Here is a 72,089-nt window from a genome sequence, read left to right as displayed (position 1 = left end):
AAAAATAAAAAATAAAAGAAAAATAAAATAAAGAGTCAATTATGTAACTGCATCTATCTATGTATCTCTATCCAACTATTTATTACATATAATATCCTTCCACAACGTTCAAATAATAAATAAAATAAAAAATAGTTTTTTAAATTAAATTAATTAATAAATAAAAGGAAAAGTGCGGTGGACGGTGGAGAAAGGGAGGAAGGCTTTGATTTGATTGTCATGTATATCAAACTTATTTATTTATTTATAAGTTTGTGCAAGAAAGCAAGTTTATGCAAAACCTGATCTTGTCACCCAATCCCAATCCTCTTGACATTGATTTAATTTCGTAATCGTCGACAATATTTTAAGCAGGTGTATTTCATCCGTCAGTTTTATTAGTGCCTCTTATATTTTGTTTGAATTAAAAAAAATGTTTAACCCTAAAGTCATTTCTAATATAATTATCTTATTTGGTTTTGCAACACTTTATTTGTTTATATTATCTATTTTGTAGAAATAAAAATCAGTGGTGTGTGTCGTCATCTCATGTACTAAGGTAAGGAAGAAATTCTCTAGAGTAGGTTTGTTATAGATTGCTTCTGAAAGGTTCTACCACTGCACTTTTTCATTTATTTATTATTATTATTATTATCTTAGGTGATAAGATTTTGAGGAGGGAATTGTGGAGTGTCAATCGCCTGATTTTGAGGACACTCGAATTCTTCACCCTTTTCCTCTATGTGACGGTGACTGTCCTCAACATTTATTTCATTGGAACCCAACTAAAAATTTAAATTTGTTTTATAATTAGCATATCAGGGGTTAGTTATATATATAATTTAAAAGATATTTTTGTCAAAATTATTTCATATAAAATATTGCATTTTTTAAAAATATCAAAGTCTAAAACAAAAGCATACAAATGATAAAAATAATAGTAATAAAAGGCATCCCCAGATATTTAAAACATGTATCATTATTATTGCTCAAATGTAAATAAAACTCATATACCAGATATTGAACATAAAAAAAAAAAATAAAAAAAAATCCACAAAAATAAAATAAAATGCATTTTAATCGCTACAATGGCATAAAATTGATATCCAATTGCAGCCGTATATCTTACAGAGAAGACGAAGACGTAGTCCCATAAAGGATGACTTGGTGGGACAGGGCTTAGATTTGTAATCGTGAGGTCATGGGTTCAAACTCCCGACGCATCAAGTCACCTGATTTGCAGGGTATTAGGTTCGGTCAACAAAAAATTGACACAATATACACACAAAATCGACCCTAAGAACCCACAACTCGACGAAAAAGAACTCTACAACACAAAGACAAGGCACCACATGACAAAACAGACGTCTACCGGTTTGAGAGAGCCCCTTGTGGCTCTAATCAACAAACAAGAGAAGCAAAACAAGCCAAGGAATTCCACGGACATGAGGAAGGTAACGCTGCCGAGGAATCGCCGGAAAAAGTTGCCGGAAAAGGTTGCACGAGAGATGGCAGGAGAGGCACGATTGAATTAATTGAGACAACTGCTCCTCTTGCTTTATATATCTAGGGCAAAAAGAATAGGCGGATTAGGCGAAGCATGTCAAGGCACGGGTTGTGGGTCAGAGGCGCAGGTCGTGGGCCATAGGTTGGGTAGGTGTTTATGGGCTGCTTAATGGGTGTAGTATTATATTGTATGGGGTGGATCTATTTGGACTAAAATTTAACAAATTCTTCACCTAATTTTGGTCCGAGTAGTAGGGGTTATCACTGCCCATAGATTTGGATTACTTACCTACACAAAGAAAAACATACAAAACAAGTTAATAAAAAATATATTAGTTTAGCCTACCATTTACACACATGTAGAATACAACTAATCAAATGTATCAACTTTCAAACAAGATACAAAATTATTAATTTTCCCCAATATTGTATCTAAAATACATTCAAATCCAATTATTGATAGAACTACTCCACATTATAAATGTGTCATATAACCAAAACATGTTGCACACAATATACAAACAGAAACAATAGCAAGCTTCATAAGTTTTATATCATTCACAACCAATTATAACATACTACAAATAAGCCAATAGCAAAGCCAAGGAACTGTTTTCAAACAATTATTAATGACTAATGAATTATTATCTTTCCTTATTACAAAACTTTGAAACTTATTTTCAGAATTAATTATTTTCCTATCAATCATAAGGTCATCCACGTGTTTAAGTTCTCAAACATATCACATGGCAAAGAAGATGAATAAAAAATACTCTCTCCGTCCCATAAAGAAATATTCATTTGCTCTTTGCACATAGTTTTAGAAATATTAATATCATATTGGGATATAGTAGGAATAAAATAGAAATGACTAAAATAACCTTATTAGTATGTGTGATATAAAGGTAATGACATTTGTGTAATATATCGTAAGTTGTAAGAGTATTTGTAATGTTAGGTAGATAGTACAGTTACTAAAAAAGGAAATTGATACTTTGTTATGGGACAGACTAAAATGGAAAAATAGATACTTTGTTATGGGACGGAGGAGTATCAAATATAGAGAACACTTTAGGATTATTTCTATCCGCATCTCTAACAAATATGTAATTTTCTATCTCATTATTATTTTTACAATAAGTTTCAACATTGTTTTTAATTTCAAAAATTGTATTTTCATTTTTACTCACAATAGTCTGCGCAATAGATAAAATTTGAAAGTCATCAACAAAAGTATCAGTTTCACTATTCAACTCAAAATTCCACCTCATTTTGAACACTATAAAAAACAATATTATTCTCTCTCTCTCTCAAATTTGACATTATTAATTTTAACATCAATTTGCACAATTTCAGCAAATTTAACAGAGACTTCATTAGAAACAAAATTAATATAACGTTGCAATTAAACCAGAATCTCTCTCTCACACACTCTGAATTTTCATTTTTGAAAACAAACATATTTTCAGCAGCACTGAAAATTGCACATTATTAGATTCACAAACATGCTGATTATCAATAAATTCAAAACGAAAATCAGATTTTACAGGTTTATTTTCTCAATTTTTTATATCAATTAAATTATGCTCCACCTTATTTATAATATTACAATAAACAACCAATTCATATTCTCCAATATTCAAACATGGTATATATCATTGATTAAATGTCATATTATTACTAATAATAGTTTTAAAGCCGAGTTTAGAACTTAAACATAATCGATACCCCGTAACACCATAACCCAAGAAAACACAATTTTTTTATTTTTATTTCAAAATCATCAGTGCAAATGTGTATCACAACCAGACATCTAAACACACGAACATTAGATTTGTCGACTAATCTACCCAACCACTTATTTTCAGGAATTTTATCATTAAGTGGAATAGAGGGTGTTCGATTTAAAAGATAAGTTGTCGTTACAGCGGCTTCACCCCAAAATTTTTTGGATAAACCGAATGAAGTCAAAAGATCTCTAATTCTCTCCAAAAGAGTCTGGTTTAGCTTCTCAACCATCTCACTAGATTGGAGTGATATGGAGACAGATTCAAGTTTAATACAATTTTGCATAAAAATTTTATTGAACTAGGTGTTACAAAAATTTAAACTATTATCAGTTTTAATACATTTTATTTTTCTGTCAGTTTCAACTTTAATTTAAATATTCCAATTCTTGAAAATTTTGAATAAATCAGATTTATTTTTCAATAAGAAAATTCAAATTTTTCTTGAAATATCATAACTAATGTAAAAAAATATCCACTCATACCATGAGTGTATTCATTAGAAGGATCACATGTATCTATATGTATACATTCCAAGATTTGTTTTGAATAAAAAAATGTAATTTTCTGGGGTTTTAAACGAAAATTGTACACTACTTAATTTTCCCGGAGTACATGTATTACAAAAGGGAACAACGAAAAATTTATTATTTTCAAAATAACCAAATTCATGTAGAATTTTGAAACCATTATTGTTAAGATGACATAATCTTTTATGCCATAATTTAGAATTTTTAATTTCAAAATTATCAGTATTCAAATATACATTCACAGGTATAACAGGGTTATATACAAATTATTTTTCAATTCTACCCTAGAAATTATTAAAAACCCTTTTGTTATTTTTCATGAAATTTAAACCTCATTTTCCTTCTAAACCTAAAGTAGATAACCTAACACATGACAGCAGGTTACGTGACAATTCAGACACATATCTCACATCATGCAATTTTAGCACATTTTCAGATTTAAATTTTAGATTAATCACCAATTTTCTTAACTTTACACACATGTTTATCAGTCATATTAATATAACAGCGTGTTAAAATTTTAAATTTAGAAAAAATATGTTTCAAATGTGTCATATGGTATGTCCAAGCAAAATCAACAATCAATTCATTAGCACTAAAAAAATTCGAATTTAAATATGGACAAACATCAAACACATCCCTTAAATTATTTTCACTAGCAATCACATGGGCTAACTCACTTACTTGTGCATTATTATTTTAGTATTGTTATTATTATCGTTATGTTTCTTAGAGCAATATCTAACAAAGTGTGAAGGATCACCACAATTAGAGCATCTATTTCCTCATTTATTAGGAGTTTTAGATCTATTTCGATGACGATTATTATTATTATTATTATTATTATTATTATTATTATTATTATTATTATTATTATTATTATTATGATTTGTTTTGTTATTATCAGAATTTTCAGAATTATTATTTCTATTAGATATAAAAAGAGATCTACCCCTAATAAACATAACATCACAAGATTTATTAGATTTATTTACATTCAAATCTAATTCTTTACTTTTCAAATCATTAATAACCACATATAAAGTTACAAAATTACACTCATATTTAATTGCATATTTTACATCAGAATATACACTTGGAATAACATTCAAAAGAACTATGGCACTGTAATCATCTATATATATATTTTTTTATCACCGGTAAACTTAATATCTTGAATTAATTTTTGAGAAATATCAAGATTTTCATTAATAGTTTTAGGTTGATCAAGTTTAAAACTAAAGAAATTTTCTAACAAATAAAGCCTAGTTGGTAAAGAAGTTTGAGTGTATAGTTCATCCAATTTATTTCATAATGCCAAAGCAAATTCTTGCCTACCAACCTTACGAATTACATGATTAGTTAAATCTAAAATTATATAGGATGAATCCATTTCATCTAACTCAATCCTCTTTTCGAGAGGGACTAGAGCTGCTTGATCCGGCTCCACAACCATAATTAATATTTGAGTAATAAGTATACTTCTCATTTTTTGTTTCCAAATAGAAAATCAATTTTCCCATAAAAAGTTGGATATTAAAAAATGTTTGCCTAGCTATAATTATCAATTTTTCAAAAAATAGTTTGTTCAACAGACAATTCTGAAAAATGCAAATTGTTTGGCAAATGCTGTTTGTTTTCAAAATAGTTTATCATAATAACAATTTATAAAAAAAATACATATTATTTTTAAAGCTAATTGAAAACCAAACAAACATCTAAAAAATCACAACACACTACCAAAATATTCACCGCACAGAAAACAACTATAATCTGGCAATCAAACACAATAACTAATTAGCACAAAATACTGCAACCACATGCAATGAAAAAACTCGAAGTAAAGCCTATCTGTTACAACATTCACTCGTGACTCGAGAATCATTCACAAAAGTGAGGATCAGAATTTTGCAACCTTGGTTTCAGAAAAGCCTTTACAATAGATTTGGGCATAATTTAAATGCGGAATTAAACAAAGTAAAATAAAAAAAAATAATGATTTAGCTAGGGTTTTAGAGTTTACCCTCGAAGCACAGTAACATTTTTCCCTACAAGGTTACAAGAGAAAAAATATACATAATAATCTGTACTCTTTCAAGAATAGGGGTTAGCCAATATATAACAACAATTATCTATAACAAAGACATTTTTTCTCTTTTAACTAATGTTAGAATAATGGAAACTCACAAAATATAAAGGATAATAACACAGTACGAGCAGAGCAGATATAGGGACATGCCACCACTGAAGATACAGCAAGATCCTTGAAAAACAATTTTGATTTTAAAGATTTTAACAAAAAATAGTTATGATTTTCAAGATCTAAAACGGTTTTAACAAAACTAAAAAGATTTGGAAAAATTGTTTGTGGGTTTGGTGTTTTGGGTTTGGATTTATGAATAGTAAAAAGTTGAATTTGAATAGTTGTTTGATGTGATATAAATAGATGTTGATGTGATGTTTTGAATGTAAAATAAATTTTTAGTATAATATAAAAAAAGAAAAGTAATTATTTGATTTGATTTTTTTGAGGGAAAAAAGAATCTGAATAGTAAAAACTGTGTTAAAACTCACAAAAGAACACAACCTTAGATTTTTAACTTAATCGAGCACATATCTATTACAAAATAAGACGAAGCTAAAGAGATTTACGGTTTATTTTCTTAAAATAACAACCGAAAAATTCAATTTTCACCAAATCGAAACGATTTTGAACTGTTCTAACTGAAATGGACTCTAACATAACCGATCAACACAAAACAATAGCAATTAAGTCCAAACCACACATTAACAGTTTGGCCGCGCCTATATTAGCACATATCGAAACTCGACAGGCGGATTTTGACATAAAATCAAAGGAAAAGAACCAAACACAATATAATACGTTCGATTCAATCGGATCCTTTCGATTTCTCATGGATCACTTTGGTTTTGAGCGGATCACTTTGGTTTTGAGCATATCCTTACAAAATCAAAGAGTAAAGATGATTTCGTAAAAGAAAAAACTCAACTAAGGCTCTGATACCACTTATATGAAATTTAAGGATCGAAATCGAGATTTTATTACTAAATATAGGGTAAAAACTTTTAACGAGTTTTGGTCTTAGGCTCAGCCTCCAAAACCACTTGTTCGATAGAAAATCAACATAATATACATTAAAAATGCGACGAATACACAAAACCGAACCTAGAAACCCACGACTCGACGAAAAAAACCCACAACACAAAAACAAGGCACCACACGACAAAACAAACGCCTACCGGGTTGAGAGAGCGCCTTGCGACTCTAATCAACAAACAAGGGAAACAAAATATACCAAAGAACTCCACAAACAGAAGGAAGGCAACACCGTTGAGGAACCATCGGAAAAAATTGCGCGAGAGAGGGTAGGAGAGGCTTAAGAGAGGGTGACAAATATAAAGAGAGTGTGTTTATGATTGAATGAATGGAGACAGTTGCTCTTCTTGCTTTATATATCTAGGGCAAAAAGAAAGCAACGACCTAGTTTAAAACTCTCCATCGAACGTGCAGAAACAAATCTCACATAAAAAATGTAGGTTATAGTGTAGGCGGGTCGACGAGGCGGGTCAAGGTGCGGGCCACAAGTTAGAGGCGTGGGTTGTGGGCCATGGGTTAGTAGGTGTTTATGGATTGCTTAATGGGTGTAGTATTGTGTTTTATGAGATGGATCTATTTGGACTAAAATCCAAGAAGGATTTTAATAAAAATATATATAAATTGTTGTGTTAATTAGTCACAGGTATAACAACTACATGTATAAACATTGTCCGTTTGTGTATAAAATTATTTTATTCTAAATAATATCCGACATGTGATGGGTGGTGGGTTTGGTCTTGACGGGTGGACGCGACGTGAAGGGGAGAAGTACATGCAGTGATTGGATTTGGGAATATAGGGTATGGCTTGTAGGGCATGACTTGGTTAAAAAGAATCAAAAATATGAAAAAATTATGATTAATGTCTAAATTTAATTTTAAAATTAAATTAAATATAATAATTATAAAGAAGGAAAAATTTAAATTTAAATTTAAAATATAACAATAATAATAGATCATAAACAATTGTTCATTCTGTTCTCGATGAAAGCTAATATAGACTATGTTCAACAAAAGTAACAACCCTCCTCAGAATAAATAAATAAATAATAAATAAGACAAGCATAATATAACCTATATGCACCCAGATAAATTGGAATGATATATATATATATATATATAATTGAAGAATTTTCATGTAACAAGTTTCACTTAAAATAAAAACGTAAAAATGTGCTTTTTGTTTAGATGACAATTTTATGTGGATTCATTTTATATTTTTAGATGAATATATATTTTTGTACGTCGTTGATAATATAAAAAATAATATTTTATATTGAATTATTGATTTTTTATTGGGAAATAGAATATATATTATACATATTATTTTAATATGTATATATTATTTTTTTATTATATTTATAGAAAATGGAACTATCAAAAAATAAATTGGATAAACAAACTCTTTAAAAAATTGACATTATTTTAATTTTTCAAAAATATTATACAATTTTTTTTTTCATTGAATATCGTATCACATTAATTTTTTTTTTTATTAGCAAATTTTTCAAAATTTTAAAACTCTCAAATTCTTTTTGTCTAAATTATAAAATATATATTTAAATAAAATTTTAAATTGAAAATAAATAAATAAAACCTTAATTTTTTACTATATTACGTAAAAAATTATAATATTATATATTTCTTTAAATTTATTTTTTAATTTTTATAATTTAAATTCTGTCTTATTAAAAAATATACACTAAAATATTATATCATAAATTATTTAAATATAAAATTAAAATTAAATTCTTATTCCAAACTAACACATCCATTTTCATGACTTTTCAAACATTTTTTTTTTTTTTAATAAAAAAAATAAAAAGATATTGGATGTCACATAACTAAATTTAAAAATAATAAAGTAGAAAGGTATGGGAAGTTTCCACCGACACACTATTTTATTGAAGCATTATTAACGGTTAACTAACACCGTTGAAACGATACATGTACGCATTAAAACCACCTTCGACCCCACTGCCACGTCATCAAATAAGCCCCCCGATTCCACTTTTTCTTTCAGATATTTTTCTTTCTGTTGTCATTTTAAGAAATAAAGAGTATGTTTCTTTATGCGCCGGTTCGAACAAGTTGAATTTGAATTTGAATTTGATTTAGATTTGAATTTTTGAGTGGTTTGATTTTAGTTGTTTCTTTATATATGTAGGTTTGGTTTGGAGTTGGGGGAAAATGATATAAACTGATTTGATATGTAAAATAATTGTGTAGGATGAAAGTTTTTGAATTTTTTATTTTTTATTTTGATGAAAAAGTGTTTTTGAATTTTTATTTAATTTTTTAAAATTGTAATAAAGAAAAATAATTTTGGGATATTTTCGGGGTGTGTTTCTTCAACGCGATTTGAGAACTGTAGATCTACTGTTCGTCCGGGTTTGGGTGCGAAACCCTGTCTATCCGACACATTCCGACAAGGCTATGGTATAGGATCCGAGGAGATTCGCTTTTGTCTCTGTTTTTTCTCTTTTTTTTTTGTTTTTTTTTTTTTAAAAAGTAAACATAAATGAGGTAGATGGGGTGTGCACACCTACCTCCTTCCTTCTCATTTTTACTTCGAGCTTCACGAGCACAATCTCAAGAGATTGATGCACCGACACCGGATGTCTGAAGGCAACGGAATTCCGGCTAATTGAAGGGTACGATGCGATTGGATGGAGATTTGTGGTGAACAGCATTGCCGACTCAGCTCGTCGGCTCCTAAGCCACTGTCGGCAAGGTTCGAAGGCGACGACGGAACAAGGTGCGGATCTCTTTGATGTCAGCCATTACTTATCGCGTAAAAGTAGGGTGCAATCTGCATTTTTTCGGTGAAATATATTTCAATCTACATCGTTTAGGCTTTAGGTGTTGTGGATCGGTGATAGAGGGGTATTTCTGATGCGAGAAATGTTGGGTGAGGTACAAGGTTTGAATTTGTTAATTCTTGACCTAACTGGAATGACGATTAAGAGGGTACCAAGGAGGGTTTCAATATACCGTTAGCCGTGGGGGTCGGGGTTAAGGTCTCAGGTTCTCAAGAGGGCATACTTGTGGAATATGAGGGATAGAACGGTAGCGGCGAAAGCGGGACTACTTCATCCTGACGAGGCAACCCCCGTTATTAACAGTAGTAGAATATGAATCCGAGTTCAGGTTGCGCTTTGTAGTACATATTTATTTAGGGTAGAATTCGCAACCGTGGTGCTATATAACTCGCTATAACGACTATCGAAATCTATGGGAAACCTATTGTCCATGAGAAATTATGAGCATCTTCGGGTATTGGGGTGGGCGGGTTTCTGGTCCTCTCCTCGTCTGTCTGTCGAGTAGTGTGTAGGGCTCCAATGACTGGCGCTTTCATTGTTTCATTTTTGGTATGAAGAAAACATACCGCAACTATAGATTGTCACCAGCGCTCAAGTGTACATATGGACGTCTTAATGAAGGCTCTTCGAAAGTGTGAATATGTGGCTGTCTTTTTTGTTGGGTGATGGTAATTATAGGGAATATTGGACCGGATTCACATTAGATTAGATAATAATAACTAGTTTATTCTCGACATCATTATGTGTTCACGGTCACCTATATCATACGTGTCCATATATTAAGATTACTATTCTCGACCTGTGACCTTTTCGCTGTAGTTAGAAGATCCAAGATGACTCGTAAAAGGTACATTTTCATAGATGTTTCCTCCTAGATGTGTGGGTGTATAAAGTTTGTTTGACATCCAATTGAGTTGTTAACCGTAGACTCCGTGTAACAATTTGGGAGCGCAGGTGTGGTAGAGGCAACTTCGTAGTTAGAAGCACCTCACAATTGCGTCACCAATGTTGCCTACTCCCCAAGTTAACTACAACCCCAAGCACGCAAAAAATAGGCTGTTTTTTATGTCACACGTGGTTGCATGTACTGAGTTGACGACGATCCAATAGATAGGGTATTGTGCGACTTATTCCCATTACATGTGTGTGGATTGGTTGTAACGCAAGACCATTGTACCGTTCACTCTTACATGTCTTCTGCAAATAATTGTTCCGGTCGAGATCATTTTGCACTGTTGTTATGGCTTTCCCGTATTGCACGGTAAGGGCATCCCTAAGTACATACATCGGAAGAGAAGCCTTACAATACAACATAAGCTTGTGCTGTGAGGCTAGTGTGGGGTGTTTACTGTCGATGGGAACAATGGCAACGAGGTACGCTTCCTTCGTAAGGTTACTTGTTCATTATGTTTTAGCGTGTAGGCAGTACGGTGAACTGTCTCCTTTCCTCCCCTTGTTTTTGTTCTCAAATTTTAAATGCGTTATTTTGTTGTATCGTGTTCACTTTAAACTAAACTCACATCAGCCTACGCAATTCCATTATTGCCTTACCGAAGCGTGCAAAGTTGGACGCCGCTGAAATCCCCGATGCTGAAAGCTCCGGAGGGAGCAGTCGAGTGTTTTGTCGTTGTAAGAGAAAATGTGAGGTATCGCTAAGAATATCTCTTGAGGATGGGTCCCCCGTTACGAATCCTGAGTAGTTGATTTGCCTAGATTTTTGACATGTATCTCATACCGTCACTTGACTTCCAACAGATGCCTCGCCGACGGGCAGACCCTACTGTTCAACGCAAACCTATTTCGAATTGGACTTACGAGCTAGAGCTGTACTTCATGCACATCATGTGGTTGCACTGGCTACCTGAGGAATTTTGCAAGGGTAGCTTCGCGCCAGAGGTTTGGTAACAGATAGTTACACAATTCTATGAAGAGACTGACTGCGACTACGAGTTGGAAAAACTCCAAGGAAAGTTTAAGCGGATGAAAACCTCGTATGGTCTACTGTGAGACCTTGTTGTTCGACAGACGGGGCTAGGTTAGAACTCAGAGACAGGTCTTATCGATGCGAGGGAGGCGCATAAGGCCGTGTGGTTAATGGTATGCATATAATCCAATGATCTTTGGTAGAAATCGGAGCATGAAACTCACCATCGCGTAATGGCAGGCACACCACGGGTACAGGCATTTACTGTCGCGTCCGTTCACCACTTCGACTATTGTCACGATATGTTTGGACCTCAATCTGCCACATGAGTCGGCACTCAATCCAACAATGCGCCACCATGAAGCATGGACACTACCGAGGGTACTGAGACGCGATCGGCAGGACCGTCCATGATGAGGGGAGAACATGAGGATAATGACGGCACCAACCAAGGACCCCCTACCAGTCCTTCGATACGGACCCGAGGTTGGGTACCTCGTCGGCGCTGATCTAATATGTCTACGAATGTTGAGTTGGCAGACCACATTCAAGGTGAGGTTCGCAGCGGAGTACAAGAGTTGCGGGCCGAGCTTACTGATTACCGCAAAGAACGCATATGGACCCTGTACGAAGCTCAGCGCATTCTGCAAACATTCACGGACCTTCCACAAGATGCATTTCTTCAGGCAGCCATTGCAATATGCAAGGAAAACCAATGACTTCTCTTTCTAACATGGACGAATGATTTGCAGGGGTCATGGGCTTTCTCATTCGAGCGACGCTAGGCATGGAATAACATTCAGGTATTTGGTGAGCTTGACAGTACGTGAAATCTTGATATCCGATTAATGGATGTGGTTACTGCATATCTTTATGGCTCCTTAGACAATGACGTCTACATCAAAATTCCAGAAGGGATTAACATACCTGAATCATTCAAATCAAAACCAAAAGAATCATATTCCATCAAATTGCAAAAATCTTTGTATGGGCTCAAGCAATCGGGCCGAATGTGGTACAATCGTCTCAGCAAAAGCTTAACAAAAGAAGGTTACATAAATGACCATATTTGTCCATGCGTTTTCATAAAGAAAAACGGGTTAGAATTTGTAATCATCATTGTATATGTCGATGATCTCAATTTAATTGGAACTCCTGATGAAATCCAGAAAGCTGTTGAATATCTGAAAAAGGAGTTTGAGATCAAAGATTTTGGAAAAACCAAATTTTGTCTTGGTTTGAAAATTGAGCACTTAGAAAGTGGAATATTTATCCACCAATCAAATTATACCAAAAGAGTACTGAAACAGTTTATGATGGATAAGTCACATCAGCTAAGTACCCCAATGATCATCAGAGCACTCGATCCATTAAAGGATCCATTTAGACCAAAAGGTGAAAACGAATAAACACTTGGCCTAGAACTGCCATATATGAGTGCCACAGGCGCATTGATGTATCTTGCTAACAGAACCCGACCTGATATATTTTTTGCTGTAAATTTATTGGCAAGATTCAGCTTATCGCTTACTCGACGATATTGGAATGGGATTAAACACATTTTTTGCTATCTCCAAGGAACAATTGATCTCGGGTTATTTTACTCAAAAGATTCTCGACATAAATTGATTGCTTTTGCCGATGCAGGATATTTATCTGATCTTCATAAAGACAAGTCTCAAACTTGCTATATATTCACTTATGGCGAAACAGTGATCTCTTGGAGATCGATAAAACAAACTTTAACTGTCACTTCTTCAAATCATGCTAAAATATTAGCAATACATGAAGCTAGTCGAGAATGTGTTTGGTTGAGGTCAATGACTCAACATATTCTGAAAATTTGTGGGTTAATACCTGATGATAAAATTTCTCCAACTACATTGTATGAAGACAATACGGCTTGTATAACCCAATTGAAAGGGGGTTACATTAAAGGAGATAGAACGAAATACATTTCACCAAAAAATTCTTTTTTACTCATGACCTTCAACAGAATGGTGAAATTAATGTGCACCAAATTCGATCAGATAATAATTTAGCGGATATATTAACCAATGCATTGTCGACTGCAACATTTGAAAAATCGGTAAAGAAAATTGGAATGCGTCGGTTAAGGGATCTCAAATAATGCTCATATCAGGGGGAACAGATTGATACAAGAATGTTGTACTTTTTTTCCTTCGCTAGAATTTTTCGTCTCACAGGGTTTTTTTCCTAATAAGGTTTTAACGAGGCACATTCCTTGTATAAAAGCATTCAAGAGGGAGTATTATACACATTATTGTTACGTGTACACTAGGTGGATGCACTTTATTACTGTCGACGTAAGTGGTATGTGTATTCATCGTGGAAACTTAACTACCACTCGTTGAATCTCAAATTCAGCATAAATATAGATATGAGTGAAGGAAATAAGACACATAAAATTCTATTTATTCCTCTTGTGTCTTGTCTGTGCTCCTTATCTCATTAAAAGCACTAAATATCTCAATCATCATCACATATCACATATTCATACATATCATACATACATATATATATATATATACCATATATATACTTATATCCATATATTTAAATACACATGCACCCACACAACATATATATTGATATATATATATATATATATATTTTATCTATTATATATATTTATTATATACAAAATATAAAAGAATAGTTATTAGTAGAAATAATTAATATTTTTATTGGCTGATCCTATAATAATATTAGAATGCATATTATGTATTAACTTTTTTGAGAGAATGTGCGGTGTAAAAAACTAAAAGAACACATAGGATTCTTAAATTATAATTATACATATTAGTGAAGGATTTTATGTAAACTAAACAACAATCTTTTAATTTATACATAATAATTTGATTTTTTTATAAAAATAATTTGTTATTTCTATACATAATATTTACTAAAAAAATATTATATTTAATTGAATTATATCATATCAATTGTAAATAGAAATGATATATTATATAATTATCAATAAAAATAATAAATAATAAATTTAAATAATATATTCATATTAAATATATAAGATTAATGGCATAGAATAATTATTTAAAATTTAAATATAATATAATTATTAATTATCAATATTTTTTTATATATAATTTTATACATTTTTACATGTGCTTATATATATAGTGTATTGTATATTAATATCTATATATCATTATTTTAAAATAAAAAATAATAATAAATTAAAGATTTAAAAACATCAAATTTACAAATACACTATCTTATACTCATTTTGTCCTAATTCAAAGTATTATTTTTATCATTTTTGTATTTCTACTAAAAAATCATATATTTTTTATTGTAGTAAGTATAAGTGTTGATTTTTTAGTCCAATTGGATCCACCCCAAATAAGACACACACCTAATTATGCAGCCCAAATGAGCCTTGGCCCTGGCCCATGGTCCACGACCCTGGCTGCCGACTTCCCTGGATATTGACTTACCTTAGTTGCCGACTTCCCTGGCTACCGATTTACTTTGGCAGTCGACTTACCCAAAGCTACCGACTTACCTTGGCTGCCGACTTACCCTGACCCGGTCTCTTGACTCATACCCGCCGCTGGATCTGCGTATTTTTAATGAGACTCAATCCTGGCCATCCGATCTAGATCATTTATTATGGCCGTTGAATCATGTTTGCCCTTCATATATATAGACAGAGAGAGAGAGAACGCAGTTAGTAGATTTCATTCTTCCACTCTAACTCTAAGACTCTCGCCCTCTCTAGCCTCTCTCAAACTCTATCTCAGTCTCACCTTCCTACGGTGGTTCACAACGATTCTTAGCGGCGCCTTTTCTTTTGTAACTTATGGAGTTCCTGTGGCGCGTTTTCCCCCATGTCTGTTGTTGTTCGTAGCCGCAAGGGGCTCGATCACTTGTAAGCTTTTGTTTTAAACTATTTCGCATTGTATGTTATGTAGGGGTTCGATTTTGTGTGTGTTATGTGGTTTCGGCCTTGTGTAGTCGCTAGTTAGGTGTGATTTTTGTGTCGATTTGTGTTCCGAGTTTGGTTGGGGCTGAGCCTTACCAAATCTAATTCAAACTTTGGTTGATTTCGTAATAAAATCTTCGATCCGTTCATATATTTTTAATAACAAGTGGTATCAGAGCCTCGGTTGAGTTTTTTATTTACGAAATCGTGATTTCCTATTGATTTTGTAAAGTTCTACTCAATACTTGATAGATTTGTGTGAAATCGAAAGGATCTGGTTGAATCAAACATGTTTTAGTGCATTCGGTTCTTTTCCTTTAAATTTGTTCAAAATCGGCCCCGTGTGCTTCGATCGGTGCTATTATAGCTGCGGTCGAACTGTTAATGTGTGGTTTGAACTTAATCTCTATTGTTTTGTGTAGATCAGTTAAGTTCGAGTCCATTTCAATTAGAACGGTTCAAAATCATTTCGATCTGGTGAAAATCGATTTTGTCCGTTGGTATTTTAATAAAATAAACTGTAAAACTTGTTGTTTCGTCTTATTTTTGTGTAGATCTGTGCTTGTTGGGTTAAAACCTTAAAGTTTTTGTTAAAACTGTTTAAGATCTTGAAAATCGTAACTAATTTTGGTTAAAATCTTTAATGTGTGGTTTGAACTTAATCTCTATTGTTTTGTGTAGATCAGTTAAGTTCGAGTCCATTTCAATTAGAACGGTTCAAAATCATTTCGATCTGGTGAAAATCGATTTTGTCCGTTGGTATTTTAATAAAATAAACTGTAAAACTTGTTGTTTCGTCTTATTTTTGTGTAATTTGTGCTTGTTGGGTTAAAACCTTAAAGTTTTTGTTAAAACTGTTTAAGATCTTGAAAATCGTAACTAATTTTGGTTAAAATCTTTAATGTGTGGTTTGAACTTAATCTCTATTGTTTTGTGTAGATCAGTTAAGTTCGAGTCCATTTCAATTAGAACGGTTCAAAATCATTTCGATCTGGTGAAAATCGATTTTGTCCGTTGGTATTTTAATAAAATAAACTGTAAAACTTGTTGTTTCGTCTTATTTTTGTGTAGATCTGTGCTTGTTGGGTTAAAACCTTAAAGTTTTTGTTAAAACTGTTTAAGATCTTGAAAATCGTAACTAATTTTGGTTAAAATCTTTAAACCAGAACTGTTTTTCAATCTTGTTAAATCTGCATTTTTGTGGTCTGTATATGTATATGTTCTGTTCTTTCTATGTTGTCATCTCCTATATGTGAGTTTTGGTGACTCTAACTTTGGTTAGAGGAGAAATATTGTTTCTGTTTTGTTGTTATTAGTTGGCTAACCCCTATTCTTGGAAAAAAAATAGGCTATTTGTATATTTCATTGTATTGTTGTAGGATATATATTGTTGTTGTGCTTCGAGGGTAAACTCTATAGCCCTAACTATTATATTACTACTATTATTTTTCTTAGTTTAATATCCGCATTTAAATTCTGGCCAATAGATTCTAAAGGCTATTGTGATAACAATGTTGCAGAACTTCAATCCTCACTCTTGTGAGTGATTCTCGAGTACCTTCGGAGGAATAGTCACGAGTGAATGTTGTAATAGATAAGTTGTATGTTTGTTATTATTTACATGTGATATATTTGTTGTTGTATTTGATTGTGGTGTTTGTTTTCTGTGATTTGTTGTTTGTGTTATGTGATTTTGGGTGTTTGTTTGGTTCTCAATTTTTTTTAAAATAATATGTATTTTTTGATAAACTGGTCTTTTAATAATATGTATTTTAAAACAAACTGTTTTTGCTAAAAAATCTATGTTTTTCAAAACTGTTTTTGAGTAAATTGTTTTGGAAACTTGATAATCATGGCTGAAGATAGTAAAAATAATAATAGTAAAAGTGCACAAGCATGTGAGTTGGCCAATTTTTCTGATATGAATAGAAATCTAGGGGATGTATTTGTTGTTAGGACATATTTAATTTCAAATTCTTTGTGTGGTAATGAATGGATTGTTGATTTTGCATGTACATACCATATGACACCTTTGAGAAATATTTTTTCTGAATTTAAAACTTTAACAAATTCTTATGTTACTATGGCTGATAATCGCGTGTGTAAAGTTGAGGGAATTGGTGTTGTCAATTTGAAATTTAAATATGGAAATGTGATAAAATTGTATGATGTGAGATATGTGCTTGGTTTGTCAACCAACTTATTTTTTCATGTGTTAGATTATTGATAACTTGTTTTTTTATGTTTGAATCACATGGAATTTGTATTGGAATTGGTGTGAAGTGTGCAATATTGAGTGTGGAGAGATATAGGTTTAAACATGTACTTGTAGTCCCCGACTCGTTTATCACTATTATTTATACTTTCTAACTGTTGAGTTTTCAGGTCGAGCTCAGGGATTTTAAGTCACGAAAATTCTTCAAGAATCGACTAGTGAAAAACGGCAAAAAAGCATAAAGAGGCTCGCTCACTAAAGCAGAATTAAAGAAAGCGATTAAAAACGAGCAATGGGATGAGCGGAGCGAGGCTGATGAGTGATGGGGGCAGTGAGAATGGCTTGTGAGCGGAGGTAAGCGGGGAAGATGAGGGCGGTATATGTATATATAGTGACGATAGGGAGCGACCAGAGGATGTTGTGTGTGATCTGTGCTTCCTTAATGACTAGTTTGTCATGGATGAAATAAGTGAGTGGTGTTAGTGCATAAACGGAGATTATATGTATAAACATGTAAGCGATAGGAGATGTGAATGTAATCATATAAGCAGATTTACACAGAACTTGAACCGCTAATACTTGACCTTGAGGGATTTACAACAAGACTATAACGACGCCCAAAATTAAAACATTATAAGCAAGAAATGCTACTGTCACTAGATATTTCTGTGGCCCGATAGACAAGCGCTTATGCCCCTTTAATTATTATAATTTATGTCTCATTGGTGTCTTTATCCTTTTGTTACCTCTCTTTAATCAAAACTGAATTCAGAACAGTAATTAAGCAGGTCGATAAGGCTCCCGCGTACTTAACTACATTGAATTACCTAGAATCTGTTAATGAATACGATGCGAAACTAGGCTTCGATTCTTCTCTGTTCTTTCTTAGAGACTCAGAATTCTATACTAATCGGACTTATACAAATATGAAAATGAGGAAGGAGCGAAGATGAAAAAATCTTGATATCTCATTACTTACTAAAGAAAACAGTAAAGATCTACATAAAGAAACACTGCAACAGTAAACCAAAACTGTAAACTTAAACTAGAAAACAGTAAAGTGAGCGGTCAAATGAGGAGAAAATCTCAACTCCTCTGGCCATTCCGGCTGAGAACTCCCTTACCGGGTTAGACCTCTCGGAAGGGAGGAAGGGCAGCAGAAAATTACAAAAATCGCAAGTGTATACTCCAGTCGAAGTATATTTTACAAGAGATAGTTCGCACTATTTATAACTAGAGGGGACAGCAGTTGCGAGCAGTTACGCAGTTGGAGGGCATCAGCACAGATAAGTGGGGCTATCCTTGCTGGCTGGTATCGGGATGGCTTTACCGCTGCGAGTTGGACACTTAGGTATTTCCCTGGAGTGGTTCACTCTTGCTTCGCTGCGATGGATGTCTGGTCGCTGGCGCTGGCTCGAGCGAAAAGAGCGTCGCTTGTTGAGCGGACAGCGCCGTCGCTTGACTTTCAGGACTTAGATTTTCTGGACCAGAAACATCGCTTAAAAAGGCCAAAAACGTTAATAATCTCGACAAACCAGTTCTGGATCATGACAAGCGGAATAAATCAATAAAGTATGTCATAAATCAGATATTGTGATGGTTTTCACACCGAAATTCAAGTAATACACAGTTTTTTTTCAAATAAAGAATATGCTATTATTTGGAGTTATCAATTATCTACTATAGTTCTAGAAGGAAAATGAGGTTTAAACAACATGAAAATAACAAAAGGGGCTTTGGTGATTTTTAGGGCAGAAGTGCAAAATGATTTGTATGTTACTTCTGTTGTTCTTCTAATTGCATGTTCTGGAATTGATAATTCTGAAATAAATAATATTAACTTATGGCATAAGAGGTCTTAAAATTATGTATGAATCTGGTTGTTTGGAAAATAATAAATTTTCCGTTGTTCCCTTTTGTAATACATGTTCTCTTGGAAAATTAAATAAAACTCAATTTTCAGTAAAAACCCTTGAAAATTATATATATATTTTTTTCAAAACAGATTTTAGAATGTATACATGTAGATATGTATGATCCTTTTAGTGAACCCACTTATGGTGGGAGTATATATTTCTTAACTATAGTTGACGATTTTTCAAGAAAAATTGGAATTTTCTTATTGAAAAATAAACCTAATTCGTTTAAGGTTTTCAAGAATTGGAAAAATTCAAATTGAAAGTGAAACTGACAGAAAAATTAAATGTATTAAAATTGATAATGGTTTAAATTTTTGTAACACTTGTTTAATAATTCTTGTGTGCAAAATTGTATTAATTTTGTCTCCAAGGCATCCCAATTTAGTGAGGTTGCTAAGAGGTTAAACTGGACTCTTTTGGAAAGAACTGGATATCTTTCGACGTTGTCCAATTTACCTAAAAAATTTTGGGATGAAGTTGTTGTAATAGTAGCCTATCTTTGAAATCGATCACCATCTATCCTCCTTAATGGTGAATGTTCGGAAAATAAGTGGTTGGGTAGAATTATCGACATTTCTAATGTTCGTGTGTTTGGGTGTTCTGCTGTGATACGTATTTGCACTGATGGTTTAGATATGAAAGCTGAAAATTATGTTTTCTTGGGTTATGGTGTTACACGTTATAGGTTATGGCTTAGTTCTAGACTTGGTTTTAAAACTACTATTAGTAATAATGTGACATTTAATGAAGGGTATATGTCATGTTTGAATGAAAAGTCTAAGTTGTTTGATTCTAAAATTGCTAAAAATTGTACAGTTTTTAATAGTGTTTTAAATAAGGTGGAGTTTAATGTCATTGAGGTAGAAGAAGTAGAGAATAAATTTGATGGATCTGAATTTTGTCTTGATTTTTCTAGGAATCAACATATTGCTTGTGAACCTAAAACTGTACAATTCCCTACTTTAAAAATTGTTGAAATTGGTTTTGAAAACTATTGTAGAATTGTTGAAATTCTATATGTTTTCAAAAATGAAAATTCAAAATATGAGAGAGAGATTTAATTTAAGAAACCAGATTTTCGTTTTGATTGTACTGTTAAGCAGTGTAAAAGTTGTGAATCTAAATTTTTGCAATTCGATGATTTAGAAGTTGTTGAAATTGATTCTGAAATTTATGATACTGTTAATTATGCTGCTGATAATCCGTGTATTGTTCAAAACAAAAATATAGAAATTGAGAAATAAGAAGATTGTGTTCTCGGTTGTGATTATATTAATTCTGGTTTGCAGAAATTCATGTTCAATTTGCTGGAAGTATGCAAATTGATCCTAAAATTGAGTTTGTCAATTTTGAGAGAGAAGTTACCTATGTTTGTGATAATGCTATTCAAATTGACGTGGAGACTGATATAATTGACATTAGAGAGAAAGAAATTGATAATTTTGTTTTTCGTTGCCATTGTGAAAATAATTTTTTTTTTTTTTGCTGATTATATAATGTGCAGTTTTGTGATATACATGTTGATAATACGAGTTGTGAATAAAAAATTGTGCATTGTGATGTTCAAGTTGATGCTGATATTGTTTCTGATTATTTGTTATCAATGAAAATTGTTGCTGAGCAACACACTGAGTTTGTGAATGAAAATGTTCTAATATCTAATGTGAAGATTATGTTAGATGATGAAAGATCTAGTGATGATATGTTTTTTGTCGATTTTTGAATTTTATCTGCTCTAAAGCAGCTTGTGAATAAAATTGAAAGTACAGTTTCTGAGATTAAAAGTAATATAGGAACTGATTTTGATAATACTAATGAGATAGAAAATTACCTATTTGTTAAAGATGGGGCTAGGTATAGTCCTAAAGTGTTCTCTATGTTTGGTAATTTTGATTTATCTTCTTTACCTAGAGGTATGTTTGAAAGCTTAGATGTGGATAAACCTATGGGTGATAGGAAATTGTTTAATCCCGAAAGTAAGTCTCAATATTTAGTATTAAAAGAAGATAAGAGAGCTCATTAGTTGAGAATAAGTGCTTGAAATCAATTCATGTGACACGTTTTTTCCCCTGTTTGTTGTTGTTTGTAGCCGCAAGGGGCTCGATCAACTTATAGGTGGTTGTTTTAAATTATTTCGCCTTATATGTTCTGTGAGGGTTTGATTTTGTGTGTGTCGTGTAGTTTTGGTCCGGTTCTTTTGTATAGTCGCAAGTTATGTATGATTTTTGTGTCGATTTCTGTTCCGAGTTTCATTGGGGTTGAGCCTAACCAAATCTAATTCAAATTTTGGTTGATTTCGTAATAAAATTTTCGATCCGTTCATATATTTTTAATAACAATAAGAATAAGTTAAAATAATGATTGTAAGAATAATTCATTCAAAATATTATTATATAAAAGAAATGATAATAACAAATATTAAAAATGAAATTAATCATATATTTGTGTATATCATGAAATTAATAATTAAGTATATTATATAGATGTAAAATAAACATTAAAAAAAGAAAAGACTATATACAAATAATGATTATACGTGGCTCACACATTCTTTAGAATTGAATAAAAAATAAAAAAATAAAAAATTTTAAAAATTCATGGAACTCAAATCGTTTTCATGTATATATATAAAGATTTCATAAATACATCTTCGACTTTTTTCCCCACACTTTAAATTAACGATAAATATAATCCCACGTGTGCCATTAATTATGCATTATCATTACCATTGTAATTGAGAGATTGGTTGATCTTAATTAATTCCTTCATTCATTATTGCAATCTTCTCGTAGATTTCTTATTCAACAGTTTTTTATTGTATCCATATTCAAATAAATAGATTTAATTGTAATATAAGTTATATTTTTATTTTTATAATCACGTAATTCCACATATTTTTATCAAATATACAATTTATATTATAAAATAGCGAGTAAATTATATAACATCCCCTTTTATTTTAGTAAAAATGAAAAAAAAAAATACCATGTGTTTTATTTATTGCGTGATATTCCTTCATGTTACTGTAAAATTTGCATGAAACACTCTCCTTCTCCAAAACTGATATTTAATTCTAAATAAAATTCTAAATTATGTGAGTTTTATACAAATAAAAAAACATAAAATATCTTAAATATTTTTTTAATAAAATAAATAAATAAATAATTGATCAATCATTTAAATTTATAGTTTGTATAAAAATCAAATAACAATTTGTCTATAAAAACTATAAAATGAAGGATTAATTAATTATTATTTATTAATTTTATTCAAAAAGATTAATTAAAATATTTTACGTTTCTTATTTGTATAAAACCTGCGTAATTTAGGTTTTTATTTAGAACCAAATATTACTTTTGGACAAAGAAGGTGTTTCGTGCAAATTTTACATTAACACAAGGACGTTTCACACAATAAATAAAACATAGGGTGTTTTGTACATTTTTACTAAAACACAAAAATGTATTATATAATTTACCCTAAAATAGCAGACATCATGAATCAACTCAACTACTTCCTTCCATGTTATGCTCCCACTTTTCTGGTACGAGAATTTAAGAATGATAATAATTAGTTAATATAAAGATGTTCAATTATAATATTAGAAAAAATAATTAAAATAAAAGTTAAAAAATATTCAAAATAGTGTAAAATCAAAACTAAATCAACAATAAATAATTTAAATAAAATACTTCATTTGTCCTTTAAGTTTAATTTCCCTGTCATTTTTCGTATGTTCATTACATTTACTTCATTACTATTTTTGAAAAAGTAAAAAAGTCAAAATTTAATTATTACTCTTCATTCAATATTTATTTACAATAAATACCACTTAGTTTTTTACATTCTCTCTATTCTCTTTAATTATTAATTAAATTTTCAAAAATAACTCTAACTAACTTTTTACTTTTCCAATAAAATATTTATTTTTTTAATTCGCGCGTTGAATCCAAATAAATGCTACAATGTAATAAATAAATAAAAATTTCAAACTCCTAATTATTTTTCAATACATTGGAAAGTTGCATGAGAGAAACTAGCCAAATGTGAGAATACAATTTTATAAAAGAAAAGGAATATTGTAAGAAATGATGAGATTAAACCAAATTAGGAAACAATCGAGAGATTGTCCGTGTTGCAACGATCTTCAATCAAAACCCTAGCAAAGAGAGTGCAATGCTCAAAATCCATGGTACACAGATGAATTAAAGAGAAGCATATAAGAGCTCATATAAGTGCGGTTAAACCTGAACTTAACGAGGCAAACAAATACGCAAGGTTATGATTTTCCTTACGAGCACTAGATGTTTTTTGGTGCATTGAAAATGCACAATTTCATAGTATGCATGACAAGGTTTATATCGATGAGAAATGGTTTTATATATTTAAGGCTAGACATCAATTTTACTTGACCTCTCTAGAAAATTATCCACATAGAACATGCAAAAGTAAAAAATTCATCACAAAAATTATGTTCATGTATATTGTACCCAACCAATATAGAACAATGATGGAGCATTATTGTTTGATGGAAAAATTTAGAGTTTTTCCATTCACTGAAACGGTTCCAACATTGAGGTCAGGCAAAAATCGAATTGTCGGCACTTTGAAAACAAAACGAATACAATATGTAATAGAAAAAAGTTATGAGAAGTTGTTTGATTAATCAGGTTAGCAGTAATTTATATTTTAAATACATCAAATGTAAGAAACTTAGTGTGGAAGTCTTATATTCTATCATTTGGAGTAGAAGATCAACGTTTTCTCGTGTTTGATGTTGCATCTCATTTGATAGATATTTATAACTTTAAACACCTCTATGACAGGTTATCCCAACAATCAAAGAAAAGTGGTCATCCATTTTTCAAAAAATACATTCATCCAATAAGACAAGCAAAGGCACACATAAAGGGATATGATGTTGATTTTAAATATGCAGCAACAACCAATGGTTTCAATATTGTTCTAACTCAACAACCACCCAATTCTCTGGATATGAATATCAATGAATTAGGACGATTTCAAGCAATTCAAAGTTTACAAGCTAAGAAAGCATGCAATAATGTGGATGAGCTAGTTGATGTAGTCCTCACAAGTTTCAAAGAATTGACACTAGAAACTTTAAATAAGGTATCTTAAGTTTGCAAGAATGTTTAAAGTAATGAAGTTAAAATGAGATAATTCCTAAAAGCTTCCACACTTAAGAAAAGACAATTTATTTAGAATTGGAAAACTCTCAGATCAACTCACTGTTCATGTGGAGTTGTTGCATCAGTGCATTCAATATCTTATTGAGAAATGAAATGTGGAGAAATTTGTAAGGCTTATGACTGATTTAGGTTATTAGACAGAGAAATACGAGAGTTTTCTTGTTTAGTGAATGTTTATACTTTAGTAAATCTATAACAAAATTTTTTGAAAAACAGGTTTATAATGTAAACATTTGGCATGGTTGTAGTGAAAATATTTTGTAATTTTTGTGCTGAAAATGATGACTTGAATGTAACTGTAAATATCATATTGTTTTGTGTTTTACGAAATGCAATTCAAAGAATGTTTGTTTCCTCAAATTACTTCAAATTGGTACTTAACAAATTGAGTTTAAATGTGGAAACATATTTATTATGAGTATATGTTGTAAACCGGAAGTAAAATTATGTTCAAACACTTCTTATAACAAAAAATCAGCCATAACATAATTTTCAAAACAAGGTAGTGAGCAATACTTCTATTTCAGCATTAACATAGCATGTCTTTTAGCACACAACAAGGCAAGTAAGGCAACCGGAATCAAATTCATGCTTATAACACTTAAATAAGTCATGAATTAGATATAATCATAAAGGCAACTCACATCGTAAAGAGGTTAATGTGATAAATAATTTATACATAGTTCGAACCAAATAAAGTTTAAAGTAGATCTCACCAACGTCCTCATAAAGAACGTGAATGGAGAGACGGGGCACAAGGAATCGGAAAGTAGTGGAGATGGGATCTTCATCATGGTCGTCCTCAGAATCAAGAACAAACCCTAATTTTGCCGAAACCTCGTCATTTTTTGTAACAAGCGCGACATTGCCTTCAAGGTCGACGTCCTTTTCCGGCAAGGAGATAGCGCATCGAGATGTTTCTGGCTCCTTTCTATGAAACCCACAAAGAAATTAAAATACAATCCCAAATCAAAAAGCTTTTCCCATTCCCTATCTTCTACACTCGCAGCCAGTTGCTCCCCGGAGTCTCGGTATAAATTATCGTCACCACCGTGAACTCGGACCAAGGAGGTGAACATATTTGCCCATCGACGCTTCCGGGCAATAACAGGGTCAAGCTTGTTCCCCCAACTTTCCGAGTGGTCGGGAGGCTGAATGACAACGAACGAACACCCGCAGTTGGGTCATTGAAGACTCGATCTGTAGTTAGGGTTTGGGAGGCGTGGTGGCGATAGGTAGATCGAGGGATTTGGTTGCCAGGGCGACGCCGGCGCTCCACGAGAGAGGGCTACTGAGTGTGGGAGTATATGGCGGTGAGATTTCATGGCGGAAGGGAAACAATAGGCAGTGAGAAATCAACGGAGAAGAAAACAACGAGGGGGATCGATGGATTTTAGAGAGAGAAAATACCACTCGTGAATGAGGGAGAGATTTGTGTGAAGTAGAGATATTCTTTAGTGGGGTGGGTGGGTGATAACTAAAATTTGTAATGTTTTATATTCACAGGGAATTTTATATTCGAAAGTTGAGGTGTGAATGACTATAGAAAGCGGTCAGATATAGTAAAAGGGTTGTGGTTGTAGACCCTGAGTAGTTATCACAATTATTTATACTATTCTACTGGTGAGTTTTCAGGTCGAACACAAGGATTTTAAGCCATGAATTCTAAATCAAGTGTAGATCTTATAAAAGTGGCAGGAAACGCAGTATAAGGACCTGCTTTGCAGCGGATCCAAGTTTTTACTCTACGGAAAGCAGTAAGTAAAAGCGGTAAAGTGAGCGGAGGTGAGCGGTAGAGTGCCAGTGATGGTTAAGTGAACGAGGCATGAGCGGATGGCACAATATATATGTATATATATAAGCGGTGAAGAGTGAATGAGAGGTGTTGTGTTTGAACTGTGCATTACTTAATTGCTAGATTTTCTTGTATGAAATGAGCGAGTGGTGATGGTGTTTAAATGGACATATATGTATAATACGGAAGCGGGAGAAAGAGATGATGTAAATATATAAACCAGATTATAGAGAATCCTTATCACTAGTATGTGACCTTAAGGGATTTACAACAAGATTTCAATGACACCCAGAATAGGAACATTATAAGAAAGAAACCCTACTGTCATCAGGAATTTCTGCGACCTAATAGACCACCGCCTATGCCCCATTAATTATCCCAAATTCTGCCTCATTAGTGGCTTTACCCTTCTGTTACCTCTTTTTAATCAAAATTGAATTCAAACCAGTAGTTAAGCAGGTCGACAAGGCTCCCACGTATTTAACTACATTAAACTACCTTGAAAATGTTTGTGGCAAAAGACAAGGCTTGGATAATCAATTCTTTTTGTGCTCTAAACCATGAAGTAAAATTCTTTAAAACCAGGGTTTATATAAGTGTGAAAAAGATGTGAAAGAGATACATATTAAGAACTAAATGATATTTCATTACTTACTAATAAAGGTAGAATTGCTAATTCTACAAAATTGTAAATAAAAGCAATAAAACTACACTAAGTAAGCAGTAAAGTATTGGCCAAGAGAGAAGGGGAATCTCCACTCCCTTGGTCATTCCTGTGGAGAACTCCCTTACAGGGAATTGGAGCTCTCGGAGAACAGGAGGACAGCTAGAATGCACAGAAAATTAATCGCTATTATACTTCAGTCGAAGTATATCCACATACAGATGTCTGGCCCTATTTATATTAGGTAGAAGTAACGGTTACAAGCAGTTATAAGGTGGTTTTAACAGCTAGGCAGTTAGACAGTTGATGACGGTTATTCTGTTGAGGCAGTTGCTAGCCATAACTCCTAGTGTGCTCGTTTTGCTTGTATGGATTTGTAAGGGCTCAGATCTTCCTCGCTTGCTAGATGGCTGAAGGGCATCAGCGCAACTAGGTGGGTTTGCTTGTGCTGGCTGGTAATGGAATGGTTGTACCGCTGCAATTGGGACACTTAGTCAATATTTGAGTTGGGCTATTGTCACTCTGCAACGGTGGGTGTCTGGGCCGTCGCTTGCGAGCGGGATATACTGTCGCTTGTGAGCAGTGGAAGCTACTGCTTGCCTCTCTTCCCTTAATTTTCTGGGTGATGTAATCACCGCTTGCAAGCGGATGTGGTTGTCGCTTGTGGCGTCCACCTTAGCTTTTTTGGCACCAAGACACCGCTTAAAAGGGCAAAAATCGTTAACAATATCAACAAACCAACTCCGAATCATGCAAAGTGATATAGATCAATAAAGTATGTCATTAACCAGTTATTGTGATGATTTTTATATAGAAATTCAAGTAATATGTAATTTTGTCAAGCAAAAAATATGCTTATATTTGGAGTCATCAGTGATAACGGGGTTTGATTAGGTATATTTAAGAATTGTTATAGAGTAGTTATTAAATGTGATAAGCATAATCAATCAATTGCCGAAAATAGTAGGGACAAATAACATAGTACGGACTGAAATAAATGGACGTATAAGGTGGAACGGAAGGAATAGTTTTTAATAGAAATATTTTTTCACAAAATATTACATTAAGATACTCATATTATTTAGACCAAAATGAAAACCAAAACTAGAGCGTGTTTGTTTAGTATTTTTAATTTGAAATATTTTTTATGTTAACAATAAAAATATGCGTCGATAATATGAAAAATATTTTGTGCTAAATACAAATTTTGTATGTGAACAGAATATTTATATACTCTCTCCGTCCACCTCTAAAGATCACATTTACTTTTTGCGTCATTGTACTTAACATTAAAAATATCTTTATATTTGTATAATTTATTATACAAATGTCCTTTTATTAGTATTATAAAATACTAATGGAAATACTTTTGTAATTTTTTCTTAATTTATACTATATTTTAATATAATAATTAATATTTAAAGATTAATACACAAAAAATAAATAAGACCCTTAGAGCCTGACGGAGGTAGCATATTGTTTTAACGTATGTAATATACGATAATCTATATTTTTAATATGATTAATAAGAAATTTTTTGTGTTAGATGAACACACCCCAAATAAACCCTAACTTAAACGAAAATCAAACTTCAAGATATTGTCCCGTAAGAAATGGCTTGAGGATGCATGAGTGAGTTTAGATTTAAATTTCCGACGCCTCCAAATTGTGTCGGCCACATCTTTTTATTATTTTTCCTTTGGAATGTGTAATATTGACACATATAAAGTAAATATATAGGAAAACAAATATGACTTATGGTACGAATAAACACTTGAAATAGTTATTGCACTATTGTTTTTTCAATAATATTGTTCCTACCGACTCTTCAAAAAAGTCAAACACAAATTTGGTCATACATTTTCTCGCACTCAAAATTTAATTTGGTGTTTCCGAAGCTTAAGTTTCACACATAAAAGTTTAAATTTTTATGATACGTATTATTTATTTATTTATTTACAAACAGGAGTCCACCAGCACGCCCCGTCACGTGCAAAAGGGATAAACACCACCAAACGAAACTTGCATGTGGACAACGACAAATGGGGGATGATGGGTCTCAAACTCGAGAACTAAGGCACTGATACCATGTTAGATGAAGTAAATGATCGTCTCACCTAAAACCTTGAGGTATTAGGGATACACATTATTTATTTATCTACAAACGGAAGTCCACCAACAGAAGACATCAACGGTGGTGGTGGAATTGGTATTTTAGATTTTCGATGTGGAGGCGTAAGTAGAGATGAGAAATTAGTCCATTCAGAAGTATATAATTTTGTTTTGCTGGTATGTATTAACCCTAGCATTGCTCGTGGCGTCAGCAATTGCTTAAGACATGGTATTATTACCGGCGACGGTGATAAGAAACGGGATATTGATGAATTCTCTTTTAACTAATGCCCCTAGAACGGTGTTCCGGCGTGGTATGGTGTGAAACCGGAGACCAACAATCCTAGAAGAGTGTAGAAATCAGTGTCGTGACTATCATCATTGGAAGACGGCATCGATGGCGGCGACAAGGCCTCCATCACAAAATTATTTCAAAGTGCTAAAATCGGCCAAGCCCTCTAATTCGGTATTCTAGATTAATCGGGCATCGAGCATTCTCAATCGTTACTTGAAAATCAATTATCTTGAATAGCATTGATGTTTGGAATCAAACATTCTCTTGGCAAGAGTATTTGGAACCGGATTTGGCTTTGGAATTGGGCAAAGGTAAAATAATATTTGAGGATAAAAACCAATTCCTTTTTCCATTGTGCATTGTGCATATGAAAAGCCGATTCATGCATCCAGTGTGCACCTGATTTCTAAATTCAAAGCCCGATTTTTTGCATTTCAAAATTGTAATTCTGATCACATTGTTGTTGAGACTCGGCACTCCGAATTGTCTCCATTGTGCATATGAAAGGGATTCAGAATACTTCGAGTCGGTTTTGAATTAAATTAAACATTCTTTGTAAGAAAGATCGAACATTGACTTTGAAGTTATCACATTTGCCTCAAGACCTAGACTTGCCCGTGTTGAAGAACATTTATTATAATAATATGAAACTTCTAATTAACAAATAAAAAATTTGAAACACATACCCAAAATTACAAATACTTAACTCAAATATTACTTTGCCAAATGAAAAAAAAAAAAAAAAAAACTATTTTTGAACACTAAAAATTCACAACCAAAGTATATTCTTTTGTAACATTCATAAATTTCTAAAACAAAAAAAAAAATTAATTAAGAATTGAATTTCATAAAATTGAATTATGAAAAACATCGAAATGCGACAAACATTGAATCACAAAATGATTTTTCCACTAGTTAAATCTTAACCCAACTAAAAATTTTACTAGATCTAAACCCAACAGATTTGTTATTACCCCTAAACCCCGAAATGAAAAGAACATCGAATCGACGACAAAAATTTTCCATAAAATTTAACATCCATAGAAGAAATTCTAAAAAAAAAAACGAACCTACCTAACCGATGAAAGAGACAATTTTTGCAATCCAAGATAAGAAATCGAAGAGGCTTCTCCTCTCTTCTATTGCGGGCGAATGTAGATGGACAAAATTTATATAAACAAAATATAACAAAATAAAGGTATATTTGCAATCTCATGATAACTCTTGATTTTGATATATTTTATAACATATATTTATTTAAATAATTATATATTTATGTCAAGTTTTGATATTGTTTATGTTAATATATTCTAATAACTATATTTATTGCATCATGTATGTAAAATATTAATTTAATAATTTTTAAGTATATTTTATAATTATTTTGGTGTATAAATTAGTTTAATTGATGTATTTCTTGAGTATTTATGTGATATTTAAATATTTAATTTTAACGTAAAAGTCCTCGAGCCATAACTCTTCTTGCAATTAATTCGCACGGAATTATTGCTGCATTAAACCAATCAGCGCCAACATTAATTTTGCACAGAATTTCTTGTTGCATTTACTGTTCCACATTCCTCCATATTGTTCTATTTAATTCATGCACTATACATATCCAATTCTTAGTTGCTTTATTTTTATTTTATTTTATTTTATAACCTTCTAAAAGATAGATATTTGTTAGAAATTTTTAAATAGTTATTAGTAATTGTTTTATATGTAGTTATTTACGCGTCGTTGTATCCATCAAGCTTCTAAAAGCTTTTATTTTCCCTGTAAATACCTTATTTCATTGTATATATCATAATACTTGACACCATACACACAACTCATCATTTTATACACCAAAGCACTCCATTTTCCCCATTTTTTCTCTCTCATACTTCTGCCTAATTTAATAATGAGTTTTTTTTTTTTTAAATTTTGTGTTGCGAGCAAGTTGATTCTCTCACCATGTTCTTTTAATTCTTGCATTTTATTTTAGCTTATAAAATTCTTATCATATTTCTCCACACCATCACTCAAATTCTTTATGTTCACACTTGAATTGTTTAAGCTAAATTTTCGACACGGTTGCAGAAGTACGGTAGAATAGTTAATTATCCATGCCTATAATCGCATCGCCAGGTTGTTGAAGATTTAGAAAATAGAGTGTACATCCTTGAATACATGCAGACAGCAAGGCGTTTGGCAGACATTTTAATTAAGATCTTGGATCCGAATCAATTCGAAGTGCTACGATGGGATCTTGGTATGTGCGTTCACCAATAATCTCTGAAACATTATTTAAAACAATTATTTAATTGAATAAAAAGACATTATCTATAAGCTTGAGCTTGTAAGTCAAAGAGATAAAGTTGCATGGATAATTATTTTTTAGTTGGATTCCTCTTGGATGGAATAATTTCAGTGTTAATGCCGAAAATTTGATAGCCTCGGAAGATTATGTGACATGAATGCATGTTGAGTTGAAATTAAGTATCTCTTATGTTTTGTTTTATTATTTGGATTGAAAAGACTTGAAGGGTGGAAATGGTCTTGAGGTTATGTTGTAAATGAAAGGAATAAGAGTAGATCCAGCGGAGAAGGAGAAGAAGACTTTAAAACTAACATGTTGGAAACATAACTTGTATATATAAATATATATACAAGTTATATATATAAGTTATGTATATATATCACTTTGGACAATAGGGTTGGGTGGAGAGGGGTGATACTAAGGATTTGAAATATGTTTCTTTTACACAATTTTGAAAAAATATATTGTGTTTTTACTGCCAGAGCTGTCTCTGGGGTTGGGCCATGAGGGCGACCGCCTAGGGCCCAGTTCAGTAGGGGTCCAAAATTCTATGACTTTTGGTGTGTGTATATATATATATATATTCTATACTATATTAAAGGAATGTATATATAGAAATAAAAACAGAATTGTGAAAGCTAGATATGAAAATAAAAAATGAAAGTATAATACAATCTGACGAAGAATAATTTAAAATTAATTATTTTTTAGTTAGTGTATAGATATGTCTATTACATCCTTAAACGAGATATTCAAACAATTATATAAATTTAATAGTATTTTAAGATTTTTATTTTTATTTTTTTAATAAATAAAAACTTAAATCCTTAAATTATAATAAGTTCAGAAACTATTGTATTGTTTCTTCAAATATTTTTATCTCATAATGATTAATATGATGGTGATTTAAAATATTTTGTTACTAATTAAAAGTTTTACAAGTTATTTTATGGAATAACTTAAATTAACCAATTAAAATTTTTGAATATGTTAGAGCAAATTATTGTTATTCAAATGTTTCAATTGCATATCGAATTTTACGAACATTTTATAAAACACTAACATCTGCTAAAAGAAATTTCTCTTAATTAACATAATTAAAAATTATTTGAGCTTAACATATCAAGAAAGATTAAATGATTTATATATGCTATCTATTGAAAAGAAATGCTATAAACTATTGTAGTTAACAATATTATTAATAATTTTGCATCTAAAAATATTAGGAGGGGTAATTTTATGTAATATATTATGTATTTTTATTTATATTTTGTAGGCATGCGATGGAAATAGCTCTTGTAATAAAGTTTTGTAATAAAATTGGTGATTAACCTAAATATGAAAAAAGTATATAAGTCCAATGAATTTGATGATATGATCTCAAATGTAGAGTTGATGTAAAATTTTTAGAATTAGATTTTTTGTTGTCTAATTTTCTTTTCAATTAAGTTTGTTCCAAAATTTATAGTTATAGAGAACTTTTAAATAGATAAACATTTGTTAGGACCCTTGTTTTAAGTCTCGCTCTGAGCCCTTGACATGTCAGAAACGGTTCTAGTTACTGTGTATGTGTGAATAGGCGCAAAACTTCGCCTACCCCACCCCGACACATTCTTCTCCCTAGAATAATATAGTGAAAAAAAAGTGTTTTTTTTTTTTTTTTTAATTTTAAATTTTAGTTTTTTTAATCAAGAATCTATGTAGACTTGCTCAAACGGTTCAAACCGCCGATTATGATTACACACCGTCGGTTACGGTTTGTCAAAATATCAAACCGAAACCGAACCTTCCGAATGACGGTTTCGGTTACGATTTGATGGTTTCGATTACGGTTTATAAACCACCGGTTTCGGTTTAAAAACCGCCGGTTACGGTTTGAACCGCCGGTTTATATATACTCATTTTTAATATTTTTTTTTATTTTCTATTTTTCTAAAAATTTAAATTTTATTTAAAAAAAATTAAGTTTCATTTTAATTTGATTTAGATATATTTATTATTTATTTATTATATAAAAATCATATATATAAATAATTAATTAAATTTTTACAATATAAAAATAATTAAAATAATAAATATAGTAAATAATTAAATTATAAAAATATTGTAATAGATAATAAAATAATTTAAATTATATATAATTATATAATAAAAATTATAAAATATAAATAAAAAAATATTAATAGTATTATTATTTTTCAAAATTATTAATAATTATTTATATGTATTAATATTATTATTGTTATATATTTAAATTTTAATTATAAATATAATGATATTATCATAAAATACACATAATTTAACCCTAATGTCTAATCAGGCATCTCATCCACATTCCACGGACGCCCCAGGCCCGCAGCCGCGCCTGAGCCCCCACAAACAGGTTCTCCCTCCTCTTTCATTCTTCCTCAGTTCTTCTCATTTCTTTCCTTTTTTTTCTTCTGACCTCGGTCCTTCTCCTCTTTTCCTCTTCTTCTTCTTTTTCTATGCGCCTGCCTGCGGCCTGCTTCTGCCACGGTGGGAGATATAAAAAAAAAAACTAAACCGCCGGTTCAAACCGTAAACCGGCTGTTTGAACCAACGGTTTGCGGTTTGCTGGCGGTTCGAACCGACGGTCGAAACCGAATGGGCAAATCTAAATCTATGAGTCTTTTTTTCTTCCATCAACCATTTTTACTAGTAGTAATGGCTATTTTACTTGTTATTTTTTGTTTTATTGTTTTTTCTTTTCAATATATATATATATTCTTTAATTCTCCAATAAAAACTATGAAATTGTTTGTTTTGTAAAATAGTTTAAAGAAATATATTTTTATAAGAATTATAAAGAAATTTTGTCGATAATATAAAATTCATACTATTTTTTTATATAATTTTATTATTTTAATTTTAAAAACTATTTATACAATACAATTCACTATTTATTTCATATATTTTAATTTTATTAATAAAAATTATATATATTATATATTATACTTTTATATTAACATATTTATTACCTATCAAATCAATAAATATAAAAAAAATTCTAAAACCCAAATCAAACCTACTAACCTAAAAAAATATAAAAATTTAAATTCATCTTAAAATTTAAACTCAAACCGATTTTCTACGAACCCACTTAAAAGAAAAACACCCTTGATGAGTACCAGGCGAATCTACATGGAGGCTAGAGTACAGCTGACCTCAATTTCCAAAATATATGTATTTTTTAGGGTAAAAATAATAAAATTATATATATATATATATTTTTAGTAATTTGCATATTTTATCTTATAATGTAAAAAATTATAAAAATTTTGTTCATTTGTTGATTTACAATTTTAGCTTTAAATTTTTTGTAATTTTGTTGAATTTTTTTCTAAAATATTAAGGGTGTGTTTCTTTGATTAAGTTTGAGATAAAATAGTTTGGATTTTGTATTAGAATAATGTTTGATGAGATATTTTGTGAAAAAAAAAATATAGAGTACAAATAGTAAAATTTAGAAAAAAAAATTATCAAAAAAAAATAATAATAATATTGAATCGATAAAAAAATAATTAATATTTTTGTCCTTCCAAATTTTTACTGCTGGTTGGTCTGATAATGATTGATGCATCAGCTGCATCTTTTTATATATAATGTGTGTGTGTGTGTGTGTGTGAGGCTCATTATTTCATTAATCCGAGAATAACATATAGCAGGAAAACCCAAATTACAGGGCAGGCCGGTTACACGTACAAAACAGAGTACAAGAAAGAAAGCGGATGTACGCGAACATATATCATTATGCATGCACGCACACTTAATTAGCTTCCTTGCATTAATTATATTATATTATATTATATTATAAATTAATTAATTCTCTGATAACATGCACGACATGTCCTCCTTAATCTTAATTACTTCCATTTTCCTTAATTAATTAATGATCATTATCATTTTATATTTTATTTATTTCTCTAGTGTTGGTATACGGATGGATGGATGGATGTGATCAAGAAGAACAAGCTGAAGTAGCATGCGTACGGCCGCCGTACGATCGGATTGAGTTCCGATCCGATTAGTGGCCCCCACCGAACCCTCCACCTTTGCCGCCTCCAAATCCTCCGCCCTTGCCACCACCGAATCCCCCGCCGGCGCCTCCTCCAAATCCGCCGCCTCCGCCGGCACCTCCGCCAATTCCTCCACCCTTTCCACCCCCACCGCCAAACCCTCCGCCCTTGCCGCCACCGAATCCACCACCGGCACCTCCGCCAAATCCTCCGCCCTTGCCCCCGCCAAATCCACCACCCTTACCGCCTCCAAATCCGCCGCCGGCACCACCTCCGGCGCCTCCCCCGAACCCTCCGCCCTTGCCCCCGCCAAATCCACCGCCCTTGCCGCCTCCAAATCCGCCGCCGGCACCACCTCCAGCTCCGCCCCCAAACCCTCCACCAGCACCGCCTCCATGTCCGCCGCCGAATCCTCCTCCAGCGCCACCCCCGGATCCTCCCCCGAATCCTCCGCCGGCACCACCTCCAGCTCCTCCCCCGAATCCCCCACCGGCACCGCCTCCATGTCCGCCACCGAATCCTCCACCAGCACCGCCCCCATGTCCTCCCCCGAATCCACCTCCAGCACCGCCTCCGCCTCCAAATCCTCCGCCAGCACCACCTCCGCCACCGAATCCACCACCAGCACCGCCCCCATGTCCGCCTCCGAGTCCTCCACCAAATCCTCCGCCCTTACCACCGCCAAAGCCTCCACCGGCGCCGCCTCCGCCTCCCAATCCTCCGCCAAATCCAAGATTATCCTTCTGAACGAGATCCCTAGCGCAAGCAGTGTCAAATTGGGCTACAAATGAACACGCCAACAACGCAACCAGAAGAACAGCAGCAGCTGCATTGGCATTATAAGCATTATTGTAACTCCTCAGAGCCGCCATGGATCCAATCCAATGAACTCCTAGATACAAGCTACCTGCTCTACAGCTATGGCCAATGTATGTATGTATGTATGTATATATATGTAATTAGTAACTGGTGGTGATGGATGGGATGAGTTGTGGGCTCTGAGCGAGAGATGATTGGTGAGTGAATTTATAGAGCGACAAGGAATTAATTTAATTTAATGTAATGTAGTAGTATGCAATATGCATGTCGAATGGATTTGGAGCGGAGGAGGAAGCTGGTGGCTGTGGCCCCATCCTTTAATAAATGCATGTAGTTGAGGCACTGAGCCTAAAAAAACTCTGTCATGTGCCTACTGCCATTTTTATTAAAATTAAATAAGTACTATTTTCTTTTATTTTTTATAATTTTTTTTTTCTTCGTCTCAAAATAAAGTTATTATTTCTTAATTTAGTGATGGTACTATCTACTTACCATTTCAATTTACAATATATTACACAAATATCATTACTTTTGTATTACATCAACTAATAGGGGTATGTTTGTCTTTTTCACTACAATTCAATATAATACTAATATTTAAAAATCTATTTTCTTTTGATCTTTCAGGATTATGTTGACACCGACACCATTCCTAAGAGAAACCCTTGTTCACTCACCGATTGTATGTATGTATTGTCCGGTCCTCGGCCCGGTTTGTATAATCAAAGTTGTAAAAGTTTGACAATGCGCGTAGAGTGGAGTACTGACTCTGACTTTATTTGAATAGGAAAGGAGGGAGGGGTCCCATTCCACCTTAATTAATAAATAATTAATTAATGCCCCCTCTCTCGATCTCCCTAACCCTCAACCACCTTAATGCTGGAGAGAGATGAGTCTTTCTTCCTCTTCCTTTGGCCTCTGTTTTACTTTAATTTAATTTAATTTATTATTAATCATTAATCAATCCCTCAACGCCCCACCGATCTATCTATCTTGTTCGAAAGAAGTACAGAAGTCATTCCATATATATATATATATATTATATATGTGTGTGTAAGCGATCCCACGTACGACTTTTGGTGCGTGCATGCATGTGCATCCATCCCCATCGATGCTTCTTTTATATTATTATTACTATCATTTACTTAATTAATGCGTTAGGTGGCAGCTCGTCTACGTACTCATGTAATTATTAATTTAACCATTATCCGCATGCATGCGGATAATCGTTCTTCTCTTCTTTTCTCTTCATTCCCTAAATATAATACTCCCTCCGTCCCACATACCATGTCCACATTGTCGTTTCTGTTCGTCCCACGTGCCATGTCACTTTTCTTTTTTGGAAAATAATTACACATTTTAATCTCATTTTAAATTTTTTAATTTTTTTTAATTTTAATTAAACTAATTAGTTATCTTAATCTTAATTTACAATTATTTATATTATAGGATAATTATTTTCACTAATACATTCTTAATTATCTATTAATTACATTTCTCCTAAAATACCGTATTTACAGTGTATCAGACACGGTATGTGGGACGGAGATAGTAATATTTAAATCAATAAATGAAATGATCAAGAACACGCCGAACCGGTCCACAGAGCCGGCCTAGACCCGGGCGAGAGCCACGCCAGCCTACACTACCAAAAAAATGGTCTTTCACCACGGCTTGACGGTTCGTTACAATAACATCGTAACAAATAATGGTTTTTGTTACGACAACTTTCGTTACCAAAAAATATTATCTTGGTCAATGTTTCAGGTTCTTTAATTACGCAAATTAATCTGTAACAAAAACGGAGTTGGTAGACTTTGTTCAAAATAACATTAGTTACGATTGTGCTTCGTAACAAATGGTGTATAAATTTATTTTTTAGATTATTCTTTTTAATAATATTAAAATAAATTCAAAGAAAAGGAAAACAATGATTTTTATTAATAAAAAAATTATTTATTTTAATTATATTAAAATAAATTAAAAAAAAACAAATGCTTTTTATATCCTTAGTTATACAATATTCACACTTTCAAAAATTATTCCACTCATCTTCATAGACATTGCGACTCCGAAGCCCTACATCCTTCCGGTGAAATCGAAGGTGTTCGTCAGCCGTCATAGCTCACCACTGTTGAGTTGAGGAGCCACCACCAACTTATTTTGGTACTCGATATGTCCTTCGATTTTGTTGACCATCTGTTATGGTTGATTCGCTTATAGTTTTGGGAATCAAAAAGGTTCCCTATCCTTCGCCCTACGAGTCGAGCGCCGACAATGGTGTCATGACTTTTAATCGCCATCTCCAATGCCTCTTCAGGGACAATTGGTCACCTATCCCCTTGACGGAGAAGGTGTCCTCACCCTCCTAGCCCTATAAGTGTCATTTGTCCTCTCATTTGTTTCCCCATTTTTATGTACATTATTGTTCATTTTCATCGGTGTTGATGGTGTTGACTAGTTACTTGAGTATGAAGTTCGGGTTGATTTGGTAGGTATTCTCTCCATCCCCAAACTTACACTTCCGTAACTGCCTCTTCAGCTTGCACTCCACCTGCTCGATCAATTGCTCATTCGGCTAATTTCTTCCCCCTTGATCCAAAACCAACTATATATATCTTCCGAGTTGATAAGATTGTAGGCTTCTTATTAGATAACAAAATAAATCAGCTCGCTGCGGGCCTTTTCCTTATTTGTGATATGGCATCAAATTAAAGTCTTTTATTGAATTATATTTGTTACTCTCATTATACATGTATTGTCTTCTAGCATTTTTCCTCTTTTCTTTAGTTCTTACAGGGTAGCTTCTAAGGTTTGAAATATAATATATATATATATATATATTTATTTTCTTGGAATAGGAGTTTGCTAAATTAAAGAAGAAGCTTTAGACCAGCAAAGCAAATTTGGAAAAGTTAAGATAAGAGAACGAGCATAAACATTTTTCTCTAAGTATTTTTACATCAGCCTTGTGAGTCAATTTTCAGCTTTAAATTGATTGTGGTTTATGATTCAATTAATCTATGTTCTGGTTTATTTATGTCTCATTCACCTGGCTTGTTTTATTTTGGTGTTTGCATTTTGTTTTGGTTGTTGGCCTTTGTTGCTCTTTCTTGTTGATTGTGTGTGGAAGTTGAGCCACTCTAGATTGTGAGAATTTTGGTGAGATGGTTGTGATTTGTGTTCGATTTGGTTGTGATCATTCTTGGAAGTGTTAGTTTCATGCATATATCTTGGGTGGTAGTAACCTCAGTTTTGAGTTGCCAATGACTTCTGTTTTATTTTCTTTTGGTGCTTCTTGAAGTCATGGAGTTGGAGGCTGATATTGGTGTATGGTAGTTTGTCTTTGATCGAATAGGTTGGTGCATAGGCAAGTTCTTCAAATCAGATTTTGATTGACAGTCATCCAGGTAACTGAGTAGTGCGAGGGGTGTGCAGAGTTGGTGTTGGCAGCATGCTTTTTCGGGTGTGCAACATTGAAGGAAGAATCTTGGATTCTTATGCATCCATTTGATATTCCAGTTCATTATTTTTTATCTAGACTGGTATTCTCCTCAACTCTGAGTTGCTGGTGACTTTTGTTTTATTTGATTTTGATGCTTCTTTAAGTCATGGAATTGGAGGCTGGATTGATCCAAGCAGTCCATTATTTGATTTGTTGTTTCCTTTGGCAGATGCAGTGGAAGTTCATCTCTGGTTTTGATATTGTGAGTTTAGTTCTCATCATGGGATTTCATCTATAGTTTTGATTCTTGGAGGTAAATTTTTTTATTGTTGGCTTTGCATTGAGGATTGAACATATCAAGTGTGATCTTTGGTTGATTCTTCCTTTTGGTTGGTGGCTTGTTATATCCTTGCGCTTGAGTTTGCGGTTTGGAGATCATGGATTGGATGATTGGTGCAATATTGGTTATAGGAGGTATTCATTCTCAAGGAGTGGGTTTGTTGTTAATCTAGTCTAGTTGTGGGAGGTTGGTATGGCTTGAGTAGCCGAATTGCTTGGGATTTTATGGTTTTTGTAATCATGTTCAGGCTTTGGATGGTTGGATTTGGTAGGTTTCTTTTAGTTTGGGTCTGTGCGTTCCTATGTAATCATGTTCACACTTTCCTTGGTCAAGGTCTTCGTGACATCCGCGTCAGTCCCGGACACACCCCTTATTTTGCCGACCATTTCTGGGGCGACTACCCTTCACGATGTCGTCGGCGAAGATCCTATTGAGTGGAGCTACAAGGACGTAAGGATCTACTTTAATACCTTTCTTGTATTGCCTTCCGAAATTTATAAGAAGTATGACTTAAAGTAATCTCTGTGTTGGCAATTGCAGCTCATGCGCCGGGCTTGAAATGTTGGTACCGATACACCCATGTTAATTGCCCCGTTTGTCATATGGATTGAATGTCGAACCTGTCTTTGGATGGATTGTGTTGAGTTTTTGTTGAACTATGTCTGGAATTGATGCGTAGACCTTTGTGGTTTGAATTCGTATGGTGAAAAATGTGCCTAATGGGATTGATGGATAACCGTATTTGCTTATTGCGTTGTTTACTTGTGTTTGAACTGTTAAGCACGTTTTGCGGAACAGGTTGTTGATGTGTAGATACTAGTAGGCTTGTTCTATGGGTTGCTTTACTTTGTTGGTAGGTATGGAATTCAGATTTTAATATGAATTAATGTTTGCGCGGGGCGTAATGATGATGATGTTTATAGCAATCTTTGTATTCGTAATTTATTTTCGTATCATACGCATCACAGCAGGTCCATTTGTTACGAACAATTTCAATTGCAGCGTACCCCCTGTTTTTCACAATACGCTATTTTTCCGTAACAAAAGGCCAGAAAATCGTAACAAAAAGTGGTCTTTGGATATTTGTTGTTACAGACGGTTTCGTGACTACAAGTAGGTAATATTTTTTTTACGGGGTTCAATGCCGTTACAAATAGTCGTAACAAAAACCAAGTTCTGACAACCGGTCAATGGAAAACACTTGTAACGCGAGGAACTTCCGTAACAAATACCGTAACTAAAAGTCCTGCCACACGCGCGGAATGATCTACCTTTCGTTACGAGAGAAAATTCGTAACAAACATCGTAACAAATACCATACTTCAGGGAGCGTTGACCGATCGTAATAGTTACGAAAAGTGGCGTGGCAAAAAACATTCGTTACGCGAGTACACATTACGGAAAAAAGTCGTAACAAAGGCGTAGCAAATACGCAAATTGCACGAAATATGGCTTTTTGTTACGATTTTCCGGCCGTAATAGAAAACAGTTTTTTTGGTAGTGCTAGAACTCAATACAAATAAGAAGCCTATTATATATTTCCTCTGTCCGGCTCCAAGGGTCTCATTTACCTTTTTGTGTTATTGTACTTGACAATAAAAATATTTTTATATTTGTATAATTTTTTATACAAATGTCATTATAATAGTATTATAAAACATTAATAGAAGTATTTTTGCTCTTCTCCCTTAATTTGTACTACGTTTTCATATTATAATTAATATTCAAATATCAACACAAAAAAATTAAATGGGACTCTTAGAGCCGGAGGGAGAGGTAGTATACGTTTATGTTTTATAAACATATAATTTATTTTTTGTATATAAACTATTATGGCATGACTCAGTAGTATGGAAGTGATTTTGTGACTGTGTGGTCATGAATTCAAATTAAATAAAAATATATATATTATTTTTGTTCCATTTTTTATGTCCGATTTATTGAAGATGCATACATTTAAATAAAATATAATTAGTAAATAATTAAAAAGTGTGTTAATAGAAATAGTTATTATATAATATAAATAATTATAAATAAAGAATAAGATCATTAATTAATTTAATTAAAATTAAAACAATTATTAATTTTAAATTTTAAAATATATAATTATTTTTTTAAAATGAAAATGACAAATAAGGTGGAACATGAGAAAATAAAAATAGTGGAATAATAAGGTGACGGAGAGGGTATATTTCATATGTATTTAGGAGCTTTTATTTATTTATTTTATTACATAGAAGCCTTTATTTTTGTTTGAAAGGGTAAGTTGGTGAGTAGCTAATATATTTGCAGAGTTTGATTGAGGCAGCTGCTGCTGCTGCTTTGAATAAAACCTTGATTGGATTAATGAATATGAATTAAACTCATTATAGCTGCTTTTTACTGCAGTTAATTAATTAGTTCGGTCAACCTCGATATAGCCCTCCTAGGGTTAGCACTCTCAATTAGCTAGCTTCTTGAGAATATACCTCTTTAAGAATTTATTGAATGATTTGTATTGTTTGAAAAGTAATTTAAATTTTAAACCAAAAATTGTATTGTTGCAACAGACAATCTGTTAAGGCTGAGTTTGCTTTGATTTTTTTTTATTTTTTCTTCTTTTCATTTCTTCGTTGTCATGGTGAGTAGCCTTGCTCAATCCCATCACCTCCCTAAAGTTCAACTCGGGAAGAAGAGCATGAAAAGTAGTAGTGGAGGTGACTTTAGTAAAGAATGAAGAAGAACAATCAATCCTTTCTGAAAATGATGGCGGATGAAGTGGCAATTAATGTCAATATGCTTCGTCCGTTCATGACAGATTGAATTTTGAACTATCTGTAGAGCGGATTGGTTGTCACAGAATGCAGACATAGGAAGATTGAGATTAATTTGCATATCGCGTAACAAGTATGTGAACCACAGAAGTTTAAAGACAGTAGCAGCCATGTCTCAGTACTCATCCTTACTAGTGTCATTGTGACCTAGTTATTTCTTTGTCTTTCAAGACACAAGACTGGAACCTACCTTCTAATGTATGGCTGTGGGTTGATCCATGAACTGAGTTAGTTGGTGGACAATATAACATATATCGAGGCGTGTCATGGTTAAGTGTTTGGAAAATCGGTTAATTATTTAATCGATGGTTCATAATTTTCGAAACAGATTATTCGGTGAATTAAAATGCATATGAGTTGTATGGTGGTTATTAATATTGTGGTTAGACATATAAATGCCGGTAAGCCACGGGCACGCGTGCCACCTGTCCAGACCAGATAATTACATGCATATATGATAAATAATTATTTGAAATTTAAAATTCAAATAATATATTTATGACCGGAATTTAAATTAGGTGTTTATGACCAAAATTAAATTGATGTTTATGACCGAAATTAAGTATGAAGTTTACTGTCGGACGTTACCAAAATTATGGCCGACGGTTACAAGCCATTAAAAGCCAATGGTTTCGATTCGGCAATTAAACTCCAAAGGGTGGAGTGCCTATAAAAGGCTCTCTCCACCACTTCATTCTACACCACACCAAGAGGAGTTCTTCTTCTCTAATCCTCTCCACCCCACATAATTTCCGATGAGTTTTCCCGCAAGCTCCGGAATCTATACTTGCCTAGCTTCCCAACATAGCTTAAGTCCCCTTATTTTAGTTCGCCGGAGCTCCGAAATATTGGGGTGCCACCTAATTCGGAGACGAACGTCGTTTTATCTTTGGAAACGTGACACCACAAACCGGAGGCACTGCCGGGGCGTATTCGTTTTTATAGAAAGTGGTTCTACCTCGACTCGACGTGATTATCGAATTTATTTCAACAAGTTATTGTGATGATTATCGAATTTATTTCGATAAAATTATTGTGACTATCAAATTTATTTTGATATTGATTATCGAATTTATTTCGATAAAATTATTGTGACTATCAAATTTATTTTGATAAATTGATTATCGAATTTATTTCGATAAAATTACTGTGACTATCAAATTTATTTTGATAAATTGATTATCGAATTTATTTCGATAAAATTATTGAGATTATCGAATTTATTTCGATAAATTATTACTGATATCAAATTTATTTCGATAAAATCATTGAGATTATCGAATTTATTTCAATAAATTATTATTGATTATTGAATTTATTCCGATAAATAATTTTGTATCGAATTTTATTTTTTGATAATTAGTTGATATTTTTTGCGATATAATAATTTTCCAACATTAAGTACAACAATTAAGATGCCTATATGTAATGAGATCATGCAATAGGCTTACGGAGGAGCTCCTATGTTTGGAGCCAAAGGCTATAGGGTGTGGCATCAAGAAGAACAGTGTTAAAACAATTGTAGTAGTTTGTTTTTGGAGACTCAAATTGTTTATTTAGAAGCTATTTTTTTGTCTATCGAAAAATCCACTCCACAACAGCCAATTACTGAAGGCATTATTTTCGACCATCCTTCGATGTTCCCTCGTGAAGAAAATGAAAATACAACTATTGTGTATCTTATTGTTGATTAGCCAAGGAAGAAGACGATATATACAAAGAATCTACCTCTAACAAACTCTGACAACCTAATGGGCTGACCCAAGAAAAATAAACCTAAATCAACTAAATAAAATACAACAGCAAAAAGAAATAGGCCCATTATAACCTAACACAATTTATCACCATCGTCTTCAATCTTCTTAATTCTCTGCTTCTCTTATCTTTCCATAACTTGACACTCTCCCCTCGAACCGAGTGTGTCCATTCACAGCTTGGTACGAAGGTTTTTGAATAATGGTCTATGTAGAGCATTTGTAAAGATATCAGCAATTTGGAGTTTGCTTCGTACATGCACCAATGTAATGAAGCCTCTAAGAAAATGACATCGAACCAAGTGGCATGCTATTTCAATATGCTTGGTTCTCTCATGAAATACAGGATTTTTTGCAATGTGAAGAGCTGATTGGTTGTCACAATGAAGAGGAATTGGCAATGAAACAGTCACCTTTAAGGCACTGAGGATGTACGAGATCCAAAGGAGTTCACATGTTCTGGTACACATGCTTCTATACTTAGCTTCAGTTAAGGATATACTTACAGTAGGCTGCTTTTTTGCTTTCCAAGAGATGAGACTGGATCCAATAAATATGCAGTACCCAGTTATAGACTTTCGAGAGTCCGGGCAAGTTCCCCAATCTGGATCACAATAAGCTTCTAGCTGAAGTGAGGAATCTGCATCAAACACAAGACCATGATTCATTGTTCCTCTAAGATATCGAAGTAGGTGGACAGCAGCTTTCCAGTGTGATGATGTAGGTCTGTCCATGAATTGGCTCAGCTGTTGTATTGCAAATGCAACATCAGGTTTGGAAAAATTCAAATAAAGTAGTCTTCCTATAAGCCTTCTGTACTGAGAAGGCTCTTTGAGTTCATCACCATCTTCGAATGATAGCTTCAATCCAGCTGGCAGAGGAGTGGACACTGATTTTGCATCTAGCATTTTCATGTCCTCCAATACGTCAAATATATATTGTCTCTGAGATAAGGCTAAACCATTCTTTCGATGTTTGAATTCTATGCCAAGAAAGAAGTTTGCCTCTCCCAAGTCCTTAATTGTAAAGGCCTCATGTAAAAACATTTTTGCTTTTTGAATGAGATTAGGAGATGAGCCTGTCAACAGTATGTCATCCACATATGTTATTAAAATCAGTAGGTCAGTCCCAACATGCTTAACGAATAAACAATGATCATGAGTGGACTGCTCAAATCCAAACTGAAGTACTTTCTCAGTAAGTGTTGTATAGCATACACGAGGAGCCTGTTTGAGCCCATAGAGAGATTTCCTCAGCTTGCAGACCTGCCCTGGTTTGGTGTGGTAGCCGAGTGGAGGTTTAAGATACAATTCTTCGTCCAATGTACCATGAAGAAATGCATTGTTGACATCCACTTGTTGAACAATCCATCCTTTTGAGACAGCTATGGCAAGCACAAGCCTTACAGTGACGCTTTTAGTCACTGGTGCAAAGCAATCATCATAATCAATTCCATGCACATGCAAGTAACCTTTTGCCACCAATCTTGCTTTGTATCTATTTATAGAGCCATCCTTATTCCTTTTAATTCTGAATACCCATTTGCTCCCTATTGCTTTCATACCTTCAGGAAGGTAGGTTAATTCCCAAGTCCCATTAGCCTCTAATGTCTTTATTTCTTCATCCATAGATTCAATCCATTCTTGTTTCTTAGCTGCCTCTAAGTAAGTGAAAGGCTCTTCTTTTGCATTTTCAAGTGTGTCATGAGCGCACACATAATCTTTCATCCAACATGGCTTTCTTGTGATTCTTGGTTGTCTCCCTTCCATCTCAAGGGTAGCAGGTACACTGTCTTCAGTCGCTGTTGTAGCAGATCCATAAGTGACATCTTTGGATGAGAGTGAGGATTCACAATCAACATCTTCGGATGAGAGTGAGGGTTCAGAGGGAGCAGCAGACTCTGAGATGACCTCATACCTCACTTTCTCAATAGTTGGATTAGCAGTAGAATTTACAGGACTTGAAAAACTCATTCTTCTTACTTGATCATCTTCAAATAACTTCACTGGGCTAGAAAGCACATCAGTCTGTTGTGCATAAGAGTGCGATGATGATTGATGTGTGAAACCTGGAAATATATGCTCATAGAAGACAACATCCCTTGTAATTAGTATTTTGTTTGAATCAAGATCAAACACCTTATATCCCTTTGTGCCCAGTTCATATCCTACAAAGATGCCCTTAACAACTCTTTTGTCAAGGTTTGTCTTTGAAGGATCATTGTTTGATGCATAACATAAGCATCAAAACACTCTTAAATGTTCCAAGTTAGCAGTGAATCCGTGGAGAACCTCATAAGGAGATTTCCAGTTAATGACAGGAGTAGGAAGCAAATTTATAATGTAAGTTGCTACAATAAGAGCTTCTCCCCAAAATATAGCATAAAGTCCTGAGTGAAATAGCAGAGACCTCATTATTGTCAAGATGTGTTGATGTTTTCTCTCAACTCTTCCATTTTGTTGTGGCCTATAAGGACAAGACCTCTGATGTAGAATTCCATTTTCCTGCATCAAATTCTGGAAGTTATGGCTCAAAACCTCTGCTCCATTATCCGTCCTTATAGTTTTGACCTTGGTTTTGTATTGAGTCTGAACAAGTTTAATGAAGACTGAAAGTATGATTGGAGCCTGTGATTTCAGTTTCATCAAATAAGTCCAAGTGCTTCTGCTATGGTCATCCACAATTGTTAAGAAGTATCTACTACCATTCAAAGATGCCTGACTATAAGGACCCCATATGTCAACATAAATCAACTCAAAACAAGAGTCTGCATAAGAAGTACTTTTATTGAATGAGAGTTTTTTTTTGCTTTGTATAATGACAAGCATCACAAGGCGCATTAGGAGAAACAGGTTTGGATAAGTGTTGTAACACTTTATCGGATGGATGACCTAACTTGAAGTGCCAGGAAACTTCTTCATCAGCAGCCATAACTTCCAGTGAGGGATTTAACCACAAGTAATAGAGATACCTTTTAGTCTCCCCTTTCCAATCTCACATCTACTTGTCCGGTCCTGAATAGAGCGAGAATTAGCCACAAAGTTCACACATAGATCAGAGTCCAGGCACATCTTATGAATTGAGATCAAACAGTATTTGAAGTCAGGGATATGATAAACATCATAAAGAGTAATTGGCTGATTTAGCTCTATACTCCCTGTGTGTGTTGCAAGATGAGTTGTTCCATTAGGTAAGTGAATCTTAGATGGCTTCTTCAAGAGTTTTAAGTGTTTAAAAAAAGATAAGTTATTGCTCACATGACATGTAGCACCTGAGTCAAGAATCCATAAGCATTTATCATCAAAGTCTGTATAAAGATTCACAAACTCCTTACCAGCATGCTCCACCTCAAACATGTTCAAATGATCAAATGGAATTTTGGCCTTCATAAAGGCTTTTTTAATTTCTCTTTGGATTAACTCAGCTAGGGAATCAGTGGATAGCAATGGATTGGAGACAGAAGAACCACTGTCATCAGCAACTTGCATTGCAGCCTGTTGCTCTGTGACAGTGTAAGCTCCCTTCATTTCACTCTTTCTCCTTTCTTGTATGGCCTTATACCAGTCAGGTGTTCCATTTAGCTTGAAACATGTATCCTTGTTGTGACATGTCTTCTTGCAATGCTCACAGATTATGCTTCTTTTGTCAATCTTTCTCTTATCTGTAACTTTAACAGCATGCTTGTGAGAGCTCATCAATATAGTGGGATGTGTTTCATGAAGCATACCATGTATTTCTTGTTGCTTTTCTACACTTGATAGTATTCCATACACTTTGTTGAGAGATGGGAGGGGATCCATCATCAGAATCTGACTCCTTACAGCATCATAAAAGTCATTTAACCCCATCAAGTAATCAATGATGTCTTGTTTGTTGATGTATTCATCCATCTCATTTTTTGTCTCAGGCATGGGAGCCAAGCACCTTAGTTCATCATTTAGTTTCTTCAATTTTGTGAAGTAGGTAGCCAAGCTCAGTCCACCTTGAGATAAGCCCCAGAGATTTCCCTTCGAAGACGATAGATTAGGGGGCCGTTACACTGGCCGTATCTCTCTTTCAGTAGTTCCCACAGTTCATGACTGGTGCTCACATACCCAAAGGCATCAGTCAAGTGAGATGCAATAGAGTTGAGGATTCATTGTAGTACATGTTGTCAGTCTTTCTCCAAACAATGGCTGAGGCTCCATCATTTGGCCTAGAGATTTCACCTGTGATGAAACCTTCTTTTCCTTTTGCAATCAGGGCACGCATTATCCCCCTACTCCACAGTAAGTAGTTAGTATCATTGAGCTGGGTAGTAATCAAGCTCATACCAGGTTGATCAGATGGATGCAACTCCAAGTGTGCCATAGATGTTACCACTTGAGCCGCTGCATTCAAGCTCTGTGCATCAGAGGTGGAAGAATCAATTGACATGATTCAAGGTTGAGAACTCCCAATCAGATAAAGAGAAATAATGATCCTTTAATCGCAGAGCAGTAATCCCAATGCCCTGGGTGCTCTGATACCATGAAGAAAATGAAAATACAACTACTGTGTATCTTACTGTTGATTAGCCAAGGAAGAAGACGATATATACAAAGAATCTACCTCTAACAAACTCTGACAACCTAATGTAACAAACTCTGACAACCTAATGGGCTGGCCCAAGAAAAATAAACCTAAATCAACTAAATAAAATACAACAGCAAAAAGAAATAGGTCCATTATAACCTAACCCAATTTATCACCATCGTCTTCAATCTTCTTAATTCTCTGCTTCTCTTCTCTTTCCATAACTTGACAACATCGGGGCCAAGTCGACGAGAGATTTCTATTTTTCTCTTCACTCTTTCAAGATTTAATTTTTTTTGTTCTCTCTATTGTCTAGCAAATGAAATTTATTTCTCACTAGAGACTTCTCTAGTATCCACCGAAGGTTCCCTCCGGTGTCTTATTCGCTAACCTTTTTTGTAAATTTTTATCGATTTTGGTTCAAATCGAGCGATAGTTTTCATTTCTGGACCTGTTTGTGAAGTAGGGCTTTTTTGTTGCAATTTGTGTGAGTGTTAAAATTAGCTTCCAAATGGTCAAATAAATTGGACAGTTTTCAATTTTTTTCCAATAATTGCGTCTGATTTGATTAATAGTGAGAAAGAAAGAGGGTTCGAAAATGGAAAATCTCTTTTATGCAGATTTTGATAGTTAGAATTATCTTCTGCATGGAATTATAGGATATGATATTAAATCTTTTGTATGGATTGGTAGGCAATCTGGCTAGCTAAACTAAATTTCGATAATTCTATATTCTTCAAAGTAAAACAATTTGTAAGTTTGATCTTTATTGTATCTTAAGGTTTAATTTTTTTTTCGTCGAATCTGTTAAAATGTAAGAGAATTCGATTGATATTTTATTCCAAAAAATTTTTTGGATTGAAGGATAAATTACAAGCCAATGTATGGGAATGAGTATGGTCAAGTAATTTTGTTCCTGTATTTAGATGATATCGGTGTAATAAGCATTAATGGGATAAACTTTATCATATTTTTTTAATATAGTTTCTTAATTACTTTTACTTTTTTTACATAAATATCATTCTTGTACATGAGACGAAGATGTTCATCTGGCAGAAATGGTGTACTAAAAATTTCAAAGGAGCAAAAATACTTCGGGTAGGTGATATTATGGATGTAACCCTTGTAATAAATTGTTGTGTTGTGAAGATGATCGCAACGACCAAGTATACCAAGAATATGAAATGAAGAAAGAGAGATCCTTCTACTTTAGTTATTCAAGTGCTACACCACAACATCCCTTTGTCAGTGATGCATTTCGATGTAAATGTTCATGCAACACGGAGAAAAGAGACAAGGAAAATATCTCAATGCTACGACACCTTGTGTTGGCTAATTTGGTTATTTCTATACTAATGTTTATTGTTAGATTGAGTATTTCTACTTTCATTGCAACTAGTATTTTGTTATGACGGTTTATATTGTCGAAGATTGCATATGTATCTCGCATGTAACTTGTTTTTCAGCTGGACATTACCGTACTAAACAATTTCTATCTATTTTCCTTGATTGATGTTGCTAAGATCATTTCTTTTCTTGACGAAATGATTAAATAAAAATATAGGGTTAGTTAAATCGTGAACATCTTGAATTCGACAATTCTTGGGTGTTGGCTAAGGTGGTTTTAATTTTATTGAGCTGGTTGATAGAAAAAATATGCTAGGTATGCTTGCCTGTGTACCAAATAAATATGCAAAGATGATTGTCACTTTATTGTTGCACTATGAATTAATATGATGTGTTTGCTTGTTTCAACCATTGATTTAGCAATATAGGTAAGGAAATCATTATTTTGAGGTATATGATTTAATGTAAGGAAATTCTTCCTATGGTGGTTGTCTACCGATCTAGTTTGTATAAAAGAAGTTCATTCCAAAAGCTTGTTTAATTATTGTTGTTATATTATGTGAAAGTTGAAAGATAAAATGGTTATTTGTTTTGATTAACTGAAATCATTAGCTTGAAGAAAATATTGTAAAAAATTGTTGTGCTATTGGATTTTGCTTCGTTTCTTTTATGGAATTGAACTTATTACAAAAGAAGACATGAGCTTTGAATGATGAAATAATATTTCTCGTGTTTGGTGCCTTACTTTACCCCATGTACCTTTATATAACCAATAAATATTACTCTCTCCATCCATTTTCTAATGTCTTATTTGATATTTACACGCATTTTTAGGCAATTAAGATTTTTGCTATAAAATGACAAATTTGTCTTTAATCTTGTGTATAGAAAATGAAAGAGTAAATAAAGAAAAGGTAAAAGAGTAAATTTTGTGTATAAAAATAGAAAGAAGACAATAATTATTGGACATTCCAAATAAAAAAGTAGGACGTTAGTTTGTGGACGGAGAGAGAATATATAATGTTGTACCAATGTGTAATTGTGGGTCTTGATTTTCTTTTAATAGTAACTTTCCACAACAATGACCAAAATTATTTTTTGAAGTTCGATACTGACGTGTCTCTTTCATTTTGTATTTCCACATTTTCTTGAGTAAATTATATAACAACCCTTTGTATTTTTGTAAAAATGCACAAAGCACCATGTATTTTATTTATTGCGTGAAACCCCTTATGTTAATGTAAAGTTTGCACGAAACATCCTTCTTGTCCAAAACTGATATTTAGTTCTAAATAAATACCTAAATTACGCAAATTTTATACAAATAAAAAGCTTAAAATATCTTAAATAATTTTTTTGCATTAAATAAATAAATAAATAATTTTTTAATCTTTCATTTTATAGTTTTTTAAGATAAATTATTTTCTAATTTTTATAAAAATTATAAAAATAAATGATTGATCAATTATTTATTTTTTTTATTTTATTCAAAATAATTATTTAAGATATTTTACTTTTTTTATTTATATAAAACTTACGTAATTTAGGTCTTTATTTTGAATTAAACATCAGTTTTGAACAAGGACGGTGTTTTATGCAAATTTTCCATTGATATAGGATATTTATTTTGTACATTTTTAGTAAAACACAAGGATGTGTTATATAATTTACCCTACTTTCTTAGTCCGTTAAGTAAAATATTTATTTATTTGTCGTATGTTGAATTTTGAATATTAATATTATATTCACATGTAATACGAATCAACAAGAGAAAAAAAAAAGTAAAAATATCTTTATTAGTGTGTATAATACAAATATAATAATATTTATAAAAAATATTATATAAATGTAAGTATATTCTTAATGTTAAGTACAATGATGTAAAAAAATAAATGAAAACGACGAAAAGAGTACATTAAATCCTTAATCTATTGTGTTATTGTATAATTTATTTTTGCGTGTCAATACAAACTACTTGATTGTAAAATATATTGATATGTACATGCATCATATGTAGCGTGTCCACATTTATTGCAAGTGCAAAAGCTAATAATTTGGACACACAAAGAGACTACATATAAAGGGATAGAGAATGAAGACATGAAGAGTTGTGTACGGACTACTTATCTTAGATGCCTCACTTTTCTTAATTTTTCTTTAGAAGACTATTTCGAATGCGCGAGCTATTTTTATTAAAATTTTTATGGAGGTATACAATAACAATTCTTATTTCATTTAGCAATCGGATTGTATGAATTGTTTAGGTCTTTTACATCTATAGAAAATTATGGTAGCTTTGTTTATCCTCTCGTATTGTTTTATTTTGATAGTGTTAATGAAGTGATAAAGATAAAATAGTCGACAACTCGAGAGACAATCATGAATTATGTAAGAGGATTACCTCAATATTTAAGAAACAATATTTGTTGATCCGACTAACATATGTATTTGAATGTATTTTGAGGCTTTTTGAATGACAAACCATTGCAATTGTTCTTATATAAAATGTCTTCTATAAATTTAAGCATATATAGATATCGATAATTTTCATAATTACTTTGAAAATTATTTTATGGCTTTATTTATTTTCTAATATATATTTAATCGAAAAATATATTTTTGAATAAAGTTTGTATCTAAACAAGCTAGTAATTATAGATTGGATGGAACTTTTTAGTCTAATTATACCTTGTAATAATAGTGAGAATGAGATTAATGGGAGAGAGACATTGGATTTATTAGTAACGTCTCTATATAAATATTATTTTAATTATTTAAAAAATTAAAATAATATATTAATTTTATATTATCAATTAAAATGTTAATATAAATAACACAGTGTCCAACAAACTCATTGCCTCTCCCTCCTTTCCCTGCCAATTCAAGTGCCGAATATGATGCACCTCCTCAACGTCGACACATCTCCAAAAACCGAAAACAAAAAAGACAGACAAAAACCTCATGCAACGGGCCAAAATTACACCAAAAAAAATAAAAAAAAGAAGACTCAGACCCATAAAATTATCGATACAAGACAACCTACTAGTTCCACCCACCCTCCTACCTCCTCATTCCCTTGCATAGAATAGAATTGATTGGAAGGAATTGAGGAGTAACCACCCACCCCCCCAGCCCTAACCTCAATTCATTTACAAATATTATGATACTACAAAAAACCAAATACGATCGTACCTTACCACCACACACAAACAAAAGAAAAGAAAAGAAAATAGGAGAGGACGGACATGAGTAAGCGAAATCTGTCATGTCTTTGTCCCTACCTTCTCTTGTCGTTTCTTACCTGCTCCTCATCTTCTTCCTCCCCGCCGTCGCCGGCGGCCCCCCATTGCTCTTAAGCTGCGGCAACCCAGACGGCGGCAACGACGCCGACGGCCGTGCCTGGCTGCCCGACGACCCCTACCTCGTCTCCGGCAGCAACAATGCCATTGCCCGGGCAGATTCCCAAGACCCTTCCTTATCCTCCACCGTGCCCTACATGACTGCCCGGATCTTCCAATCCCAAGCAACCTATCAATTCCCCCTTCCTCAACAAAATCAAAATCCTCCTCCCTCCCGTATCCTCCTTCGTCTCCATTTCTACCCTTCTTGGTACCCTCCACATTTCAACATCTCCAATTCTTACTTCTCCGTCCTCGCCGGAGGCCTCACTCTGCTCAGCAATTTCAGCGCCGCCCTCTCCGCCGAAGCCCTCTCTCAGGCCTATTTCATCAAGGAGTATTTCCTTGCTCCATCCCCTGACCCCAATTTCAAGCTCACCTTCAAGCCCTCCGACGATTACCCTTCCTCTTTCGCGTTTGTCAATGGCATCGAGCTCCTTTCTGCACCCCCGGTCTTCGATAAGGATCCTATGTTGGCCGGCACTGCCGCATCTGACATCGATTCCCAATCGGCTTCCACCTTCCCGATTGCCTCCAGCAGCCTGGAGACGATGTTCAGGGTGAATGTCGGCGGGATGTACATCCCTCCGACGAAAGATTCCGGCGGCCTGATGAGAAGCTGGTACGACGACAGCCTCTACATCTACGGCGCCGGACAGGGAGTTGCTTTGCAGGCTAACGCCACTGTCGCGTACAAGGACTTGCCGCCGTACATGGCGCCATTGGACGTTTACAGGAGTTACAGATCCATGGGAGCCTTTAAGGATGTGAACATGAATGCGAACCTGACATGGCTATTTCAAGTGGACCCTAATTTCATGTACCTGGTCAGGTTCCATTGGTGCGATTCCGAGATGACGAGGCCTAACCAGAGAGTCTTCGACGTCTACATCAACAACAAAACTGCAGCAGCGGAAGTGGACGTGTTTGCCTGGACGAGCTCCATTGCAACTCCGATTTACAGGGATTATGTAGTTCGTGTTAGCAACAGAAGTGCCGACACTCATATCTGGGTGGCTCTTCATCCCATCGCCGCCACCAAGGCCGAATTCATGGACGTCCTGCTCAACGGCCTCGAGATTTACAGGATCAGTGATGCAGCGTCGTCGAGCCTCGCCGGACCTAATCCCACCATATCCGATATGATGAAGAAGTACCAGGAAGCTCACATGGCGCCCAAGGCATTTGCGCAGGATCCTGACGCATCAAACTCTTCCAAAGTGGCCATCACCAGTGTCGCCGGCGGAGCCGCCGCAGTCGGCATAGCGGCCGTCTTAATCGTCGCTGCTTACAGGAAGAAGAAATCTGTTGGTGGACAGGACGCAGGGAATAGTTGGCTGCCAATTTCATGGACATCGAGCAGCAGCACCAATAAATCTTCCACCACATTCGGCAAAAGCCAAGGAGGAGGTGTGTCGATTTCGACGGACGCCGCCTCCAATTGCCGGTACTTCAGCCTGCCGGAAATCAGAAGCGCCACCAAGAATTTCGACGAGTCGAATGTGATCGGCGTCGGCGGTTTCGGGAAGGTGTACAAAGGGGTCATCGACGGGGACACCAAAGTGGCGGTCAAGAGATCGAACCCATCGTCGGAGCAAGGCGTCCATGAATTCCAGACTGAAATAGAGATGCTGTCGCAGCTCCGGCACCGGCATTTGGTGTCTCTGATCGGATTCTGCGAAGACCACGGCGAGATGATACTGGTGTACGACCACATGGGGAGAGGGACTTTAAGGGAGCATCTGTACAACAACAGTAATAAGGGGAGCAAGACAAGCAGCAGCAGCAGCCTTCCATGGGAGCAGAGGCTTGAAATCTGCATCGGAGCAGCTCGAGGGCTTCACTATCTGCACACAGGTGCAAAGTACACGATCATCCACAGAGACGTGAAGACGACGAACATTCTTCTGGACGACAAATGGGTAGCTAAGGTCTCCGATTTCGGGCTCTCCAAAACAGGCCCCAACATGAGCAAAGGACATGTAAGCACGGTGGTGAAGGGCAGCTTCGGCTACCTCGACCCCGAATACTTCCGGCGGCAGCAATTGACGGAGAAATCCGACGTGTACTCCTTCGGAGTGGTGCTCTTCGAGGTGCTCTGTGCCAGACCTGCTCTGAACCCTAATCTCCCCAAAGAACAGGTCAGCCTCGCAGACTGGGCTCTGCGCTGCGCGAGGAACGACACGCTCCACGACATAATTGATCCTCACCTCAAAGGGAAAATCACTCCCGAGAGCCTGAATAAATTCGCCGAGGTTGCGGAGAAATGTCTGGCCGACCACGGCGCCGGCCGCCCCACCATGGGCGACGTGCTCTGGAGCCTCGAGTCTGCGCTTCAGCTGCAAACCAACTTGCCGGCGGCGTCTGCTTCTAAGGAAGCTGAGGAAGTAATAACAGATCACAACAGCCTTATTGCAATGCATCGGAACACATTAAGCCTTGGGGAAGACGATTACGACATCAATGACATAAACGACAGCAAAACAAGTACAGATGAGACCTTCTCCATGTTTGTGAATCACAAGGGCCGTTAAACTCGAGTCGAGCATATACTTTACCCTGTTTTTAGGATAGAACTGTAAAATGACAGACGGATTAGATAGATATACTATTAGGCTTGATTCTTGAAGAACAGTGCATTTTATATTCCCATACACACCTCCTAAATGAAAATGGAAAAGATAGATTAACAACACAACAGTAGTGGGGTCGGTGTAGTGTAGAGAATATAATATAATATACGATAAACAAAGGAACTGCCAAATGAACAAATCCCCAATTTATAGGGGGCGCCATTTATGCGTTACATACCCGTACATACATACGCCGATCTTTCGAATTTTCTTCCCCCGACGGACGGACGGACGGACGGACAGGCGGGTGATGCTTCGGTTTCGGCTTCGTCTCCTCATCGCTATCGTGCTACTGGCACAAGATTGGATCTGGCAAGTGCTCTCTCACCAGGAGGCGGAGGACTGGCACTGCGATTCCAGCTCCGGGATCCTAGTTCAGGCTGAATTCAGACCTGGCATCATTACCGTCGATGGGAAAGTAGATGATTGGAAGGACGTCAAAGAATCGGAATTTTCCCTTTTGCTCGCCGTAGACCCGGATCCTGATAAAGAATACAATGCTGGGAAAATGACTCTTAAGGTACTTCCATTTCTTTGTAATTTCTGATTAATAGCTTTGTTAATTCTTCGTCCTTGTTTAGGTTTTGCACGACGGAAACGATGCGTACTTCATGTTACAGGTTAATGGAAACTATGCATATACTCAGGGGTACTATTTCTTCTATTTTAGGATCTTATGTGACTTGAACAACTCGTATTCCTTTATTGATGTTTCTAGAGATAAATAAATAAAGATTTAGGAATTTTTATAGTAGTTTAAATTGTGGATTCGATCGAAACTCGAAAGGATACATACTCGCTCTCTGTGTAGTATTATTTGATTCCCTGTGTTTAAATCAGAATCAATCTGTAGGGTTCAATTTGAGAGAATTACGTTGAAGTTTTTTCAAGGTTATAATTTGTGATGATATAGATACATCCAGTCCAGTGTTGTTTGATGTCGAATTCACTTGAAAAATCTGTGATGCCAATTGCCATGATGTAATGTGGGATGAAATGTCTTGACTTGAACATATTAAATTGTTATTTCTATTATCACACAGGTGTTGAACACTAAATGGCTAGCAACAATTTGATCTCATTCTCATCTTTGGGTTGTGCAATTCTTCTTACTTGCTGTTTTGCATTGTTTCATTTGTGCCATCTTCCCCAATTGTTGCCCTTGGGGAACTCTTCACTGGCCTCTATTTATGAAAGTTATTTTTAAGTTTTCAACGTGCTCTTTTCCATACAGAGATAACACAAAATGCCCGTCCGTTGCTTTGATGTTTCAAATTGGTGAAAATGCAACCTATCATAGAGTGAGTAGCGTCCTTTCAACAGTCATCTTGTTTTCCCTGTTGAATAATTTTATGTTTTTTCGATCTTTGATATATACTGATCAATCTGTGTACTGTAAAGATGGGTGGTTGTGAAGAACAGCCAGGCTCATGCACAAACAAGACTTGCCAAGGGCATGAAGTGGACATTATGCACTTTTCTATAGGAAATGCTATCCCTGGACGACTTTATGGTAAAAATCCTGTAGACAGCCGAGAAGGATATGGAGGTGATAGGTAATGTAGTTCCATGGTGCGTTTCTTTGTAGTATGTTTTTTCATCTTGCTCTCTGAAACTTGTGTCATGGCTTGACTCTTCTGTCTACACTGCAACTAACAGGTTTGGTCATTTGATAGATGCCTATTCTTGGAACCCACACTGTAGATTCCTTGATGGCCTCAGCCCATCAGGTACATTAAAGTTATTCTTTGTAGATTTCAGAGCGTACAGTCTTTGTATATATTAAGCTGCATCATACTATCAAATTGCTAGTTGCCAAGTGTAAGGTATGTTACCTTTGTTGATGCTCCTCAGCTCGGATTTGGCCATGTGGGTAGCTATTTTATTCTTTTTTGTTCTACAATGAAACATCGGCTTTGCAAATAGTGCTTCTTTCTATATCCCTTTTACTGATTATAATTTTTTGTTTGATTAGGATTTCTTTGTTTGTTATTCTACTCTGCTTTAAGGATAAGGGTTTTTTGCTGTATATCTTGCCATTGAAAGATAACTAATATCCTTCACAATCAATTTTTATCTACATTTACTGAAAAATTCAGTTACCTTTTTTATTCTTTGTTAGCTGTTTTTCCTCACTGCCACATCCATGATGGTTTTACCAAAACGTGAGCAAAATTAATTTACTTCTCTCAGATGTATTCGAAACTTATTATTGATTTCATGCTGTTTGGTTCCCTTTAAATTAGGGAATGACACCAGTGCACAAAATGATTGGCGAGGATCATGGTGGCATAGTAGCTTGGTCGACCGCTCAGGTAATCTTCCTTTGTAATGAAAAAAGACCCTTTTCAATTTGTTCTGTACATCTTCTTCTTTATCAAAACTGTGTAGTGCTGCTCCTTGGGATGGCACTCAAACATCTATTTGGACAATTATTTGCATTCAGGTTTTCAGGAATATACATGCATGTGTGTGTGGGTAACAATGAATTATGTTGTAGATCCATGTTGATAAAAATGCCTGAATCTTCTTCATCTTACTTTCACGGTGATCATTGAAACTAAAATCCAATCACTTCACTTCATTTGTTTAGTGATAAGGCGGCTTTGGTTATGGACTTATGGCTACATCTGAAAATATGATACCTTATTATTTTCTTTCTTTATATCTTTGTTCCTCCTGGATGGTATGCAGGTATATAAAGCTTTCTTTTTGGATTTCCTGCACTATTGAGGCTGGTATCTATTTTTGTAAGTTTTTGCTTTATTCTCTTATAAGAAGTGTGAGTTCTATCAAACAGGCTTCATAAAGGAGGACAGTCCATATGCATCAGAAGGTCAAAAGGGAACATACAACTTTGAATTTTCAAGGCCACTAAGAACAATGGATCGTCTCCAGCAGGTAACTTTGATAGAGATAAACAATAATGTTGGGTAAGAGGTAGCTTCAATGAAGATTCCCCGGTTTCTTATGACAAGATACGATACGATGGTGGTGATGATTTGAAGTGCAAACAGTAAGTAGCGACATTGATTGTAAATGATATGCATGCAGGATGCTCAGTTCACAATTGGAAAAACCAGCAAGGTATCAGCAGCATTCTGGTATCCTATGGAAGGAAAACCATGGCATGGATCTGGGCACTATTCAATCAGCTGTGATTGGATTGTTGTTGATTTCATGAAGCCGTTGACATCATCAGCCAACAACAACAACAAGAAAGAGGTGGAGAAAAGCCCTTGGGATGCCGCGACAGCATTTTCGCTGGTGTTTTCAGTGGTGGCCTTTTGCATGTCCATTCTGATCGGCCACCGGCTTTCCAGAATGAACAGGATAGCGAACTTCAGACCCATAGACAACGTCAACGATACTCTTTAGGAATAGGCTAAAGTAGAGTAGAGTAGAATAGACTGATATATATATATATATATATGAGATTCATGTCATACCACTCCATTATTCATTCCTACTCCTACTCCTACTCTCTTATTTAGCAGTGGCAGTTACAGCACATTTCTGCTGCTTCTTTCTTCCTTCCTTGGCTTGAATTGAGTTTAGTTTTGTTTTCTTGAGTTGAGTTGAATTGGTTGTTTTATTCCCTATATGTATTGTCATTCTTTCATATTGATTTTGGTAAGTTCTATTTACTTTTTGTGTCTAAGACATTTTTTTAATTAATGTAAAGCAGAATGACTAAAAGGTAATTATGCTTAGGAAATAATACTTCTCTCGACTTCTTCTCCGTCCACTTACAATGTATATATATATTTCTAATTTGGGGCTAAGAAGACGGAGCGAGTATTATTTAGTAATTCATTACTTCATGCTTAGTGAACAATTAATGAGACTGATATATCTATATATATATATATATACAGGCATATGTATGTATAAAGTGATTGATCAACTTAATAGATACCAATATATATATATATACAGGCATATGTATGTATAAAGTGATTGATCAACTTAATAGATACCAACCACTCCATTCTTCAATCTTCGTCTAAAGAACGTCGTCGTCTCGTTTCGTTTCAAGTTTCGCCTGCAACTGCAACTGCAACCCAAGTAGAGATTAGTTTAGAATTCGATTAGCAAAAGAGGCCGAGGTGAGGTGAGAAGCAAACCTGAGGAGGTAACACTCTTTGATGTATGTATATGTATGTATGTATGTATGCCTTCCTCCAAATTCAACCTCCTCCTCATGAATTTTGATCATTTTCCTTTTTCTTTCTGATAAACAACAGCTTCAATCTGTGCAATTTCCTTGCTTTTCTATAATAAATTACGGCTTAGGCTTTCCACATGCTCATTCGATACGTATTGGATTGGACAGATTCTGACTCTACCTCGTGTGTAAATTTAGGTTGTCTCAGACTCTCGTGTGCATTAGAATTGCCGTTATTGTTGCCTGATTTTCCTTTCATATCTCCAGATTCGAGGCTGCAAAAATGGCGAGGATCAAACCTCAAGCACTCTTACAACAGAGTAAAAAGAAGAAAGCACCAAGTCGAATCAGCGCTGTTACCATTGCAATTTACAGCCTCGTTGTTATCGTCTTAGGGTTTTTCCTCTTCACATCCTACAAACACTGGACCAGTAGGTCTGTCTGTCTGTCTTTCACTCCTTCATTATCATCCTTCATTTCCTTCTTGTAATTTGGGTTTTTAATTTCCTGCTACGAATATATACATCAAAATAGGTTGATATTGGTATTCAGATGTGATCTTATGGATTTAGGTATTTTTAGACCTTGCTGCATTATAATTTTACTTGTCTTCATTTCCTTATTTGCACTATTACTTAGCTATTGCAAATATTGCTATTGATTGATATGGTAGAAGATGTGCAGCTCTTGGGCTGAAAAAAAGTGGCCATTGATTCTACATGGAGTAACATTTGGAATAAGCTACTGGATTTTGTGTTAATCTTATAGTTTCAAAGTTCGATTTAGTCTAAAAAAAAAAAAGTTTGCTTTAGTCTAGTTGGCTAAACATTGCATTAATATTATCCTTAAGTTGATAATTACTTTCAATCTTGTTATGTCTTCATCCAGGTCGAGTAATCCGTCGGAAGAGTTATCCAGCGTAGAGGTGAATCTATTCTCTACTGTTATATCCTAATTGAATTTTTTAATATTTCACTTCAGCTCTTGCTTTCATGCATTCTCATGGCTTCAAGTGAAAGTTCCGTGTTGGACAACAATCATTGGCTGCATAGTCTTAGGTTTTGTGTTTATCTTTCCTTAACATGGTGGGCACCAAATTGTCTCTTTACTTCATTAGGTTCATCTCGTCTAAACTGGTCCTTGTTCCTTTGTTTGCAGCATACTACTTCGATTGGTGATTCTAGGAAAAGTGAGATCCCCAAATATGCTGTAAGCTCTCCCAAGTGCTAATTACTTGATAGATCAAATCTCCAATTGTTTAGATTTTGCACCTGATATGTTTATTAAATACACTATTTCGATGAGATGTAGCGAGATCTTTTTTAAGTTGCTGTAAAGAACTTGGTGTGAAATGCTGCTTTACTAACAAATACCATGAGGTTTTCCTAATTTGCAACATATTTTGATTTTGTGTACTGATGAAAGGGTATTTATTATGTTAAATAAAAAAGAATTGATAGTTATGAATCATGTGGTTTGTATTTCCAAAACCTGGTTAGGTCCCTTGGTTTCGTTTTTACGGTCAGCTCCGGTCATGTGTGGTTTGCCTGCTCATCTCAGTAATTTTTTGATGAATGTGTACTCCTATATCAGGTTATAAAGACATCAAAAGGTTCAATTACTGTAGAGCTTTTCAAAGAAAGTTCCCCAGAAGATGTTAATGAATTCATTAAATCATGGTACCCGACAATTTCCTTACCTTATCATGTCATGACCTTTTCTATTGTATGAGAACTTTCTGGCAATATGTTGCCCCCCATGACATAAATCCCACAATTAGCATGGTGTGTTGCATCTGTGCAGCAAAAAGGGACGATTCGAGGGGATGCCCTTTAGCCGTGTAATAAAGAATTTTGTCATTCAAGGAGGTGATGCAACCAGAATCGGAAATGCGGAAGATTGGACTTCAAGAGGAAAGCAATACAATCAACTTGATGCAAGGTAAAACTCTCTCAGCTCTTCAAGCAAGTTAATCCTAATGAGTGTGCTTATGATATGAATTGTTTGTTTATGTTAAGCCTGAAACACGAAGCTTTCATGGTGGGCACTTCGAAGAAGACACAAAATGATGATGGGAAGGGTTTTGATATTGTGATCACAACAGCACCAATCCCAGATCTAAATGAGAAAATTAATGTATTCGGGCGTGTTGTCAAGGGAGAGGATGTTGTTCAGGTAGGTAGATATTCTGTGGTGGTGTGTTTCAAATTAAGTGTGTTATTGTTCTATCTGGTTCTTCTGGTAAATAATCTATTATTATTATCATTATAATACAGGAAATTGAAGAGGTGGACACTGACCAGCATTATCGACCAAAAACACCAATCAAGATCACACAAGTAACCTTGACACACAAGCCTTGAACAGTTAAGAGTGAGTTTGTTAGTTACACAAAGAATCATCTCCCACTTACACACACACATACAATACACATCACCATTTTGTTCTTACTAGGGCCATTGTCATGTACTGTACTCTACTGTATGATTTACTAATCATTATTCCTTAATGTATGGAAGAAAACAGAAAACTTTGAACTTGAGGTCATGGCCTCAAACTCCGTCGTTTCTTGTCACACATGTTCATCGCCTACTGGAACTTGCCTTGTCGGGCCTAGTTTGCAAGCGCTATTAAATTCGACCAGAAATTTACCAGAGCGCATCTGAGTGGAAAGCGACGGTAAATTCCCACGTTATAATAAAAGAAAAAACCTTTGAACTTGATTCCATAAAGATTCAAAAATGAAACATTCGATCAAGTTGAGTGCCAATATAATCAAATTTATAGGAAAAGATCCAAGAAACAAGGAAGTGAAAACAAACGAAAGAGTCGATTGACTTACTACTACTACTATACTACAGCAGAGTAGAGTAGAGTAGTTATAGTAAACGATAAAAATACCATTAAGAAGACGAAGCCGAAGCCGAAGCCGTAGGGCACACACTCGAGAGCAAATGCTCAAGCTCGCCGCTGATTTCAATTCCATCAGCCTCCATGCGTGCGCGCATACCAGGCGCCGTCATTCCAGCCCCCGCATAACTCTCAAGTACCGCCTCGTACACACTGCTATCCACACACTTGACGCTCTTCATTAATTTGTAGAATTCCTCCGCGCTCCCGACATCATCTTTCTGTGTCTTCAAATAATTCACGAATTTCTCCACAGTACTCGGTCTGGGCCGCCACTCTTCCCCACCAGCAACTTTCGACGCAGCAGTTTCCACCATCTGCAGAGCTCGCTTTATTTGATTGTGTTCCAGAAAGTAATTCACAAACGGCTCCCATAATATGAAGCAAGGCCCTTTTGATCTCTTGGATGCGCTTTCGAGAATTGACTCAGCTTCTTCAACCATGTCCCGTGCCAGGAAAGCACGAATGGCTGATTTCGCCAATCTGATGTCGTAACTCTGACAAACCGACTCCCATTCCTCAAAGCATTTCTTCACCCCATCTGTGTCGTTTAGGTTGTTCAGCGCCTGAATCATCATAAAATAGCTCCTGTTTGTCACTAGCGTGAATCTCGACTTCAACAACTCCCATATCCGACGGACGTTATCAAGATCCGAAAGGCCGGCATACAAGCTTATCAGGAAATGGAATGCCTCGCGATCCTGCTTAGGCATTACCTTCTCAAGATTTTTCAAAGCCAACTCAGCCTTTTCCTTATGTCCAGCCTTCATGTACACAACAGCCAAGTTACTGTATACCGTCCAATTGCACCCCTTGGCATTGTCTCGCTGCATCTCCTCAAAGACTCTTTCCACCCCCTCGATGTCATTCAAATGCGCGTAGGCATTTAAGAGTAAGTTGTATGTATAAATGTTCAACTTAACATTCTGCTTTTTCATCTCCTCTGCTAAGGCAACCACCTTCTCCGGTTGCCCTAATTTGATATACATGGACATGAGATTGGTGTATGGCAATGGAGATAGTATCATCTTGTCCTCAACCATTTTGGCAAAGAGATCGAGCGCCTTATCCACCATCTTCTCCTCACAGTAGCAATTCAGAAGTGCTCCGTAGGTGCTATGTACCTTCGAAGAAGGCGACAGGCCACTCACATAACTTTCAGCAGCATCTGCTCCCATAACTTTTCCAATTAGATCCACGCGCTTTGCATGATCTTTGCGCCCGAAGTTGAACTTTCGAGCTTCCATCCACTCCATTATCTGAAGATGTAAAAGACCATTTCATATCAAAAGTAACCTTAGCAGATGTCAAAAGACAATATGATGGTTAAGTGTAATCAGCTTCTATGCAGGAACTGCCATCACTTGTCAAGTTCAGGTGAAATTAGCTACTCAATCAAGTGTAAGTATGCAGTAAAGAGAAATGGTCCAAAATGATCGTCAATCTTCAGGTAAATGTACCAAATTAATCAATTCTAAGCTACCGTTTCATATGCTACGCAGTTTAACCCTGAAAATTAGTGAATCTAGGATAATAAAATTAAGATACAGAGTTTCATAGCTGCGGATACAGAATCAAGCAACATTCAAGTATATCGGTTCAACGCGTACACTAGGACCACTGCATTGATTTTTCGCGGATTCAAAGATATGGTACAGGGCACACTAATGTGCCTGGACAAAAACAAAATCACAATGAAAATTGGAGAGATATATATATATGGATAGATAGAGAGAGGGAGAGAGAGAGAGAGGACCTCGAGAGCTTGTTGGTGTCTTCTGTATTTACGGAGCTCCTTGATACAGTTTTCGAGCTCGAACTTTCGAACGGCTTTCCCCTCCCTTATGTATTCATTTATGGTGGTGGCCACCGTCCCTTTGGCATGGCCCAATGCGGACAACCTCCGGTAGAGGCGATCATCCGATGCGGACGCTGCCCTCGCAGCTTGGACCTTGTGAATGGATGCGGATGCTGCCGAAGTAGCGTGTCGGCGAGCATAACCTGCCATCGTCGGAAGGAACGAAATGGGGCTTAGTGTTTAGGGTTTTGTGGGAGATGAGAGAGTAGGACTGCCTGAGCGCACCGCGACCGCGACCGCAACCTCCTACACTGCGATTAAATAAGTTAAATTTAAAAAATGTTTATTAAAACAAATGGTTTGTGTTTGCTATTAAAAAAATATTTGATAAATATTTTGTAAGAAAAAAAAAAATTATATTACTTTTGTCTTTTTATTTTAAAAAATAAATTATGTATTTTAATTATATTTTAAATTATATAATTTATTTTTTTTAATTTTAATTAAATTAATTAAATATTTTATTTATAATTAATTTTATTAATATATTTATTGCTCGTAATATTATATTCGCAAAAAAATATATAAATTACAGTAATTAATTTTAATTTCACTTAAAAAAATTTTTTAATGACCTAGAATAGTATAGTAAATAAGACAATAAGAACAATAACAATGTTAAGTAAAAGTAGTCTCGAAACAGTGATGTATATATATTTTTCTAATAAGTTGGAATTTGTTGAGTGCGCCAAGTATGGGTGATTGAGTACGGCACGAAAAAATGTGTTTCGACTTCTAAAAATATATTCGAAAATTTTTGGACCGATCTGACATGCCTATGAACTGGGCTGTACTTAGGCCTATGAAAATCCTAACTGGATCCCATTTATTAAAATTAATTTTTTAAAATTAAATTATTTTATATATATATATATATTAACTAATAAAATGACAACTAAAATTAAAGGATGGTTGATGATAAAAGTCATGGCTTAGTTATGTTTAGAGGCACACAGATGGTGGTAGTGAAAGGAGAAGAAGGGGACGGGGCTAAATTCGGGGGAAAATAGATAAAGAGAGAGCTAGGCGGAGAGAGAATATCAGTAGAAAGAAGAAGACAATTTTAGCCGCGATTGTGCCTTGATTGTACGAGGTAAAGTTGCAGACGAACCTAAGAGAGCCGAGCTTGTCATGTTTGAGCTCGGTTTATTAAGGATTCGAGTTCAGCTCGTGTTCGTTTGTTAAGAGATACGAGCTGAAATTTTGTTTGAACTTGGCTCGTTTAACATTTTTTTTGTTTGTGTTCAGCTCGACTCGGCTTGTTAAGAAAAAATTTATTTTATTTATTTAATTTTTAAAAAAATTAAATTTAGTTAATTATAATTATAATTTTTATTAATAAATTTAAATAAAAAATAGAGTAAAACATAATATTTATAAATATATATATTTATTAAATATAAAATTATTAATTTAATTTTTCTAATAAGTACTATCGAACTCAAGCTCGTTCGTGAACATAATGAGCTAAAATTTATATTCGTGTTCGGCTCATTTAGCTTAACGAACGAGCTCTTAGCAAGCTTAAACGAATCGAATCAAATTGAGCTTGCGAACTGTTTATTTGTTTTACAGCTCTATACGAGCCAATTGCAATTTTCAATCAAAATTTTGCTCTCGAAATTTATTCGGATGTGTAAGGTCTTTTTCGATAGAAGAAAAAAATTCTTTTAAAATTTAGATAAAAAGGACTTCTAGAAATAAGTTATTGTGGTTGCTATCATATCATTATCATTATGGTTTCAATTTTATCTTTTTTTACAATGAATATATTATTGTGATGAATTGTATTGCGGATTTCATTGTGTTTTTTTCTCAAATAATTTGTAGTTTCCCTTTTCCCTAAATTGTTATGTTTCGTACGTATATGTGTGTATGTATTGTTTATGATAAATTGTTTCTGGTTTTACTTGCTTAGCAATAGTTTCGAAGATTATCACATTGGTGAGAAACCTACTCTTCGGACTAAAAAAAAAACTAAAAATCAAATTCTTTCGTGCCAACGTGTAGCGTTGGTTGATTCTGCAGTGTCCGCACAAAAATCTAACATCGGTATAATTCTTATCATATGTTCCATTCCAATTAAATTGAAACACAATGCAAAAAAAATATTTATTTTTAGTTATCTTTTATACACTATATTTTTATTATATATATATATTTATTAATAACTTTTATATTTTATAAAATTTTATTTTTTTACAAAATGATATCAATATTGATATACTTTTATTTAATAAAATTTTAATTAAATATAATCAATAAATAATAATAACAATTTAATTTTCTAATTATCTTATAATTTATTCATTAAATTACACAAATAATTAAAATATACTCTTGTATAATTACTGAATATATAATTGAAATTTAAAAAAAATAATAATAATATAAATTACAATATCAGATGTAAAATACATAACAACATACATAATGATCTAGAAAATAAAATATGAAAATCAATAAACATAATAATATACATAATAACCTAGAAAATAAAATATTAAAAGTAATGAATATAACAATATAGATAATTAAACAATTCGTTCAATAATTTGGTCTTCAATTTTTTCTCGTCCGCATCCAAATTTTCACCTTTTGCCAACAAATGTTTCAAACATTTTAGATGGATAAAATCAATATTCTTCTTCATTTTGTTTTCTCTCATATCAGCAATATGACCCAAATTTTCTATAGTTTTTGCATTTTGAGCTTTCATTTCTTCAAAATCCTCATAAAAAAAAATATGTTTTGAATTTTGTTTTTGTACTCATTTTCCCTTATTTTTGCAAACTTTGACACTAGGGGAACGAATAAGATGTGATTCATCAAAAGTATCATTTTGTAGTGTTGGAGGATTTGAACCTGATGAATATCTACCAGCTTCATTGATTTTGGTTCTCTTCGAACCATCACAACTATCATGAGACGCTCCACCAACAATATTAGTAGCACAATAATTTATATGTCATTTTGGTGAATGTTTTAACACACGCCATGCATGCTCATATGTGAAAGACGTACCACAATCGGCAGAATATATTTCGTATGTCTTGTTTAAGACATAATCATTAGATTGTTTTCTTTGGTCGGTTTGCTCGTAACAACCAACAAATTTTAAAAAAATCTTTACTAATATTTTGCCAACGAATTTTACATTAATTTGAACTTCTTCACGTACTTGTATCCAACTTATTTTCCAGATAGTATTCAAATTTCCTCTTTCAAACGCAAAACCTTTTTGAAACTCCAAACGCTTGAAAGTTTGGCGGGTAGAAATTTGGTGGAATGGAAGAGTATGGTGAATTAAAAAAATTTAGAAGTGTTTGATAATTGAAAGTGGAATTTTGGTTTGACAAGTTTTGTGAAGATTCTTGATTTCCAAGTATATTTATAAAACTCATAAACATAAAAGATGTTGAGGATTTGAGGAGTTTTGAGAATTTTGATCTATGATTAAAAAAAATATATAAAGAAATAAAAGAGATAAAGTTGATATGTTACTATATGAATAGAACACTCCTATTCATAATACAAATAATTGTACCATCATTTGAATTTTCACATCGCACCAACTTTTATCTTTGAATTTTCACATCATAATACTAGTTTCTTACACAATTCTTATATTTATCATTGTAGTATCAAACAATAGTATTTAATTTTTTATTTAAAAACACATAAATACAAAAATTGTACCATAAAATTGAATTTTTACATCATTTTAATTTTATTGTACTAGTTTCTTGCGCAATTCTTATATTTATATTTGTAGTATCAAATCAATAGTATTTATTTATTTTTATTTAAAGACACATAAATACAAAAAATTGTACCATAAAATTGAATTTTCACATCACATTAATTTTATTGAATTAATTATTGTACTAGTTTTTTACATCATTCTTATATTTATCATTATCGTATCAAATCAATACTATTTATTTATTTTATTTAAAGACACATAAATACAAAAAATTGTACCATAAAATTGAATTTTCATATCATATTAATTTTATTGAATTGATTATTGTACTAGCTTCTTACACATTTTGAACTCTTTTTTATTTGTAACATCAAATCACACTTATTACTATAACATGTACTACATTGTTGGATAATATAAATAATATATCTTCTACTCCCCCGTCCCTTAACAATCTATCCGTCTTTTCATTTTGGAATGTCCCATAACAAAGTATCAATTTCCTTTTTTTAGTAATTGTATCATCTACCTAACATTACAAATACCATTCAAATTTACAATATATTACACAAATGTCATTACCTTTATGTCATACAATACTAATATGGTTAATTTAGTCTTTTTACCTTTATTTCTACTTTATCTCAATATAATACTAATATTTCTAAAACTCCGTGCAAAAAACAAATAGATATATAGATATGAGACGGGGGGAGTATTATTTTTACAACATCCTTCATTCTAAAAACCACTTCTAAAAACCTTGTTGCAGAAGAACATGGTTTCCCAGGGACGATCGGTAGTAATGATTGTATGCATTGGGAATAGAAAAAGTCCGACCGCTTGGAAATGTCAGTTTTCACGTGGAGATCATGGCAAACCAACAATCGTATTAGAGGCGGTGGCATCGTATGATATCTGGATCTGGCATTAATTCTTTGGTACACCAGGTACATGCGATATTAATGTGTTTGAGCAATCTCCAATATTTAACGATGTTTCGAATAGTAGAGCTCCGAAAATAAATTTTATTGTCAATGGTCACCAATATAATAAGGGATACTATCTTATGGATGATATTTATCCTACATGGGCAACTTTTATCCAATCAATTCGTCTTCCACAAGGTTCTAAGGCAAAATTGTTTGCACAACATCAAGAAGCTGCTCGAAAAGATGTGGAACGTGCTTTTGGTGTATTACAAGCTCGATTTGCTATTATTCGTAATTCATAAGTTATTTGGGATATCAATTTAATTGGTAAGATCATAAACTCATATATCATCTTACATTATATGATTGTTGAAGATGAAAGGGATACATACATATTTTATGATGATATATCTCAATTTGATACAGAAGAAATTGATTGGTCATATTCAACGGACAAACATGCTGGTATGACAAAGTATTTAGAAAATCCAATCAAACTTCGAGATCGTAGAACACATCATCAACTAAATTAGATTTAATTAAACATATATAATAGAAATTTGATTCTCCAAATAATTAAATTGTTTGATGTTATTTTAATTTAAATAATTGCATTGTTATATTTGCAATTATTTTTATCTTCTTATATATATAGATTATTATATTAAATATATTTTTTATATTGAATTTTATTAAATATAAATAATTATAATTAAATAATAATATTAATATCGATCGAAACAAGAACATAATAATAATAATAATAATAATAATAATAATAATAATAATAATAATAAATATTTGTTATTATCTTATAAATTAAATTTTTAAATAAATAAATATGAATAAATATGTATATTAGATAAAAATAATTATTATTTAAATTATTTTAAAAATAGATAATTTAATAATAGGGACGAAAGAGAAATTAAAATTTATGTAAATGAGTTTTTTCCATAAAGATATAAAATGAAATAAGTTTCTCTGATAACGTGGCGGAGAGAATATAACGTAGAAGAGAAAAGAGAGGGAAGAAACTCATGTTAGTTTTCAATGATGCGGATAGTCCGCATCAAGGGTTTCTTTCCTACAGAGAAATCCGACGTCAACATAAAAAAATAAATAAATAAATAAAATAATAGTGAAATAAGCAGGCATCCGCGGCGATATTATTGTTTTTGCCATGTGTCACAGTTTTATTGGGACACTTGGCAAAAGGAAAAAATTATCT

General features: G+C 33.9%; 6 protein-coding genes and 1 long non-coding RNA gene across 15 annotated transcripts in view; 4 read left to right on the top strand and 3 right to left on the bottom strand.

Moving 5' to 3' along the window:
- The window catches only part of LOC127243044 (stachyose synthase-like), a 3,214-nt gene extending 3,125 nt beyond the window's left edge, over positions 1 to 89 (bottom strand). Inside the window, exon 1 of the mRNA XM_051262884.1 lies at positions 1 to 89. This exon is cut by the window's left edge and continues 1,664 nt beyond it. The gene's annotated coding sequence lies outside the window, so the exon portion shown is untranslated.
- Positions 90 to 35,824: 35,735 nt separating this feature from the next.
- Positions 35,825 to 37,203, bottom strand: LOC127243060 (glycine-rich cell wall structural protein-like). Its single transcript, XM_051262911.1, has 2 exons — positions 36,537 to 37,203; positions 35,825 to 36,452 (listed from the first exon to the last, which is right to left on the bottom strand). Exons 1-2 carry the CDS (start codon positions 37,051 to 37,053, stop codon positions 36,190 to 36,192), a joined length of 780 nt encoding a protein of 259 aa, XP_051118868.1. The 5' UTR covers positions 37,054 to 37,203; the 3' UTR covers positions 35,825 to 36,189.
- Positions 37,204 to 41,147: 3,944 nt separating this feature from the next.
- LOC127243069 (uncharacterized) lies at positions 41,148 to 41,664 on the top strand. Its single transcript, XR_007836926.1, has 2 exons — positions 41,148 to 41,235; positions 41,326 to 41,664. It is a non-coding gene; the product is annotated as an uncharacterized LOC127243069 (long non-coding RNA).
- Positions 41,665 to 54,375: 12,711 nt separating this feature from the next.
- On the top strand, positions 54,376 to 57,185 carry LOC127242974 (receptor-like protein kinase ANXUR1). Its single transcript, XM_051262776.1, has one exon. The coding sequence runs from the start codon at positions 54,519 to 54,521 to the stop codon at positions 57,183 to 57,185; it is 2,667 nt and encodes an 888-aa protein (XP_051118733.1). The 5' UTR covers positions 54,376 to 54,518.
- Positions 57,186 to 57,311: 126 nt separating this feature from the next.
- Positions 57,312 to 60,931, top strand: LOC127242975 (uncharacterized). The gene is made up of 8 exons (XM_051262777.1): positions 57,312 to 57,804; positions 57,866 to 57,933; positions 58,519 to 58,585; positions 58,686 to 58,840; positions 58,944 to 59,014; positions 59,531 to 59,599; positions 60,085 to 60,185; positions 60,339 to 60,931. Exons 1-8 carry the CDS (start codon positions 57,415 to 57,417, stop codon positions 60,660 to 60,662), a joined length of 1,245 nt encoding a protein of 414 aa, XP_051118734.1. The 5' UTR covers positions 57,312 to 57,414; the 3' UTR covers positions 60,663 to 60,931.
- Positions 60,932 to 61,238: 307 nt separating this feature from the next.
- On the top strand, positions 61,239 to 64,012 carry LOC127242998 (peptidyl-prolyl cis-trans isomerase CYP21-4-like). Of its 9 annotated transcripts, none has more exons than XM_051262818.1 (9): positions 61,241 to 61,419; positions 61,532 to 61,650; positions 61,720 to 61,887; positions 62,341 to 62,377; positions 62,611 to 62,661; positions 63,046 to 63,131; positions 63,256 to 63,393; positions 63,471 to 63,627; positions 63,729 to 64,012. In XM_051262818.1, exons 3-9 carry the CDS (start codon positions 61,736 to 61,738, stop codon positions 63,813 to 63,815), a joined length of 708 nt encoding a protein of 235 aa, XP_051118775.1. In that variant the 5' UTR covers positions 61,241 to 61,419; positions 61,532 to 61,650; positions 61,720 to 61,735; the 3' UTR covers positions 63,816 to 64,012. The 9 variants fall into 9 exon arrangements, with proteins under 9 accessions (XP_051118781.1, XP_051118775.1, XP_051118777.1 ...); XM_051262820.1 differs by having other exon boundaries at positions 61,241 to 61,434; XM_051262822.1 differs by having other exon boundaries at positions 61,244 to 61,398.
- Positions 64,013 to 64,180: 168 nt separating this feature from the next.
- Positions 64,181 to 66,464, bottom strand: LOC127242997 (pentatricopeptide repeat-containing protein At1g02370, mitochondrial-like). The gene is made up of 2 exons (XM_051262817.1): positions 66,119 to 66,464; positions 64,181 to 65,621 (listed from the first exon to the last, which is right to left on the bottom strand). The coding sequence occupies exons 1-2, from the start codon at positions 66,368 to 66,370 to the stop codon at positions 64,356 to 64,358; spliced, it is 1,518 nt and encodes a 505-aa protein (XP_051118774.1). The 5' UTR covers positions 66,371 to 66,464; the 3' UTR covers positions 64,181 to 64,355.
- Between the last annotated feature and the right edge of the window lie 5,625 nt (positions 66,465 to 72,089).

Source organism: Andrographis paniculata, unplaced genomic scaffold, assembly GCF_009805555.1.
Source record: "Andrographis paniculata isolate CXL003 unplaced genomic scaffold, ASM980555v1 Contig89END, whole genome shotgun sequence".
In the NCBI taxonomy this organism is placed as follows: Eukaryota; Viridiplantae; Streptophyta; class Magnoliopsida; order Lamiales; family Acanthaceae; genus Andrographis; species Andrographis paniculata.
This window is presented reverse-complemented; position numbering and strand designations above follow the sequence as displayed.

Excerpts from the sequence above, each read along its gene's own strand:
- LOC127243060 (XM_051262911.1), bottom strand. The coding sequence starts at position 37,053 with ATGGCGGCTCTGAGGAGTTACAATAATGCTTATAATGCCAATGCAGCT. Across the intron at positions 36,453-36,536 it reads GTTTGGGGGCGGAGCTGGAG|GTGGTGCCGGCGGCGGATTT; the intron begins GTGGTGCCGGCG and ends GAGGCGCCGGAG.
- LOC127242974 (XM_051262776.1), top strand. The coding sequence starts at position 54,519 with ATGTCTTTGTCCCTACCTTCTCTTGTCGTTTCTTACCTGCTCCTCATC.
- LOC127242975 (XM_051262777.1), top strand. The coding sequence starts at position 57,415 with ATGAACAAATCCCCAATTTATAGGGGGCGCCATTTATGCGTTACATAC. Across the intron at positions 59,600-60,084 it reads TAGCTTGGTCGACCGCTCAG|GCTTCATAAAGGAGGACAGT; the intron begins GTAATCTTCCTT and ends TCTATCAAACAG. Across the intron at positions 60,186-60,338 it reads CAATGGATCGTCTCCAGCAG|GATGCTCAGTTCACAATTGG; the intron begins GTAACTTTGATA and ends ATATGCATGCAG.
- LOC127242998 (XM_051262824.1), top strand. The coding sequence starts at position 61,736 with ATGGCGAGGATCAAACCTCAAGCACTCTTACAACAGAGTAAAAAGAAG. Across the intron at positions 62,662-63,045 it reads GTGAGATCCCCAAATATGCT|GTTATAAAGACATCAAAAGG; the intron begins GTAAGCTCTCCC and ends CTCCTATATCAG. Across the intron at positions 63,628-63,728 it reads AGGGAGAGGATGTTGTTCAG|GAAATTGAAGAGGTGGACAC; the intron begins GTAGGTAGATAT and ends ATTATAATACAG.
- LOC127242997 (XM_051262817.1), bottom strand. The coding sequence starts at position 66,370 with ATGGCAGGTTATGCTCGCCGACACGCTACTTCGGCAGCATCCGCATCC. Across the intron at positions 65,622-66,118 it reads GACACCAACAAGCTCTCGAG|ATAATGGAGTGGATGGAAGC; the intron begins GTCCTCTCTCTC and ends TTACATCTTCAG.